The 72089-nt window shown below is 38.3% G+C and overlaps 2 protein-coding genes and 1 pseudogene across 2 annotated transcripts; 2 read left to right on the forward strand and 1 right to left on the reverse strand.

The window, feature by feature from the left end:
• The first annotated feature begins 21497 nt into the window (after positions 1-21497).
• On the forward strand, positions 21498-25110 carry ATXN7L3B (ataxin 7 like 3B). Its single transcript, XM_008256794.4, has one exon. The coding sequence runs from the start codon at positions 21826-21828 to the stop codon at positions 22117-22119; it is 294 nt and encodes a 97-aa protein (XP_008255016.1). The 5' UTR covers positions 21498-21825; the 3' UTR covers positions 22120-25110.
• An 8207-nt stretch (positions 25111-33317) lies between these two features.
• On the reverse strand, positions 33318-57699 carry LOC100354271 (thiopurine S-methyltransferase pseudogene; annotated as a pseudogene).
• An 8365-nt stretch (positions 57700-66064) lies between these two features.
• Positions 66065-68380, forward strand: LOC100339686 (heterogeneous nuclear ribonucleoprotein F). The gene is given in 2 exon segments (XM_070051463.1): positions 66065-66458; positions 66460-68380. Coding segments are annotated over 2 exon segments (1248 nt in total). The 5' UTR covers positions 66065-66335; the 3' UTR covers positions 67585-68380.
• The last annotated feature ends 3709 nt before the right edge of the window (positions 68381-72089 follow it).

The following is a 72089-nucleotide window of genomic DNA, read 5'->3' on the forward strand; positions in this document are numbered from 1 at the left end:
GAAAATTAGCACAACAGAGATGTGGCATAATGGTAGCCTTAGCATGATGATGGTAGTGATTAGAATGAAGAGTGACACAATTTTCATTTTCAAGTCCACAGGATGCTAACAGGTAGATATAGATAAAATGAGTGGAGAACAATCATGACTCCTAGATTTTTAGATTAGTTGTCAGGTTGACTGGTAGTAAATGAACTGAGATAATAAAAATGGAGGAAACTTAGGTGAAAAAAAATTAAAAGTTCTGTTTTTTTATTTTTATTTATATAAACAGAAGATTAAATGTATTTCATTCATACAATTCTAAGAAGATAACCATACTTCTCTCCCTCCCCCCTCCCTGTCTCCTTCCTTCAGTTTCCTTCTTTCCTTCCTTCTTTCCTTCCTTCCTTCCTTCCTTCCTTCCTTCCTTCCTTCTTTCCTTCTTTTATGCTTTCTTTAATTTTTTTCAAAGACATAATTTCAGGCCACTCTATAATTATAAGCTCAATTCACCACTAGCCATAGTATAAAACAAAAAGTAGAAAGACCAAAGTTCCAAAGGGGTATAAACAAGACTAAAAAGAACAATATCACAAAATGTCCAATTCATTCCTGTACTTTTTTGTATTCTATATTAACTGCTACATATTAGAGAAAACATACGCTATTTGTCTTTTCAAGACTGGATTATTATGCCAAGCATAATGGTTTCCAGTTGCATTCATTTTGTTTCAAAAGATTAGATTTCACTCTTTTTTATGGCTGAGTATTATTCTATAGTGTGCATATACCACATTTTCTTCATTCAATCATCAGTTGATGGACATCTAGCTATGTTGAATTGAGCTTCAATAATCAAAGGGGTATAAATATAACACATTCTATGCTGACTTTCATTTCTAGGAGGGGGATGGCTGGGTCAAGAGTGTTTGAAAGACCCAATAGATGAGGGCCAAGATGGCGGAATAGGGAGGGAGCACACCAATGGTCCAGGAAGGGAAGGTTCAAGGAGGGGTGAGAATTTGTAGTTTTGGGGAAAGGGAAACTCTTCCAAAACTGGCAAGACAGGGTGGACCTGCGAGGAGGACACGGATGCCTGAAGCACAGGAAACCAGCAGGGGAGTCTACACACCAGCACTGGAAGCCAAGGTGAACAGGGCGCTCAACCGGCACTGCTACAGCAGCCGCCGCCACCCCTCCCCCAACCCAACCTGGGACGGACAGTGAGACACGCACGACTGAGTGGGGGAGGAAACCGAAAATGGAACAGAGTGAGTAGCACCTGCGGAAAGAGGGCATGATTCAGGGGGACGAATTGAGGGGCTAAACATGCCAGGATCCCTTAATGCCTCCACCTTCCCCCAAACTGGAGCTGCAGTGGGCGGGAAGCAACCATCTTGTTTGTTTACATTCAGGCTTAAAGGTGAACTGCCTCTGCCTCTGCAGCACTAACCTTCGGAGGCAGAGTCCAAAGGTGGAGTGGAGTGACATGACACTCCTTGTGCAGGGGGCACAGTGAGGGAGGGCAGCTCAAAGCCCTGACACCATCCTACTCAAGTTACCAGGGGGGTAAAAAAAGTGAATAGCGTCCATGGGAAGAGGGCAGAATCCATATGATTATCTCAATAGATGCAGAGAAAGCATTTGACAAAATACAACACCCCTTCATGATGAAAACCCTAAGCAAATTGGGGTTAGAAGGAACATTCGTCAACACAATTAAGGCAATATATGATTAAACCAATGGCCAGCATCATATTGAATGAGGAAAAGTTGGAGGCATTTCCATTGAAAACTGGCACCAGACAGGGATGCCCACTCTCACCATTGCTATTCAATATAGTCCTAGAAGTGTTAGCCAGGGCCATCAGGCAAGAAAAAGAAATTAAAGGGATACAAATGGGAAAGGAGGAAGTCAAACTATCCCTATTTGCAGATGACATGATACTATATATAGGGAACCCGATAAATTCCTATAAGAGACTATTGGAACTCATAGAAAAGTTTGGTAAAGTAGCAGGATACAAAGTCAATGCTCAGAAATCAACAGCCTTTGTATACACAGACAATGTCGTGGCCAAGGAAGAACTTCTAAGATCAATCCCATTCACAATAGCCACAAAAACAATAAAGTACCTTGGAATAAATTTAACCAAGGATGTCAAAGACCTCTATGATAAAAATTACAAAACACTAAAGAAAGAAATAGAAGATGACACAAAAAAATGGAAAAACCTGCCATGCTCATGGATTAGAAGAATCAATATCATCAAAATGTCCATTCTCCCAAAAGCAAGTTATAGATTCAATGCGATACCAATCAAAATACCAAAGTCATTCTTCAAAGCCCTAGAAAAAAACGATGTTGAAATTCATATGGAGAAATAGGAGACCAAGAATAGCTAAAGCAATCCTTTACAATAAAAACAAAGCCGGAGGCATCACAATACCAGATTTCAGGACATACTACAGTGCAGTTATAATCAAAACAGCCTGGTACTGGTACAAAAACAGATGGATAGACCAATGGAACAGACTAGAAACACCGGAGATCAATCCAAACATCTATAACCAACTCATATTCGACAAAAGACCTAAAACCAACCCCTGGAACAAGGACAGCCTCTTCAATAAATGGTGTTGGGAAAACTGGATGTCCACATGTCAAAGTATGAAGCAAGACCCCTACCTTACACCTTATACAAAAATCCACTCAACATGGACAAAAGAACTAGAGTTACGCCACAACACCATGAAACTAATTGAGAGCATAAGGGAAACCCTTCAAAATATTGGAACAGGCAAAGAATTCCTGGAGAAGACCCCAGAGGCACGGGTAATCAAAGATAAAATAAACAAATGGGATTACCTCAAATTGAAAAGTTTCTTTACAGCAAAGGAAAAAATCATGAAAGTGAAGAGGCAACCAACAAAATGGGAGACGTTATTCGCAAACTACACAACAGATAAAGGATTAACAACTAGAATCTATAAAATGATCAAGAAACACCACAGAATCAAAACAAACAACCCAATAAAAAGATGGGCCAAGGACCTTAACAGACATTTTTCAAAAGAGGAAATCCAAATGGCCAACAAACACATGAAAAAATGCTCAGGATCCCTAGCCATCAGGGAAATGCAGATCAAAACCACAATGAGGTTTCACCTCACTCCGGTTAGATTGGCTCACATTCAGAAATCTTCCAACAACAGATGCTGGCGAGGATGTGGGGAAAAAGGGACACTAATCCACTGTTGGTGGGAGTGCAAACTGGTAAAGCCACTATGGAAGGCATTTTGGAGAGTCCTCAGAAACCTGAATATAGCACTACCACAGGACCCAGCCATCCCACTCCTTGGAATTTACCCAAATGGAATTAAAGGGGAGAAAAAAAGAGCCATTTGCACCTCAATATTTGTTGCAGCTCAATTCACAATAGCTAAGACATGGAATCAACCTAAATGTTCATCAACGGATGACTGGATAAAGAAATTATGGGATATGTACTCTATGGAACACTATACAGCAGAAAAAAAAAAAAAAAAACAATGAAATCCGGGAATTTACAACAAAATGGAGGAATCTGGAAAATATCATGCTGGGTGAAATAAGCCTGTCCAAAAGGGACAAATATCATATGTTCTCCCTGATCGATGGCAACTAAATGAGCATCTAAAATGATACCCATTGAAGTGAAATGGACGCTATGAGAGACAATGACATGATCAGCCCTTGTCTAGACTGTTGAAGAACAACTTACTATTTTATTCCTTTTAGTATTTTTGTTGATTTGTTGTTGTTGATCTGTTTGTTCTACTTAATACCACTGGTTGAACTCTGTAATCAATACACAATCATTCTTAGGCATTTAAAATTAATAGAAAAGTGATCTCAGTTAAATATAGGAGTAGGAATAAGAGAGAGAGGAGATATATAGGTCGGCACATGCTCACTCGGACTTACCTCCAATGGTGGATCTAGAAATGTGAACTAGAAATTTCAACTCAATCTTACCAAGGAGGCAGGTACCAATGCCAGTACACTTGGTAAAGTGATAAGTATAAGTACATAACTGATCAAAAAGATAGGGTGTCGAAGAGATTTCACAAATAGAACCAGTGTAAGCAAATAATGAAGGATAGAATTAAAAGGGAGAGAATCATCCTGCGGGGGAAGCAGGACACACAACAGACTCATAGAATGGCAAACACTCCAAACAGCACTCCAGCCTCAGAATCAACCCTTGGGGCATTTGGATCTGGCTAAAAGGCCCATGAAAGTCTCACAGGCATGGAAAGCCATGACACAGTGGCAAAAACAACCTAAATGAAAGATCCTGGTGAACAAGACCCCAGTAGAAGGAACAGGCCATCGAGGAGGAAGGTGCCTTTCTCCGAAGGGAGGAAGGAACCTCCACTGTGAAATGGCCTTGACTAAACAAGTTCAGAGTTGGTGAACTCAAGGGGCTTCCATAGCCTAGGCAGCTCATGGCAAGAGCCTCGGGTGATTGCTGACGCCATAAATAAGAGTGCCAATTGTTAAACCTACAAGGGAGTCACTGGGTACAGGCTCCCCACGTAGGATCTCTGTCCTTAATGTGTTTTACTATGAAACTTAAAGACAACACTACTAGTCGAACAATACCCTATACCTTGAGCAGTTGTGTGAGTGTAGCCTGTTGAAATCCTTGCTTAGTGTATACTAAGTTGATCTTCTGTATATGAAGGTAATTGAAAATGAAACTCGATGAAGGGCAGGATGGGAGAGGGAGTGGGAGGGGGGAGGGCCGCAGGAGGGAGGGAGGTTGGCGGGGGGAGCCACAACAATACAAAAGTTGCACTTTGTAAATTCACACTTATTAAATAAAAAAAAGACCCAATAGATCATCAAATGAGGATTTTATTCAGACAATTATGCCTGCAGTCTAGAATTCACAATAGTAATTAGAGTTCAAGATCTAATTTATGAATTACTTAAATGAAAGAGAAATTGGACATTAAACCCAGAAGTTTTAAACATAAAATTATATATATATATATAAGTTGATATAATTTTAAACATAAAAATTGAGGTCATTAGGGAAGAAAATGTAATCTGTATTTGGAATTCCATTAAATGAAAAAGGAAACATTTGGTTAAATTCTAAGGCAGCATGTCAGAGTAAGTATGCATGCTTGTGTATATCAAATAATGGGAGTTGTTTTGCAAGGATGTCTCTTGGACATGGTCTTATTTTGATTAATGCAGCTCTATTTCCATTACGTATTCATATTATTTTAATATTGTGCTTCTTTATACTTCTAACTAAACACCACAATTTTAAAGGGCATTTTATATTATTATTTTATGAGCATAAGTTCATTTTTCTCATTGAGGATCAGTGAAAAAATACAGCTCCTTTGAAGCACATTCTATTTATTAAAGAAATAACATGAATATAATTTAAACTAATTTGTTTGTATAAGGAAAGCTGGTAACTTTTTTTCTAAACCTTCCATTCTCTCTGAGAAAATTTGAAAGGTGTTAGAGAGATTGGTAAAGATTAAGATAAGAAAGGAAAATTAATTAAGAGAGATTTTTCACCTGTGGACATGATTTTCAATGACACAATTCAATCCCAAAAAGAATAGAATCAAACTCCATGGGGGGAAAAACTGCTGGTTCTAATATCCATATTATAATAACACTGTACACAAATATTTTCACTCAATTGAGCAAGACAATTCTCAAAATATTTTTTTCAAAAAATTCTAATTTTAACTTATAGATGAGGATTTTTTAAAGACTATTTATTTATTTGAGAGGTGTAGTTACAGAGAAAGGGAAAGACAGAGAGAAAGATCTTCCATCTACTGGTTCACTCTCCAAATGGCCACAACAACCGGAGCTGGGCGGATCTGAATCCAGGAGCCAAGATCTTCTTCCACAACTTCCAGTGGCCTAGGTAGTTGGGCCATCTAATGCTTTCCCAGGCCATGAGCAGAGAGCAGGATTGGGAGAGGAGCATCCAGGACACAAACCAGCGCCCACATCAAGGGCAGTGCCCCACCTGAAGGCTTAGCCTAGTATGCCACAGCACCGGCCCCCTAGATGAGGATATTTTTTCCTGTAAACCCTGATAAATTAAGATGTGCATCATTCTATCATTTAAATCAACATATATTATTCTTTTAGTCTCATATGAAGACTATGGGTTATTGGGAAACTGCTTCCCAAGAATCATACTTTATTTAGAAAGCTGTTTTATTCACATCACATCTTAAAGCATGTGAAATAAGAGGCATAAAAATACCAATGACAGATAAAACAGAGAAAATTACTCTGAACAAACTCTTCTAAAATCGGGTGGTACATATAAATTATAAAAACACTAAAACTTGATCAAAAAGGAAGGTCTTTAACTTTCATTTAAATGCATGAACAGATGTGGCAGACCTAATGTCAACAGATAAATGGTCCCAAAATGTGGGATAGGAGAACGAGATCTCTGAATGTTTTTAAACTCATGCCAGGCAAGGCTGGATTCCTCTAACTATAAATGTGTGAAAGACCTAGGGTGCATGTCAGGCAATCATTTGTCAGCGTTTATAGAGCTGTGGCCACCAAAGTTAGATTTGTGAAAAGGATGATTATCACCTGGAAGTGAATTCACTGTCACCTGTACATAGGAAGACAATTTGAGCCTCAATTCAAAAATACATATCCTGCAAGTCTACTTTGAAATATATTTCTGATTTTTTTTCCTTTCTTTAAATGTTTATGATATAATGTAACCTTTTTTAGCAAAATAGCTAAAATACTGTAAAATTTGTTTACAACTTTATGTTTGAGCGGTTCTCTGTGTATACGTGTGTGCACATTGTGTCTTCAGATAAAATTTTAACATTAGATCAACCTGACCTTATAGTATAAGTATTATTGTCCCTCCCCACCTGCAAGGATTATGTTCCGAGACACCAGGTAGATGCCTGAAACCACAGATATTAAACCCTATGTATAAGCCATGTTTTTCCCTATACTTACAAATCTACCATAGTTTAATTTATAAATTAGACATAGCACAAGATTAACAATAACTAATATTAAAGTAGAATAATCATATAAAGTACTTTTATAAAAGTTATTTAAAAGCTATGAATTATTTATTTCTGAAGTTTCTAACATTTTCAGACCATGATTCATCACAGATAACTGTAGTGTGATATTTCAATATATGTATACCATGTGTACTAGCTAAATCATTGTACTCACAATTTTTCTTCCTTTGACATCACTTTGTGTTTAGAGGCATGTACCTGCTGTCCTCTTTTGATTCATAAAATACATGTTAGGTCATTGTGAACTGCAGTCACCGCACTGGTATGTAACTCCAGGAACTTATTCCTTCAATCTCACTCTGGTTTAGTATCTGTTATCTGAACTGCCTCTGTCTCCCACTTACCCCTCCCAGCCTCTAGTAATCACTATTCTGTGTTCAGATTGAGATTTTTAGGATTGTATTAAATCAAAGTCTACATTTCTCTCATATCATTTTAGGAAATAAGAATATTGTGTTTACTGAATGTTTAATGCTAAAAATCTTTTAAAAATTATTTTTTCTTTACTTGTTTGAAAGGGAGATACAGAAAAAGAGAGGCAAAGACACAGACAGATCTCCCATTTGCAGTTTCACTCCCCAAATACTCAAAACAACCAGGGTGGAACAAAAACCCTGAAGTCAAGAGTGTAAAGTTAAAGCTAGGAGCCAGGAACTAATCTGGGTATCTCATGCGTGTGTCAGGGACCCAACTATTTGAGCCATCCCATGCTAGGTTTGCACATTAGCAGGAAACTAGAATCAGGAGCACAACCTTCAAATCCAGACACGCAGATTTAGGATCTAGGCATCCCAACTGGGATCTTAAGTGATATGCCAAACAAACACCCCCTCAAGAGACTTCTAAGAAATTTACATTTTGGGGGCTGGTGCTGTGGCCTATTGGTTAAAGTCGCCGCCTGCAGTGCTGGCATCCCATAGGTGCCGGTTCAAGACCTGGCTGCTCCACTTCCTATCCAGTTCTCTGCTATGGCCTGAGAAAGCAGTAGAAGGTGGTCCAAGTCCTTGGGCCCCTGTACCTACGTGGGAGACCTGGAAGAAACACTTGGCTTCTGGCTTTGGATGGGTGTAGCTTGGACCCGTTGCAACCAGTTGGGGAGTGAACCAGCATATGGAAGACCTCTCTCTCTCTCTCTCTCCCTCTCTCTCCTTCTCTGTGTAACTCTGACTTTCAAATAAATAAATAAATCTGGCCAGCGCCACAGCTCACTTGGCTGATCCTCCGCCTGCGGCCCTGGCACCCCGGGTTCTAGTCCCGGTTGGGGCGCCAGATTCTGTCCCGATTGCTCCTCTTCCAGTCCAGCTCTCTGCTGTGGCCTGGAGGGGGAGGAAGGGGCAGTGGAGGATGGCCCAAGTGCTTGGGCCCTGCACCCGCATGGGAGACCAGGGGTAGCCGCCTGGCTCCTGGCTTCGGATTGGCACAGCACCGGCCGTGGTGGCCATTTGAGGGGTAAGCCAATGGAGGGAGGATCTTAATCTCTGTCTCTCTCTCTCACTGTCAGACTCTGCCTGTCAAAAATAAATAAATAAATAAATAAATAAATAAATAAAATTTTTCAAAAAAGGAAATTTACATTTTGTTTTACTTCACAATAGCTTCATAAGAAGCTTACTCTTTTGATGTCAAGTTTACAGTTGAGTTGGAGCTGTTACCACACTTTCCTAGAGTAACACAAATACAATGTAGCCCAGGCTCTAACTTCAGAGCAAACAGATTTAACTGTCATTTTATGCTTTCATAACAAAAATGAAAATGAAAAATAAATACAAATCAGTGAAGTCAGATCTTAAAGACTTTATTCTTTGAATAATTTAATGGGGTTATTGGCATCAAATCAGCAACTAACAAGATCTCTTCTACCTTTCTCCTTTTTTGTATTGTCTTCCATGATGCTTTCTCAGCAGAAAATCTGCATCATACAGTGGTATTTGTATAGCACTGTAGTGAATTCTGTGCAGGGAAAAGTAGATTGATTTAAAAAAGAGAAAATCTTTGCTAGCTTATAAATTGCCAAATTTAAGTCTCAAGCCATTAACCCAACTTGTTTCCTTCTGCTACCAGGTGTCAAAATATGTGTTATAGACCAAAACACTGACTTCATTATTACAAGGATAAGTCAAGATGTTTTGCAAATTATTTCAATCATTTTGTTTGCTTATTTTGCTATTGAGAGCATTTTTATTTCCTGTGTTGTAGGCTCCACTTTGTTGATGTGTATAGGATTATGAAACCAAGTATTTTTGTATACAGATATTATTCCATTTAAAAACAAAAGAAAAAAATCTGCCTCATTATTTTCTTAAAACTCTCAACGAAAAATCATCAAAGAAGCAGAGGTTCTTAAATCTAATTTCTAGACATAGAATCTCCTGTTAGAATTAAAGGGAAAAGGCAGGCGCACAAAGGAAAAACTACAAAACAAAAACTAACTCCAGGAACCTATACTTGATCTAAAGAAGCATGGTAAAAAGAGCATCTGTGTTTAGCAGGAAGAGAATTGTCCTGCTTAGAACTGTTTCAAGGACACATTTCAATTAGCTGTTTTGAAAAAAAATTTTCTATAAAGCCAATTCAAAGATGACTGCTTCAGGTTTTATGTGGGATGAAGACAGCCTCTCCTGCTAGAGAAAAACAAAGATTTAGCATCAAAAAAATCACAGTACTGCACCAATTTTAAAAAGCTATGAATTAAAATCACTAATTCTACCTTGCCTAAATTTTTTCCTCATATTTTTTCTTCTTTCTTTCCTCTCACCAATATTTCTCTCTCCATGCATGGAGAAAATTATTACCATAATTTGCCATCTCTTCCAATGGAGTTGTTTTAAAGGGACTTTTTTATGATTTATTTTTTTCATTTGAAAGGCAGAGTAACAGAGAGAGAGAGGGAGACCTGGAGAGATTGTTCTTTCACCCACTGCATCACTCCTCAAACACCTGAAACAGCAGGGGGAGGCCACACCAAAGTCATGAACTCCATCCATGTCTCCCATGTGGGTGGCAGAAAAACAAGTACTTGGGCCATCATTCACCGCCTCCCAGGTGCATTAGCAGGAAACTGGACTGGAAGCAGCACTCCAATTGGTATGCAAGCATCCCAATTGGCAGCTTAACCAGCTGCACCACAATGCTCACCAAATAATTTTTCTTATAATAAATAATTTATAGAAGTAAGAAAAAATGGATAATGAAAAAATGTTACAATTTTTTAAATAAATTAAACCATATCTTTTTCTAGCACATTTTGGCATATAAACCTGGAAGATGAAAAATATTTTCTACCTTCCTTTAGAAAATTGTACTTATATTATAGGTTCTTGCTGCAAAACATTGTCTGAAGATGGGTCTTTGTCCTAGTGGCTAAGCCCCCTCCCTTCTCCCCAGCCCATGCCATGAGATGCCCACATCTCATATTGGAGTGCCTGAGTTACAGTCCTTGTTCTGTTCTTGATTCCAGTTTTCTAATAATGAGTACCCTTGAAAGCAGCAAGTGATGACTTAATGAGCTGAGTCCCTGTCATGCACATAGGAGATCCAGACTGAGCTCACGGCTTCTGGCTTCACACTGGCCCAGTCCTGTTGCTGCAGGCATTTTGAGGAGTCAACCAGTGGACGACAGATCTCCCTCTGTCTCTATCTCAGTCCCTTTCTGTCCCTCGGCCTTTCAAATAAAAGAAATAAATAATTTTTAGTTGTGTGAAAAAATCTTTCCTACTTAATGACTAGCTGGATGAAATTGTCACATTACTTTTTTCCTTGGAAATACGTTGTTGACTTACAAATACTTGAGTTTGAGAAAATTCATGTAGTTACAGTCTTCTGAAGACACTCTTCCGTGACCTGAGAGATCACTTACATGATCCTTTTCACCATCTTTATTAGGTTATTGTTATCTGACTTTTTAAATTCATTTTCTGATTCACTTATAACTGTAGAACATATTCTTAATCATTTTTTTCTATGCCATTAGGGTAAAAAATTAAAAATTCTGAAATCTCAGGTGTGTTCAATAAAAGCAAAAAGTAGACTAAGGTGATGTTCTCTCCAGTTTTCTTTTATATCTTTCTGAAAGATGATGCAATACTTTGAGGGAAAGAATAAAGGAACTAAAGACGAAGAAGAATACTTCTATTACTTTGTCCTTCTAATGGAAACTTAGTATAGATAAAATTTTCCTTATAGGGCCCTATAATATTTTAGGTTTATGGGGCACATGTACTCATTTACAACTTCTCTACACTAACATTTAAGCAAAAGCAGTCATTGATAGTATACAAATAAATCTGACTGTGTTGAATTGAATGTATACACATATGTACACATTGAAAATATACTGTGGCACTTGCACAAACCAGTTTTGGTCAACAATGAGCCACATATCTTCGTAATCATCTCAGTTTGTGTAAGTACGCTCTATGTTGTTCATACAATGATGAAATCATGTATAAGTTTCTCAGAACATATCCTCAGTGGCACTGTGGTGAAACATGTTAAGCCACCATGTGCAACAGCAGCACTGCATATCTGAGCACTGGCTCAATGCCCAGCTGCTTTACTTACAATTCAGCTCCCTTCTAACGTGCCTGGCAAAGCAGCAGAAAATGCCCCACGTGAGTGGGCTCCTGCCACCCACAAGGGAGACCCGAATGGAGTTCCAGGCTCCTGACCTTGAGCAGCCATGATTTTTTAGATCATTTGAGCAAAGAACCAGCACATGGAGCATCTATCTCTCTCTGTCTTTTTCTCTCTGTGTCTCTCTCTCCTCTGCTCCTCTGTGTTTTCTCCCCCTCTCTGTCACTCTACCTTTCAAATATATAAATAAACCTTAAAAAAGAACATATTTCCATCATGAAAATGGATGTAATTTCATTACATGGCTGTAATGAAATGCATGGCTGTAAACGTGCATACAGATATACATATCCATATATACACATACATACATCTTATTCTCACAATATTTCCCTTCTTTTCACATGGAACTGATCTCTCCATTTTGGATGTGCTTCTGAATTCTATGCATATTTTTATTATAGCTCTCATAATCCTTAATTGCATGATTTTATGCTTATTCTCTTACTGCCACTAATTGGATGTTTGATATATCTTTTTATATATAAAATAAGAACTTGAGTCACTTATATATGGAGGCTGAGAAAAGACCAGAATCAGGAGAATCCATGATATAGTTCCAGTCTCAGCCCAAGTTCAAAGGCAGGATAAGATCAGTGTCCCAGCTTGAGATGGCCAGGCAGAGATGATTGTTTTTCACTCAGCCTTTTATTCTATTCCAAATTTAGGGATTGGTGAGGCCCACCCTTGATGAGGAGGACATCTGCTTTATTCAGTCTATAAAATCAAATGTTAATCTCATCCAGAAGCATCCTAGCAGACATATAAAATAATATTTAACCAACTACCTGCAAATCTGCTGGCCAAGTTAAGCTGATACATAAAATTAACTATAACGAGTCCAGTCTGTATCAATTTGGCACTCCTTTGCATGTCTTTAAAGTATACATAATGTTCAGTAAGGACAATAATGCAGTCATAATCCTGACTAATGTGATACAACAATCTTAAGTACAACACCTCTTTCCAAGATGAGAGGAGGTCTTTGGTGATGTTCATTCTTTTCTTAGATACCCCATAATTTAAATACTATCATGCAGAGTTATCACGTTATATTAAATGTAAATTAGTAAGAAACAAGATCATTTTTCCCACAAAATACAGTCTAGCACATTAAGTAAATGAGAGCTGCACAAACACAAAAGTGAGAGAAATAGCCCTAAGGCTAAGTTGCAGATTTACTCACAGTTAACTAAAATAAATTCTTAATAGCAGTGGGGACTGACTAAGAAAATGAGTGGAAAAAATGTTAGTATTAATAAAACAGGGATTGGTAACATTAGAACAAGATAACGAAAAAGAATGTCTTATGATATATGAATAAACTGAGACTAGATATCAAGTAACAATCTCTGAGCATGGGGCCAAATCAAGATTCTGGAATTCCTTTGAGAACAGAAAAATGAAAAGCAGGTGCAGCATAAGTGAAAGGAAAGAGAGGGAAAATTACATGAAGTCCTAAGAAGAGAAACCAGAGTTGCTTTAATACAAAAAAAAAAAGTCTGTGATTAATCTAAGAGAAAGTCTGAGATACTTTCAAGTTAGTACGTAAACTTGCTCCTAGTTTTGCATTTACCAAGATTTTTGAAAGAAAATTTATCTTTCTCTTGGTGGCATTTGCCAGATGCCTGTCTGTGGAATACAAGAAGTAAAAGCATCCCACCCACCAGTTTAACAGCTTGACTTAAGAAAATATGAGACAGCTCTTGATGGGAGAAGACAAACAGAAGCAAACACAATGGACATTAGTCAATTTAGAAAAGACTATCTTCATCAATTACATGAATTCTTTATAACTTGAAGGCAAAGCGCCATGGAAAAAGAAAGATGGAAACAAACTTAATTTTGCACCCAGCTATAATAAACTAATTTGGTTTAAAAGTCTATTTACTACTTGTTGAATTCTTTATTTAGTGGAGGATTAAGCTTGTGATTATAAAGTAAATGAAAGTATAGGAAGTATCATTATGTTCTAAAATCAGTAAATATAAAATACATGAAATTCATTCCTTTTATTTAAGTTATACAAGTTTCATATTTTCCATATATACAGATTTAGGAACATAGTGACACTTCCCCCAATACTCTCCTTCTCACCCAGGCTCCAACCCTTCCTCCTCCTCCCTCTCACATTCCCACTCTAATTTTTACAGATCTATTTTCAGTTTACTTAACAATTGTATAGTTAACCCTATACTTAGTAAAAGAGTTCAACAAATGGTATAAAGAAAAAAAAAAAAAAACACTGTCCCTCAACAGAAGAGATAAGGGCTGTAAACAATCATTTAATCTCAAAATGTGTATTTCCCTTCAACACATTACATTTCAGGTACTCCTTTTATATAAATAAATAAATAAATAAATAAATAAGGAAAAAAGTTATAAACATGTAATTTGGGGGAGACCAGAAATTCTGTATGATGATATAATTCTTAAAATTATAGGGATATTTCTAAATTAAGTTTATGGTTTTTTTAGAAAAATAGATGATTTGTGAATTCTTAGTATGAAAACTAGAGAACCAATTTAGGCAAAGAATGCATAAAGAGGTTATATGTCTTCAATCACTAGTATATTCTACACTGAGAGGAGGTTTTTTTTTTTTTTTAAGGTTTTATTTATTTACCTGAAAAGCAGAGTTACAGAGAGGCAGAGGCAGAGAGAGAGAGAGGTCTTCCATCTGCTGGTTCACTCCCCAGATGGCTGTAATGGCCAGAGCTGCACCGATCTAAAGCCAGGAGCCGGGAGCTTCTTCCAGGTCTCCCACCGGGATGCAGTAGCTCAGGGACTTGGGCCATCTTCTGCTGCTTTCCCAGGCCGTAGCGAAGAGCTGGATCAGAAGTGGAGCACCCAGGACTCAATCCGGCATCCACATGGGATGCTGGCTCTGCAGACAGCAGCTTTACCAGCTAGGCCACAGTGCCGGACCCAACAGGAAGATTTTGATGTGTTACATATTAGTGTTGATTCTAAAATGTTTCTTCAAGTGCATTATAGAAAATAGTCATTATGAAAGATAATACAATAAAAATAATACATGGAGAAACCACTTCATAACAGTGATTTAGAAGTCACAAATCTTGGCAGTTAGACTTAACTCTGCCAATAATTATTTGGCTAATTCACCAACTCAGTAACTATCTCTAGTGTGAATTTTTATCAGAAATCAAATTAGTATTTTAGTTTGCCACACAAGTGAATTTCTCCGTGATTTCTCTGTGTAGATGCTGCGTGTCATCTTCTTTTTCTGACATGCACTAGGAACGAGGAGACATAGTTTGCTATTCAAGAGAGAACCAATCAGCAGTTTACCTCACCAATGTTGGGCTTTTTTGTTTTTGAAAAGCATTGTTTGTAAAAATCATAATTAGCAGTATCAAGAGCTCCTAAAGAATGCTGCTTAGGAGGGAAAGAATAGGAATCAACATGCTATCATTAAATACATTTAAGAACTGTTATAACAGAAGTAGCAGAAGATATCCATGCCAGAAATATCCCTGGTGACTGGTGAACATTTTCTTCAGAATCGTCTTTGTTTTCACATTAGGTTGCCCTATTCTCCTAATCTACTAAGATACATTTTTATCATTGGCCTTAATTAGGTAAATAGAATGTCTTTTAAAATATTTTTATTTTGTCTGTATTAAATTGCAATTAAATTTCTTTCACATTATATACATTATAGTTTATTTTCTAAATTCCTCTGCTACGTAACTATTCAATATTAGAGCACATAGATATAAGTAAATGAAATATATAATCCTAATTGGATTCAGAAAAAAATGATAACATAGTGTTTGAATAACTGGCAACTCTTGAATATGTGTTCTGTATTAGATAATAGTATTACTGCATATATACACTGTTTAAATTCTAAAATATGGCACATGTATGGGCACTCCCAGGCTGAAATAGGGCATGATTTCTATAACCTACTGTCAACTAGATAAGGGAAAATAATGGCTCAAATTTGTTCATGATAAGCAAACCTCAGGGGGAGAAAAACAAAGATAAAATATAAGTGGAAAAATGTTAATGTGTATAAATTTGAGTAAAAAAGTAAATATATAGAAATTGTTAGTTATATTCTTGCAATCCTTTTATAAGCTTAAAATTCCTTCAAGATAATGGTTTTTAAGTCTTTTTATTGTTCATATATCCATAATGCCTAATAATAGATTATGTGCATGGTTCAAAGTTATGTCTTTCTGATCTCATTCTTATATCTACATAGAGGATACACACATGCCTTTTTTCTGTGCTACCGTGTAGACTTTCCTACATGGGGGGGGGGGACCATCAACCATTATCCCATTTTCATTTAAGAAACAGCTTATAATTTCCAGAGTGTCATAAATATTTTAAAATGTTTTCTGAAACAGATGTCTGTACATACGAATATGTGGAAATAATTCCAAGATCAGAAGCCCTTTCACAGATTCAAAAGTTGTGAAGAATTGGTACTTTTATAGATCAGCCTTTAAATTTTACTTTATGATGCCAATATATGGTTTGAAAATGATCTGGCTCCCCATACTCATGTATACATTAATCTCCAAAGCCTAATGCTAATGGTCAATAAATTAATGTCAGTGGTTCATGGTTTAGACTGGTGATTTAATCTCCAATGTTTGATGGTAGGGCTTTAGGGAAGTGATTGGATTGGGTTGGGTTACTAAGGTAGAGCTCCATGATCAAATCATGATGACATTAGAAGAGAACACACAGAGGGTAGATAGAGTCCGTTCTCTGCATCTCTCTGCTTCCTGGTTCACCAAGGAATTGCCCATCCACCATCCTCTGACCAAAAGCAATGGAGTAAACCCATCTTTGACTGTGAACTTCCAAACTACAAGCCAAAATAAAACTTTTTCTTCCTAAGAAGCTTCTCTCTGGTATTTTTGTTAATGTAATGGAAAGCAGACTAATCCAATCAACTGCTAAGTTCTTATTTTAGATTGGTACAGTATTCTACTTTACTAAATGCATCTAGTTTAGAATTACTGTGCCTTTCCCTTTAGTAGAGCATAATCCAGAATTGTGATAAATGCCTTGACTTCACAATTTAGTAGGGCATATTCAAACCATAAGTTTGTTTTAACCATAGCAGTTTTTTACTTTGTCTTAACTGACATAAAATTTGAATATATTTATGAAATAGTATGATGTTTTAAATCAAGTTTGCATTGTACAAAGTTCAAATCAAAGTAAATCCATCTGTCACTTCAAATATTTATTATTTCTTTGTGATGAAGCAATCAAATTTATTTCTAGTGATTTTGAAATATACAGTACATTGGTGTTATATATATTCACCCTACTGCGCAATAAAAAATCAGTACCTATTTTGTTCCATCTAACTTAATATCTCTTAATAAACCTTTCCTATCCTTCCTGTCCCTCTCCTCTTCCCAGCCCTTCTACTTTAACTTCTATGAAATCAATTTTTGGGGGATATATGGTACTTATGTTTCTGTCCCTGACTCCATTACCTCCATTACCATTCACATTATCACAAATAGCAAGATTTCATCATTTTTATGGCTAACTAGTATCACTGTTCATATTTATATTTTCTATAACCATTCATACATTGATGGACACTAATGTTATTTCTGTCTCTTGGCTATTATAAGTAATCCACAATAATCATGGGAGTAAAGGTCTACTTTGTTGGGGCCACCAGCGCCATGGCTCACTTGGTTAATCCTCCACCTATGAAGCCAGCATACCATATGGGCGCTGGGTTCTAGTCCTGGTTGCTCCTCTTCCAGTCCAGTTTTCTGCTGTGACCCGGGAAGGCAGTGGAGGATAGCCCAAGTGCTTGGGCCCCTGCACCTGCATGGGAGACCAGGAGGAGGCGCCTGGCTCCTGGCTTTGGATAGGTGCAGCACCGGCCGTAGCGGGCATTTGGGGGGTGAATCAAGGGAGGGAAGACCTTTCTCTCTGTGTCTTTCTCACTGTCTAACTCTATCTGTCAAATATGGAAAAAGAAGAGAAAGAAAAAAGAAAGTGAAGTTATCTGTTTAAAAAAAAAAAAAGACCTACTTTGCGATTTTAACATGACACCCTATCTTAATACCAAATTATGGCACATTTGAATCTCATGTGAACCATGAGATGTTTTTAAATGTAATTCCTGAAGATTAGATTTCAGTAGAGGACAAACTTTCTTGAAATACTAAGCCATAGAAACTTCATAGCAAGGAGCTTGTGCCAATATTTACAAATGAGTTATGACATACATATATTTCTTTACACAAATTATTGACAACAAGCATAATAATCCATAGTTTGTTTGTAATATAAACCACAGTCTGATGAAAATACTGTTTATAAAATATGGTATGGCAAAATATTTCCTCCCTCTCTGATTTAATATTCATTTATCTTAAAATATCTGGGTAACAAAAGAAAAACAAGTAAAATTTTAATGAATATTACATAAGTGAAAATGGACTTCATATGAGTCAAAATCCCTAGATAAATTAAATTCTTTAACTAAAATAATACATCATCGGATGGTAAGCAAGCTAATTACAACACACAGCTGGGATTCAGTGGCTGAAAAATTCTTTCTTTCAACACTAAAATATTGGTGTGCTTCAAAATGCCCTAGGGAACAGAGCAGATTGTTTTGTGGTAAAAAAAAAAAAAAAAAAAAAAAAAAAAACACAACTCTGACATCCAGTTGAGAATCCAAAATGTGGGATTCATGAACCTGTATATAAGAATTTACTAAACTTATAATAGCTGGGTGCAATCTATTTCTTTTGATTCCTCAAATCACAAAAGTTTAGTTCTGGAAGCACCATTGTGAAAAAATGAGTCCCTATTTCTGTTCTATTTTTTTGAATTTTTAAAATTTATATAAAGGGAACAAATTTCATGTATTTCATACATTCAGTTTTAAGAACATCATGATACTTCCCACCCCAACCACTTTCTCTCCCTTGCTCCCACCCTATCTGCTCTTTCTTTCAAATTACTTTACTGTCACAAGCTTAAGCTCCACTAAAAAAAAGAATTCAACAAATGGTAAACAGAAAAACCACTGTTCCTCAAGAGTAATAAACAAGGGTAATAAACAATAATCAAATCTCAAAGCGTCGATTTCACTTATGTGTTCTTTACAAAAGTCAATTCACCATCTTGGCCAAGGGCCTCTGGTAGGTTTAGTGGCATAAACACCACAGCAACTCACCTGACTCCCAGGTCTTACCTCTAATGCACTAACTATCTCACTGATCTTTGTTATTTGACCACAAGGAAATATACAACTCTTAAGAACATGTTTTGTGGAATTGTAGTCATTAATTAAGACCTTCAAATGACAAGTTAAAACTATATTCCTGAGGCAGGTGTTTGGTCAATTGAGAAGCCCTTTGAGACTTCCTCATTCCATATTGAAGTGTCTGGGTTTGAGCTCAGCTCTGCTTTTGATTCCAGCTTCCCGCTAATGCTCACCCTGGGAAGCAGCAGGTGATTGCTCCAATACTTAGTTCCCAGACACCTATGTGGGAGATTCAGTTTGGGTTCTGTGCTCTTGGCTTTAATCTGGCCCTAGCCCTGGATGTTGCAGGAATTTGGGAAGTAAACTAGCAGATGGAAGATATTTGTCTCTTAATCTTTCTCTCTGCTGTCAAATAAATAAATAAAAAGCTTTTTAAAATTAAATATGTTCCTCCTTGAAAGAGCTGATTTTCCCAGTACACACATTAAAATTATTGATTTGAAAGAAAAAATGAAATTAAAATTTAGTGCACAAATTAAGGTAATTTCTTTTAACTTAACTTAATCTGTATATGATATATTTTAAGTCAAATATTTCAATATTACTTACCTATGAAGAAATAACCCAGGTTACTTGACTTATATGGAAAAGATGACTTAGAAATGGGAAGTTTCTATTTTAAAAAATTTGTACCAAAAGTTTAAATACTACTTCCATTCATATTAATTGGGAAAAAAAAAAACCTAAGAACCTAAGGATTTTTTTAACCTTTTTCATGGCATGTAACTGATTTAGCATAAATTATTTCAGTACATTTCAGTAAAATGTCAGATAATCTAGCTATATAACACAATTTTAGGAGAAGTGATAAGGTGACAATTGGTATTAGTACAAATTTTTTATGTCAGGGTAGTGTTTCTTGTCTAAGAGTAAATATAATACTGATAAGAAATTTAAGCATCCACATAATGCTAATTTTATTAAAGACTTTGTTTATTACAGGAATTGGGGATTTCAGTTCCAACACTCACAGAAGGTGGATATAGGAGTGGAAAAAAACAATCCCTTATCCCCTTCTACTAAAATCAAGAGTGCAGATTCTCACAATAATTAGCCAGGAACAAACTCTATGGAAGTCAATCACTATGAAGAACAGTTGTCTACTATCAAGTATTTACTACTTAAAGTGTGATAATGAGCACACAGCAAAGTATTTTTGAAATGTAGAAACTCAGGTCTCACCCCCAAACTATGAGCCATAACACACTTTTTAAAGGGCCTCTTAGTTATTCAGATGCATGGTTTAAGAAGCCCCGATTTAAATGTGGAGAAGGTAGGGGAAGGAGGGAGTGAAAACTTTTGTATTACTACCTGTATTTTCTCACCAAACTAGACATGTCACAGAACACACACTATTAATACCATTTGTCAGGTACTGTGTGAAGACATTCATAATTATTGTCATGTTCAAATATCATGACAAACCTGTGTGATGGGAATTGTTACTGACATTATTAACATTTTACAGTGAGAAAACTGAGATGTACAGAATTTAAGTAGATAAAGGAAGTACAAATGAACAGTAACTAATCATAGGGGGCAGTCCGACTCAAGAAATTGTCTGCTTAATCATTATATTTCAAATTATATCAAAGTACGTGGCAGTGGTAGGGAACAAAACAAAAACAAAACAATGGAAATACTATTGTAACTTTCTTACATTCAAATTCATAACCCAAAAAAGCTGTCATTCACAGAACCACTGCTTGCATGCAGGCCCCTGACAAGGGGAGTTTTTTTTATCTTAGCCATGAAATAAGGACAAGTTTTTTTGTTTGTTTTTGTTTTGTTTTTTAAAGATGTTAACACCGAACAGTTAAGCCTTAGCTTCTGGATTTAAACCAGGTAATTTAATTCCAATTCTCCTCCTGCGTAACTTTAAGAAAAGCTGCCTTTCAGGTTTCTTCTCTTCAAGACAGAATATACACATAATTTTTTCTTCGAACTCGTTCTGAGATGTTTATAATCATCTCTATACGGTCACGCTGACTAATCCTACAAGTGAGATAAATATTTTAGGTTTATTTGATCAATATATATGAATTATGTCTTTAGTCCCGAGTTACTAGGGTTTTTTTTTCCGTTCAAGACTTAAAGATAAACTACCCTGTAATTTGTTTCCTTGCACCATCTAGTGGATTTAAATGACAACTGCGGCAGCCCTGTAAATGATTACAAGTCAATCACATAAATCAAGTTTTCAAACGTTATCTAGGGAACTGCTATTAAAATGATATTTTTGATCGTCCTACAATAGTGTACGTAATTATATTTTTCTCTTTTTGGAGGAAATCCATGAAGCTAGCGTGAAGCTGGCAAACGCTTAAACGTACAGATAAAATTACATAAAAGCATCTTTGCAATCTTTTTTACAACCAAAGATAACAACAGGCAATGTCCACCCGTTTTCCTAATTCCACACCGGCAGGGCAGCTGAGCGAAAGCAAGCCCTGGCGAGTCTGCGCGGAGCCTCGGCGCAGGCGCACTAAGGAGCGGAAACGAGGAGGCGGGGCCAGGCCCGACCGGGGAGCGGAAGCGGCCCAGGCAGCTCGCTGAGGCTCCGAGACCGTTTGCCTGTGAGTCCGCGGGTCAGGCGCATCTCAAGTGCCCCGAACCCCGGCCACGGCCAAACGATTGAAGGACTTGGCGTTCCGGAGCCGTCGCCGCTTCCGTGCCTTCTGCCGCCGCGGACGCCGCCGTCCCTGCCGCCGGAGGACACGGCCCTGAGCGGCAGGCCTAGGCGCGGCCTGCGGAGCCCGACGTGTCGCTGCCGTGAGTAAAACGAGCGCCCTCTCCGCCGCCGTTTATTCGTTAAAATGGAGGAAATTTCGTTGGCCAACCTGGATACTAACAAGCTGGAGGCCATCGCTCAGGAGATCTACGTAGACCTGATAGAGGATTCTTGCTTGGGATTCTGCTTTGAGGTGCACCGGGCGGTCAAGTGTGGCTACTTTTACCTGGAGTTCGCAGACACTGGGAGCGTGAAAGAGTTTGGCATTCAGCCAGTGGAAGACAAAGGCGCGTGCCGCCTCCCGCTCTGCTCTCTTCCTGGAGAACCTGGGAATGGGCCCGATCAGCAGCTGCAGCGCTCACCTCCGGAATTCCAGTAGTTGCAACATGAGAGAGGCTGAGAGCGACCAGGACAATGACAGAGACTGGTCCTGTGGCGTGGAGGAGTAAGCTAAGCAGAAAGAAAATCAGACAAAGTCCCAATTTCCTTTGAAGATCTCAGCATTTAAAAACCTAAAGTGGAGAATTGAGTGATTCAGATCTTTTTTTTCTTTTTTAAGTATGTTACCCCGACGCCCACCCTGAAATCCGAGGCAGGAGGAGAGGCGCACCTTGGGCACCATGCAACGCCTGTTGATGTCAGACACACAGGATGTGTACAGGATCACTGTGCTGCCCCCAGTGCACAGGTGAGCAGGTGTGTGCCCAGTATATAGAGCCCTTTGGTTCTTTTGGCCTTTCCATCTGCCTAGGGCTTCGTGGACTGTTTGGACGTTACTGGTGGGTGTGCCATAGTTGGTGGGCTTCAGTGGGACTGCTGATCTTTGAGCATCTGGTTGGGGTTCTTTGAGACAAATGAAAAGGCACATATGAAAGCTGGATGCTAACAATTTCAACTTGGAAAAAAAAAAAAAACGAAAGAATTTCCATTCGAATCTGATAGGAAAACTGTGACCTTGACTCCAACAAGAAGAAAAAGTCAAAACCACCTGTTTCCCAGAGGTTCAGCGTTTGCAGTGAATTCAGCGGACTTGGGGACAAGGACTAGTTTTGGCTGCACAAACCGTCTATTTCACTCTCCCACCTGGTTTCCTAGTCTTCACAAATGGGACAACTTGTCCAGACTGGCTGAGGATTCCGTTTTGATTGCCTTGGGAGGTTGCAGGGATCTCTGCAAATGTGCATCATCTCTCAAACTGCAAGATTCATGTCTGGATGTATTTTGCCATGGACATAGTTTGGTGGGGCAGTCATTTCCTACTCTGAGTTACTGGTTACATAGCCAATCCATGGGTATGACTTGGTCATTATGACAGGGGCAGGACCAAACTATAAATAGGAGCATCTTGGCTGTACAGGAGGCTTGAAAACTGAGCCCAAAGGAGACCTCTTCCAGCTGACCTCAATAATATGAATGGGTTAGTGCTAGAGCGGGGCTGTCATTTCTCAAATGCCTGTGTCTAGAATCCTGTTGAACGTCCCTCTTTTGGTTGATAAGCTGATCTGCCATAGTCAACAGGCAGATCACCACCTTTTTTACTGCTCAAAAGGCACAGTCCTTTCCACTTGTCCCCCTTTGGGCGTTTTTGACTATGAGTTCTTTTGTTATTGGAAGTCAGAGAAGGACTTGTAGAATCTCCTGATTTGAAAGAATGGCAGGGTGAGGGAGGGGATAGGAAATAAACCTCATATCAAAACCACCCTCCCCTTTACTTCCTGAGTGAAGGTTTGCGAAGCATAGAGAAATGGGTGCTCCGAGGTGAGCAGGAACGGTGCTGCTTTATTTGAAATGTTTTCTTACCTCATTCTGTACCCCAGTAAGGGGTCCAGCCTCATCTGTCTGGCTTGGCCCTGTGTTTGCCTATTCCCTGCTTCACTGCCTGTCTGGTGCAGCTCATAACCCCAGGTGCTGCTTGCCATTCCAACTTCCACCTTGACTGGTTTCAGTTCATCTCTTTTAATTCTGCCTATGAAGCCTGCACACTTTCCTGTAGAGTTGTTGGTTTGTTTTTTGCTTGTTGTTTTCTGTTTTGGTAAAAGGCTCAAAGAATCTTTTTTATGGCTCCCTGTCTGTGGTTATGGTGACTTAAGTTTCTGTATTTAAAAGGTAATATGCTGAAGCATTGTCCTCTGTAGGACCAGCGATGTTGCTAGTGTGCTCTACTGCTGTGACTTCATATGGAGCTGTATTTTCCCACCTCCACTTGAATACTGCCTCTTACTCTTCCAGCCTAATTAGAAGAGTTGTAGAGCCTGATGGTCACACACAGGGTTGGAGTTGGTCCTGATCCTCTTTCTCTGACCCTTGCTTTGTGTGTATATTTCTTGTCTCAGAAGGAACTAATAGTGTGGACTGATTTCAGTCACATTTGGGGGTTAAAGAATCCATAGAGATGAGCTTTGAGGCTGTCCAGTATTGCCTTTTTCCCCAGACTTGTTAGGGTTGGGGCCTAATTACAGATTGGGCACAAATTCAAGAGAAGTGATAACTTTATGAAAAGTCACATCTTAACAGAAGCTAAAATGTTCTTAGGTTATCTTTTTGTAGACATCTAAGAATGCAGAGGGAGAGGAGGGTCTAATTGAGACTGCCCCTCCTCCAAACAATTTTTGGCAATAGAATGAAGGTAAGCAAGAAAGGTCTTGGCCTACACTCCCTTCCAATAAAAAATTCTGATAATTACTGTTAACGTTTTGGCATTTTTTCCCCTTCTGATTAAAGCGGGCAGTGAGAAGTATCTTTGATTAATGGTTTATTTGCATTACCTTCTTCTTGTTCTTTTTTGCTTCTCCCATCATCCTACCATTAGGGCAATAGCCTTCTGTCCTTGCTGGGTATAAGGTGGTCTTAGTCCAACAGATTCTCTGAGGGAACATAACTCCTTTTTGGGGAGAAAAATGCTCCCAACCATGATAGTTCACAATGGTTAGGAACACTTTTCCCCTTTCTGCCTTTCCTCTAACAGCAAAATTCCTATCCTCTCTTTAAGCGTGTTGATCACCCTATAATCCTATTATGTATCTGAATGGGAGTGTGTGTGTGTGTGTGTGTGTGTGTGTGTAGTGGGGAAAGGGGTTCTTTAAAATATCTGTGGTTTGTGGCTTTTTTCTTCCATACATTAGTTCCTACCGCCGCATGCCCAGGGGCCACTGCCTGGCATAATCACATGCTAGGAACATTGGGGGAGGGTAGTGAAGCTCACTGCTGTCCTTTGGTTTTTAGATTTTTTTTTTTATTTTTGCATAAGTAGTCCATCCTGTATAGATAGATGACTAACTGTGTATTCCCTTTGCCCCTATGGCTGCTGTTGTAAATAAATTGCATCTCCCCATTGGTAAATGGTAATAATAAACAAAATTTTAAAAAATGACTTTACCTGGACTCTATATATTCAGCCTTTAAAATTGTACATGTTTTTCAGGCACTGACATAGTAGAAGAAATGTTGCATTGCTCTTGAACCTTAGTTCTTCTTAATGAAACTTTAATCAGGATAGAAAAACTCTGCCTCAGCATATTTCACAATCTAGGTCCTAAAAGTTTACCTGTTGCATCTAGGGAAAGAGATGACTATATATAGTCTTCCTTCTTACATACGAAGTAAGCAATGGATAATTTAAGTGTAATCTAGGCCAGTCTCTAAAAGCCCACTGTGAAAGATTGTTCAATTTGAGTGGAACTTATGTTAACTTACAAGTTCTTGCAATCTTTTTAGCTAATTACTCCTAATTATTTTCTATTTTATCCAATGTTTTAGGTTTTTCATTTTGCTCCCAAGAGTAGTTCTTAGGCTTGTCATTTCTTCCAGTTTCTAATCCTGAGTTTGAGCACTTCCTCATATAAATTACACATAATGATCCTTTGGGCTGATCAAAATCCCCTTATTGCTAAATGTTCTAATTCATTAAACAGTTCCAGATTGGAAGAAATATTAATAAGAATAAAAATTGTCATAGAAATGGGGCCAGAGGGAAAACTGACTCAATAGGATGTCTTTTAAGAACCTTACAGAAATGTAACAGCATTGGGTCATCTTTTCTTCCAAGAGTACTACATTTAAATGTCACTTACCAGTTCAAACATTATATAGCCAATGTACTGATGATGTAAGTTGGGAAAATATAAAAAAATGTCTTACAAGAAAGGAAAGGATATGATGAAACCTATAATAGAAATTCTTAGAATGAAAAACCAACATTAATTATTTTGCCTTGAGACAGATTGCTACTACTTTATTGAAATTTACTGTAAGGGTCTACTATCAACTAATGTTCAAATGCTACTGCAACAAATACTTTGGGATTCTATTTTATAGGTGTAGAATGAATCATTTTCACAAATTATAAGCTGGTAATAAAAGGAAAAATTTTTGAATTTTATTTATATCCATCCTACTATAATAATTCTGCTTAAAAGAGATCTAGTTCTATAGTTTATTACTTCTGTTAATTATTCCCACTGAATTATACCTCCTTTCTTATGAATGGAATTATTAGGTATATAATATAACACCTATAAGTAAAACCTTTAAAGCAATAAATGGAATTTTAAATATGAGAAAATAACAGGAAAGAATGAGGATGCAGCTTTACTTTTTAAAAATTTAATTATTTATGGATGTATTTATTATTTGAAAGAGCGTCAGGGAGAGGGAGATCTTCCATCTGCTGGTTCACTCTCCCAATTGGCTGCAAAAGCCAGAAGCGAAGAACTCGTCAGTTCTCCCTCACAGATGGCAGAGGCCCAAGCATTTGGGCTGTTATTTGTTGCCCTCCCTGGCACATTTACAAGGAACTAGAAGCAGCCAAGGCTTGAACTGGCATTCTGATCTGGAATGTAGGCATATCATTGAAGCAGAAACACGGCAGACCTGATGCAGCATTTCTTTTGTTTAATTTTTTAAAATTTGTATACTATGGTGGCAGTTTTAAAAGGAAAGCAATGAAACTTCTAAAAATGAAAAAACTTTACATTAAGAATTAATGCACAGGTAAAACCTAAGTTTAGTCATACTGGACAAAAAGTGAATGAATTAGAGTAAAGCAGTTAAAATACAGAGCAGACTGTAGTGTTGCCTCCTTGCCTCCCATTGATAAACCTGTATGCTATTTTAATAATCAAAAGTGAAAATACTGCAAAGAAAAATGGTTAGCAGTGGAAGTTTAATTATTATTATTACTTTTTTGACAGGCACAGTTAGAGACAGAGAGAAAGGTCTTCCTTCCGTTGGTTCACCCCCCAAATGGCACCACAGCAGGTGCTACGCCAATCCAAAGCCAGGAGCCAGGTGCTTCTGGTCTCCCATGGGGTGCAGGGCCCAAGCACTTGGGCCATCCTCCACTGCACTCCCGGGCCACAGCAGAGAGCTGGACTGGAAGAGGAGCAACCGGGAGGGACTAGAACCTGGATTAGCCTAGTGAGCTGCAGCGCCGGCCTATTAATTATGATTTTTGATAGCTGATCTTAGGAATGGTGACACTGCCAACATTCTAGATGCCCAAGATACACAGCCAGTCAAATTTTTAGCATAAATGGGGAAATTTTGTGGCAGTGAAACATGTTAAGATGTTAGGAAGCAAAGCTGCTTATTTGGCAAAGGATATGTCAGAGATATTTCAAAATACTGAAAGTGCAAAGGGTAAGCAGGGTGTTGGGCAGAATGTAAATACTGTTTCTCAAGATTCCTGTCCCTTTGTTATTCAGCCTCACAGTAATTGAAATACTTTTGTGAATGTTTATTTGCAGATTAAAGTCCCAAATTAGTTGACCTTAAAATACAAAGATTCTTTGGGTAGTGTTGATCTAATCACTGAAGCAAGTTAAAGACAGGGAATTGGGGCAAGCATTTGGCCTAGCAATTAAGACTGGTGAATATGAACATGTTCCATATTAATACCTGTGTTTAATATTTGACTCATGCTCCCAGACAGCATGCACCCATGGAGGCAGTGGGTGATGATTCAAGTTGCTGGTTTCCTGCCACCTGCATGAGAGACCTGATGGAGTTTTTTTTTTTTTTTTTAAAGATTTATTTATTCATTTGGAAGTCAGTTACACAGAGAGAGGAGAGGCAGAGAGAGAGAGAGGTCTTCCGTCCGTTGGTTCACTCCCCAGTTGGCCACAACGGCTGAAACTGTGCAGATCCAAAGCCAGGATCCAGGAGCTTCTGACGGGTCTCCCACGTGGGTGCAAGGGCTCAAGAACTTGAGCCATCTTTCACTGCTTTCCCAGGCCATAGCAGAGAGCTGGATCGGAAGTGGAGCAGCTGGGACTCAGCCAGTGCCCATATGCGATGCCAGCACTGCAAGCAGCAGCTTTACTCGCTACTCCACAGTGCCGGCCCCACTGATGGAGTTTTGATTCTCTGCTTTAGCCTGGCCAAGCCACGGCCTTTGTGGTCACATGGGGAGTGAATTCATAGATGGGAGCCTGCTCTATATGGAAATCATTGTCTCTCTGTCTTTTCTCTCCCTCCATCCCCTCCCCCCTTAAATAAGTAAAATAATAGGATAACATTAAAGCAGTTTTTTTCTCCATTTGGTAGTAGGTGACATCAGAGATTTGAAGGGTTCAATGAATTGTTGCTGACTTTGAAGATGGAGGAGGACACATGACCTGAGAGTGTCCTCTAGCTGTCAGCAAGGAAGTGGGAATGTTTGAGGTAGAACCGTATGTTGAGGACTGAACTCCTCAAATGTTCTACGTGATGTTGGAAACGTATTCTACAAATATGTTCAAAGCTCATACTTCATCTATAGTCTTCCAAAACCCTAAACACAAAGGTCAGCTAATCTTGCATTGACTTCTGAAGTTGAGAACTGTGAGATAATAAATGAGGGTTGTTTTAAAGCAGTTAAGTTTGTGGTTAGTAAATAGTAATACAGGCATAAGCTGATCCAAGCTTAAGGGTGTAACAGTGCACCCAGGCATAGAAAGAGGCTTGAAGGAATCTACTCTGGACAAGTTTTTTGCCAATAAAAACACATTTGTTGTGAATGTTTCTAATGTTAAGAGGACAGTGAATGTAATACTAGTTTTACTGTTTCTTTTTTTTTCATTTATTACAAATTAGAATTTCTTAATGTGATAAAAAATTAAAAGTCACTAAATGATCGTAATTCTTCCAGTTTATTATTGAAAATGCTCTACATAATTTCAGCTAGTATCAATTTTTATAGTTCAACACAATAAGCAAAGCTATGGTTGCCTATTCAGTATGATGTCTTTTATTACACATTTCTAGTATATATGGACATGTATTTCAAATTAACAGCATCTAACAAATGACATATCAACTTTCCAATGATAACCTTAGCGTAAAACAAAAGGAAAGTGTCCTCCAGATAAACTTTGTAGAAGTTTGTAAGACTAAGGAAGAAAAGAGGAAATTAAAAAAGTTTGAATGGAATTATCATATGACCCAGAAGTTCCACTTTTAAGTATGTACCAAAGAGAAATGAAAAAATAAATATTCATAGAAACATATTTAAAGTAGTAATAAATGGTATACATATGTTCTTAGCATTATTTTTAGTAATAAAAAAGTAGATATAACCTAAACATTATCTCAGTGGATGAGTGAATGAACAAATCATCATGTATGAATGAGATGAAATATTGTGCAGTTATAACAAACAATGAAGTTCTGACACATGCTACAACTACGATGAAACTTGAAAATATTATTAAAAAAAAAACAAACACAAAAGACTATGATTTTTTTTGTTTTTTATGTGATACATCAGCAATTGGCAAATCCATAGAGACAAAAAGTAGTCCAGAGATACCAGGGATTAGGAAGAAGGGAGAATGGGGAGTGATTACTTAATGGCTAAAGTTTTGTGATATGATGCTAGGAAAAGCCAGTGGTAGAAATATTCAAGAATCCAATTGATCATAAATATAGCAATTGAACAATTGCAAAACCATGGAAATATATTTTTATTCCCATTTCAAGTTATTTCATTTCTATTTTATCCAAAGTAAGCTGAACATATTACTAGTAAAAATAAGAGTAAATTGTTTATGTTAACATAATACTACATTATTTTACCACTTCTTGAATATATTTTCAGAAATTGTGATACCTGCAATGTGAAATAGAAGACATTTGCACAGTTCTAATAAAAACAGTTTTTATGTTAAGAAAAAGAATGTTTATGATGGCATGAAGAGCCGAATTTTTGGTGTTTTAATATTTAGTAGTTCTGTACTTAATAATTTATTTAGTATTGTATGGATACACATAAATATATCCATTTTATTTATGCTTGTATTAATTAGACATTTACATTTACATACCTTTTATATTATTATTTAATTTTATTATGTTTATTACTTGCTAATGATATAATAAATGAAGTACAAATATATGTAAGCAATTTCTCATTTTCTTTTTAAGATTTATTTATTTGAAGTCAGAATTAGAGAGAGAGAGATATTCCATCTGCTGGTTCACCACCTAGATGGCCACAATGGCCGAGGCTGAGCCAGACGAAAGCCAGGAGCCAGGTTCTTCCAAGTCCCTCACATAGCTAGCAAGGGCGCATGCCTGAGCCACTTTCTGCTGCTTTTCCCAGGCCATTAGCAGGGAGCTAGATCAGAAGTGGAACAGTTGGGACGAACTGGCACCCCATATGCTGGTGTTGCAGACAGCAGCTTTACCCACTATGCTACAGTGCCAACCCCAGCACTTTCTTACTCTTAATGATGAAGAAGTATTCTGTGAAGAAATAAAAGTGAAAAGGAATTACAGAGTTTTATTTATCTTAGAACAAGTAGTTGTAGGTCTATTTCTATTTAACATAAAATGCTGTATGCTAATTTTGTCCATGTCTGTGAATGTAATGTAAATTTAGAATTCTGAAAGATATTTTATATGGCATGTGTTACATGTCAATACAATTATCAGTTTAAGATTCAAGTCACATATTACCTTAAAGAATAGATATATTTCTATAGAGGATGCAGTTAGCTTTCTTTTCACATTTCAGTTTAATAAGAATTAGTAAGATTTTACATAATAAGACATACTACTAGATCTTTCTATGATGTTCCATATAGGGCATGTAGTTTTTTTCATATGAAAAAGTTTGTAATATTTGATGTTGTCTTTTGTTGTTAAATTCTAGGAATGGAATGATTTGACAAAACAAATAATTTGTTACTTAATTGTTGGCTATTTCATATGTACTGTAATTCAAAGATTTCAAACATTTGAAACAATTGTGTGGCATTTTGTGTTAATAATATTTTAAATTACTATCATTATTTAACTTGATTTTCATATTCTCAGTATTATAATGAAGAATTACCCAAATGTGAGAGGTTAAAATATGTGTATTTATTTAATTAATTCTCACTTATAAAAGCCTGAGGCATGTGTTATCTATTTTTTATATCAACTCCTATTCTGTGAAGAATTTTAAACATAAAAAAGATACTCTACGTAATGTCATTTTACCTTTTTTTTTTCAATTTAAGCTGTCTAGCTTGGATATAGAATAGGGATTATTTTCCCTTTAAATTACTTTCCACTTTTATTCTACCTGTTCCTTCTTAAATCATAGGGAAGTTGCAAGTGTAAAACTGATGAGACAGAAATCATTAGAATGATATTTTACCATAATCATATTATTCCATAATTTTCGGTATTTTATATAAAATGATAATATATTCTAAAAATAAAATATGGTTTGATCTCTTTATACCAGCCTATACCTGAATATCTTTAAAAATACTGGTGAATATTTAGACACAAAATATTGATAAGATAAAAATGTAAACATTTCCTGAAGTCCATTTGTGTATATAAAATGAGAGAGAGAGAGACAGAGAGAAAGGTCTTCCATCCACTGGTTCACTCCTCAAATGACCCCAGTGGCCAGAGCTGAGCCGATCCAAAGACAGGAGCTTCTTCTGGGTCTACCATGTGGGTGTAGGGGCCCAAGCACTTGGGTCATCTCCCACTGCTTTCATAATCCATAAGCAGAGAGCTGGATGGCAGAAGGCACAGCCAGGACAGAAACTAGCATCTACATGGGATGCCGGAGGTAGAGAGCCCACTATGCCACAGCGCTGGCCCCTGTAATACTTTTTATAAGGACTGAAGTTTTAGAATTATTTATTCTGAAGTTATGATCCTGTGATTCCTCACACCTGGAATTATGGGAGAAATACACTATCACTTTCACTTTTTTATTTTAGTCTCTCTGTGTGTGTGTGTGTGTGTGTCAGTGTGTCTCAGAAGTTGAAGAGGGATTTTTTTTTTAATTTCTTTTTGAAAGAGTTACAGAGAGAGAGAGAGAGAGAGATCTTCAATCTGCTGGTTCATTCCCCAAATGGCCACAATGGCTGGAGCTGGGCCCATCTGAAGCTAGGATCCAGGAGCTTTTTCCAGTTCTTCCACATGGGTACAGGGGCCCAAGCACTGCTTTCCCAGGTGCATTAGCAGGGAGCTGGATTGGAAGTGGAGAAGCCTGGAATCCAACTGGCGTGCCCATAAGGATGCTGGCATAGACATTGGAGGTGATGTCTTTATGACACAGTACTGGCCCCCACTTGCATTTTTAAAGGCAATACACATTCCTGCATTCCTATAGTCTTCATTTGCATATCTTTGAATCAGTTCCTTTGCTTTAGAAGTTTAGTGTTCATTTGAAAGGACTCTATTTTGTCCATGTACTATAGCCAGAAATGACAACTGTCCATGCAACTACAGTATGGATGAAAATGGCAATCTGAAATAATATGTTGAAAATATGAAGTAATTCAGTTTATCACCCTTCACCTTACTGTTTCAGAATTAAAGCTTACTTATAGTGAACTATGCAGTTGTATTTGTCATGTATTAATTATTTTATTGAAGCATTTTCTTGCTTCCTTTAGATATAACTTTCCTATCTTTTATCTCTTAAAATTATTTTCCTGCTTTCCAGTCAGCTTTTTTTTTTTTTTTTCAAAAAAAGTGTTAAAAATTTAAATTCAGTTTCAAGGAAAGATGTTGTTCCACATGTATTAGTTTGCTAAATTAAAATATATGTTTCTTGATTCTATTATGTATAAAGTTATATGTGGAAAAAATATATCAAAGAGATATGACTATTTGAGTATAAGGTGAAGATTTATGATAAAAGCTAATTTATATTATTTTTGGACCACTCTGAATGCAGCACAACCAGGACTTGAACCTGTACTTCAGGGTGGGATGCTGGAGTTCCAAGTGTTATCTTAATCTTCTATGCCACAATGCAATACCTGTGCTTGCATTTAAGTTGTGTGCAATTGCATTTTTATTTTATTACTTAATTATGCAAGAAATACATACTATCCCTAAAAAGGCTCATGCAATCTGTAAAACACAGCTACATATAATCTTTTGCCCTCATACATACTGTCCTCTCCAAACTAGCCAATTAAACATTTTTGTTTGTTTTTTCTTCTAAAGAGTTACATGTATTTTTGAGCAAAGATTTATTATATGATTTATAATTTGCACAAAATATTCATTATATTTTAAGATATTACTATAACTTTCAGTTGCTTGAAAATTCAAAACCATGTTGATAACACTCGATTTTTACTTGACTAACTTCTGTAAGTAGATATAACTTTGAAAAATGTGGTCAGTTCCTGAATTTTTATGTCACTCATCAAGACCATCAGGCTTCTCAAGACAATGAATATGGCATTTTGTGTCAAACAACCTTTTTAATTTCAGCATCATGAACATAAAATGGTGGGCCTATGTGTTTTGTTGAATCATAAGAAAGGAGTTAGTGAAGCCCTCTTCTCAGTAGGGACAACATTATATCTGCATAGCATTTTTCAATCACCTGGATTAATGACCACTAATATTCCTCTGTCCCAAATCTTGCCAAATTCATCAATATTTCCTCTGGGGAGATAAAAATAAAAACTGAAAAAATGTAATGAAATATTCCCTACTGAACTCTTCAACACTTTGGCTCCAAAATTTCCGTGATTGGGTCTTCTGAGTAAGAAATATTTTGCCCTGTGAAAAAGTCCTGAAACTCAAGTTCACCGATTTCCACACCAAGTACACTGTGTCCCTGATCTGCAAAACATTTCCTCTCTACTGCTTTTCCATGAAGAGAAAAAATGCCCTCAATCTACTCTGCCTTTCAGAAAGGCATCCAGATGCTTCTTTAATAGTTTATGTCCTTGTTCTAGGTGAAAGGTAATTTTGCAGGTCACCCACTTGTCTTAACCATTCTTCCACAGTTAGTACTGTCTTACTGTGCTTCAGTATTGAGGTTCTCATTAATATCAAGGTAAGCTGGGGCAGGTGCTATGGCATAGCTGGTAAAACCACTGTCTACAGTGTCAGCATCCCAAATGGGTGCTGGTTCAAGTCCCTGCTGCTCCACTTGGGATCCAGCTCCCTGCTAATGTGCCTGGGAAGGCAGTGAAAGATGACCCAAGTACTTGGCCCCTGCACCTACACGGGAGACTGGAAGAAGCTCTTGGCTCCTGGCTTCGTATCAGCCCAGCTCTAGCCATTGCGACCATTTGGAGAGTGAACTAGTGAATGGAAGACTCTCCCTCTCTCTGCTTCTGCCTCCTTGTAACTCTGCCTTTCAAATAAATAAATCTTTTTTAAAAAGTTAAATTTTGCATAATCTATAATTTTGCGGACACCTTTGTCTCACAGGCGGATGTCTCCAATGTCTTTGCACATGATTGGCCTCTGTTATTCCCTCCCCAGAACCCTCAGCTGAAATTTTGATTCAAGAACATTGCACGTAGAGTCAGTGATTTACCCCCAACAGACCTAATGACTACTGATAAAATTGAAGAAGACCTTGATTTTCCTCACCAATTTATTTTCAGCGTTAACTATAATAACTCTTTCTGGGCAATGGCAGTTAACGATAGAAGAATAAACCCTTCTGTCATTTCTTTCTATTTTGGCCTTGATGTCTGTCTCTCTTTTTTTTTTTTTTTTTTTTTTTGATAGGCAGAGTGGACAGTGAGAGAGAGAGACAGAGAGAGAAAGGTCTTCCTTTGCCGTTGGTTCACCCTCCAATGGCCGCCGCTGCAGCCGGCGCACCGCGCTGATCCGATGGCAGGAGCCAGGATCCAGGTGCTTTTCCTGGTCTCCCATGGGGTGCAGGGCCCAAGCACCTGGGCCATCCTCCACTGCACTCCCTGGCCATAGCAGAGAGCTGGCCTGGAAGAGGGGCAACCGGGACAGAATTCGGTGCCCCGACCGGGACTAGAACCCGGTGTGCCGGCGCCGCAAGGTGGAGGATTAGCCTATTGAGCCACGGCGCCGGCTCTGATGTCTGTCTCTTGATAGAGGCCATAAGTCAAGAGTCACTCGCTAGGAGAGCCCTGACCAGGTAGAAAGCTAGGTTTGAGTTTATGTGTGTCAGGTGAGACACAATGAGTGAGTAAAACTAAAATGCACAAAAGAGAAGAAATGTATTACTCTCAGGTCCCAGAGACACTAAATGTGCTGAAAGGAAGCCAAAAGAAATGGGGAGAAATAGAGGGCTCAACTAGTGGGTGGGGAGTGCAAGAGAGAACCTATGGGATTTTGCCTTTATAAAAATATCCATGGGCATTATCCCTTAGGTTTTTCTGAGAAGGATCAGCTATTTTGAGTGAAAATGTGCATAGAGAGAAGAACTTATTATGTACATGACTCTGATGATGACCATTAGGTCTGTTGCGGTATGTGTTGGGTTTTGGGTCTATGAAATGAGAAACAAGAAGGCTATATCATGAACAACCACACCAGGCAGGAAGCTTTAACTAGACCAAAGATAATGGAGTATAACTAGCTTTAATAACTTACAAAAGGTTGAAAAATGGGTGGTGAGGTAGCAACTATATGACAGATGTTTATAACACAATCTCTATTAAAATAATATTCTGCTAGTGAAGAGTTTATGAAAGAGTAAGCACCCCAATTTATTTATCTGTTCTTGGTTATATGTTGTTAATTATTCACAGTAGAAAGAATTATATATAGAATAAGCCAAAATTCTCCCATAAAAGTGATGTGAATTGATCTGTAACAGTTGTCATTTCTACTGTTTATTGGGAAAGCTATACAATAGGCCTAAGAGGGCACTGGATGCTAAAAAAGTGGTATAGGAGGAACATTCAGATTCAGATGGAAAAGGATAATTAAGTTGTTTGCCATATATATATATATATATACACACACACATATGCAAATATTCATCAAGTCTCTTACCTTACAAGGGGTAAAGAGTTATCACCACATGCATCATTCATCACAGTTTTCCTGGAAGAGTCTTGGTTTACAACTGTCATTCAAGTGTATTATTGGCAGTGGCTTCTTGTCCTTTCAAAAGTGTGTTTTGGATAATATATGGTTACTCCCAGAAAACCCAAGATATTTTTAAGAGACTGAAGGCCAAACTATAATGAAAGTTATGAAGTCAAATCTTCAAAGAAAGTGTTAAATTTACACCCAGTATAGTATTTTGATAGTAAAATGTACCTAATTAGAAGTTAGAAATAAATTCATGATTTTATATTTAAAATTTATCAGTAATCAAAAACATACAAGGATAAGCTGATGGAATAATTCACAATATAAGGAAAATAGAAGGGATAAAAATATTTGAAGTTGTATTATTCATGCTTTGTTTGCATTGGAGTAAATAATAGAAAGAGGACAAACTGGTGCAACGAAACAAAAAATCATTATTATGTAGCCTGAGAGTTCCATTGAGAGCACTTGTGAGTGAAAGCAAAATTTCCAAACTTCAGCCGTGGCTTACATGAGTAGGAAGCAACATACTGGGCAAGAGTTACCATTAACAGTGCTGTATAGCAGGAAACTCTTAGAAACCCACAAATGCTAGCAGCTAGCATCATTAGAGGGAGACCAGAAGTCAGTCAGAATGACTTAATGCATGCAGTTTATAGTTAGTCATGCTACACTGGTGGGAATAATCTCTATGTCATCTTTTAAGATTTATTTTTTTATTTATTCCAAAGGCAGAATTAGAGAGAGAGGGAAAGAAAGAGATCCTCCATCAGATGGTTCACCCCCCAAATGGCTGAAATGGCCAGGGCCAGGCCAGACAAGAGCCAGGAACTTCTTCCAAATAACCCATGTAGATGTAGGGGCCCAAGCACTTGGGCCAGTTTCTCATTAGCAGGGAGCGGGATTGGAAGTGGATCATTTGGGACTCAAACCAGCACCCATATGGGATGCCACACTGCAGGCAGAGGCTTAATTCACTAAGCCACAATATTAGCCCCACTGTCTCTGTCTTAAAAGTTACTTATTATAGATTAGTGCTACTCATTATTTTATGCATTGTTTATTAATTTTTCCTCCCATTCTGTCAGCTGCCTCTTCACTTTGTTGATTATTTCCTTTGCTGAAAAGTTTCTCAGCTTGATATAATCCCCTTTGTCTATTTTTGCTTTTATTGAAATGCTTCAGGGATCTTATCCAAGAAGTCTTCACCTAGGCCAATGTCTTGCAATATTTCTGCTAAGTTTTCCTCTAGTAATTTGATGGTTTTAGGTCCTAGGTTTCGATCTTTGATCCATTGTGAGTTGATTTTTGTATAGGGTATAAGGTAGGGGTTTTGTTTCAATTATGCATATGGAAATCTGATTTTTCCATTATCATTTGTTGAAGAGGGTATTTTTCTCCAGGGAGTGATCTTAGCTCATTTGCCAAAGATTAGTTGGCTGTAGACGCAAGGATTCATTTCTGGGGTTTCTGTGCTGTTCCATTGGTCTTTTTTTGGGGGGGCAGTACCAGGACTTTTTTATTTTACTAGGTCTGTAGTATATCCTGAAACCTGATACTGTATTGACTCCAACTTTGTTTAATTGTTTCAGATTGCTTTGGCTATTCAGATTCTTTTATATTTCTGTGTGGGTTGTACGATCAATCCCATTCACAATAGCTACAAAAAAAAAAAAAAAACCTTAAATACCTTGAGATAAATTTAACTAAGTATGTGGAAGATATCTACAAAGGAAATCACAAAACATTAATGCAACATTAATGAAAGAAATAGAAAATATAATCCCAGCCGGCGCCGCGGCTCACTAGGCTAATCCTCCGCCTAGCGGCGCTGGCACACGGGGTTCTAGTCCCGGTTGGGGCGCCGGATTCTGTCCCGGTTGCCCCTCTTCCAGGCCAGCTCTCTGCTGTGGCCCAGGAGTGCAGTGGAGGACGGCCCAAGTGCTTGGGCCCTGCACCCCATGGGAGACCAGGAGAAGTACCTGGCTCCTGCCATTGGATCAGCGCAGTGCGCCGGCCGCAGCGCGCCAGCCGTGGCGGCCATTGGAGGGTGAACCAACAGCAAAGGAAGACCTTTCTCTCTGTCTCTCTCTCTCACTGTCCACTCTGCCTGTCAAAAAAGAAAAAAAAAAAAAAAGAAAAGAAAATATAATCCCAAAATTCACATGGAAACGCAAAAGGCCTCAAATAGCCAAAGCAATGTTTGATGATTTCTGTGGATAATGAATCCAGGTAGTGATTAACTGGGTCCTCAATTCAGGGTCTCACCAGGTAGAATCAATGTGTCAGCCAGAGCTGCTGTCTCATCCAGAGTTCCTCTTCTAGATCCATTGTTGTTGGCAGAATTCATTTCTGTGTTACTGTGTGTTTGAGATCTTGATTCTCTATTTTAAGACTATCCTTAGAGCAATTTTATGTTTACAGGAAAATTGAAAGGAAAGTACACAGATTATCCATATAACATCCTCCCTAACCCCACACATCCATAATTTTCCCCTTTGTTCAAATCTCCGACCAGAGTGGCATATTTGTTATAATTGATGAAATCTATATGGACACATCATTAATACACGAAATTCATAGTGCACACTAGTGTTCCCTCTTGGTGTTGCATATTACATGACTTTTGACAAATGGATAATGGCATATAGATACCATTATAATTTCCTAACAATAGTTTCTCTGTCCTTAACACTCTCAGTGCTATGTCTATTCATCCCTTCTTCCACACTAACCCCAATATCCCCTTGTCCTTTTACAGTTTCTATACTTCTGCCTTTTCTAGAATGTCACATACTCAGGATCATACCGTATGAAGCCCTTAAACCTCCCCACCACCACCTTTTTGGCATTCTCTTCTAATTATTTCCTTAAAGCTGGAATCCAAGGGTTTTTATTTTCATATTTAGCAGAACAATAGATTGATATTTCCTTCAAATTTTCCAAGATGAAGACTTGAGTTTAAGCCTTTCATAAAACTCTCCTCAATACCAAATACAATCGATATTTGGTTGCTGAACTTTATTTTATAATGACTGCCCTCTCATTGGCATGAATAGGAGCTGTTCACTTTTTCAAATCATCATGTCCTGTCTTGCTAGCTGTCAGCCAGGGCCACCGCTGTTCACTTTTTCAAATCATCATGTCCTGTCTTGCTAGCTGTCAACCAGGGCCACTGCTCAGGTTCTGGAAGCTACCTTTCAGTGCTTGACTTGAAGCTACTTCCTTTCACAGTATGGAGCCTCACACAATAGGAGAATGTCTCTGATGTTTCCCATACTTTTAAAGTCTCACATGTTGAGGCCCATTAATGGCAATTTCCCTTTTGTCGAACTCTGAGTAAAAAGCAACCTAATCACAGGGGCTATTTTAATCACAGCCTCTCACCAGGAATGTCACAAGCACACATGTTCAATGAGTGGATTGTACGGGGTGTTGATACCAGGGAGTGAAAAGTTCGGAATCCTTCTTAGATTCATGCTTACCACACCACTTACCAACTACTTTTACTCCACTCCTCTGCTTATAAACACCCTAAGTGCTAAACTTTTATGAGGTTGAGGGTGGAATTCCCAAGGGTGGAATCTCCTGTTTGCTCTTATCTCATCTTCAAGGAGAATAAACATTGTGATAAATTCTGGACACGGGGTTGTACAAATTCACTCTGCCATCATATAAATAACCCCAAAATGCCCTACCTGCCATATCTTTGAGTTCTGGGGGTGTTTATCCCTATAGAAATGCAGTGTTGTCCTTGAACCTTCAGCCCCAGCAGTACTTTCATCAAAGTGAGTCAGCATCAGATATTTAAGGATCTTGGCAGGTGACTTCATTCCAATTCACAGTAAGGTCTTACCAGTAATGTTTGGGAGATAACAATCCTTCCCTTGTGGCATTTATTTAAACACATTTGATATCTGGGTGCTCAGGCATTTCCAAATTTCAATTTCCCTGCTATCTCTACCAGTTTCAAATCCTCTACCCACATCACTCTCACATCTGCCTTTACCAATGTAGATGTGCAAATTAAACTCATTTCATAGAAGCAGGAATTTTCTATTAAAAGTTTAATAAATTTAGTTTTGGTGTTTTTTTTTTTTTTTGGTTTGTTTTGTTTTGCCAGTGTGTCTTGGCTTTCCACGTCTCAAATACTCTCATGGGCTCTTCAGCCAGATCCAAATGCTTTAAGGGCTGATTCTGAGGCCAGAGTGCTGTTTAGGACATCTGCAATTCTATGCATCTGCTGTGTATCCCGCTTCCCATGTTGGATCATTCTCTCCTTTTTAATTCTATAAGTTAGTACTAGCAGACACTAGTCTTGTTTATGTGATCCCTTTGACTCATAAACCTATCATTATGATCAATTGTGAACTGAAACTGATCACTTTGACTAGTGAGATTGCACTGACACATGCCACCTTGATGGGATTTAATTGGAATTCCCTGGCACTTTTTCAAGGTGACTATTGATAAGTAATGACTTGGGCCTGTCATTTTCCCATAAATATTCCTATTGTTCACTCTGGATTACATTGGCAAATAAAAGAGCTGTCTGCACTTCAATGTTTATTGCAGCTCAATTCACAATAGCTAAGACCTGGAATCAACCTAAATGCCCATCAACAGTAGACTGGATAAAGAAATTATGGGATATGTACTCTATAGAATACTATACAGCAGTAAAAAAAATGAAATCTGGTCATTTGCAACAAAATGGAGGAATCTGGAAAACATCATGCTGAGCGAAATAAGCCAGTCCCAAAGGGAAAAATAACATATGTTCTCCCTGATTGGTGACAACTAACCGAGCATCAAATAGGAAACCTGGTGAAGTGAAATGGACACTATGAGAAACAATGACTTAAGCATCATTTTTAAGACTGGATGAATGGTGACAAATTCTTTAATTTTTGTTTGTTATGGAAGGTTTTTATTTTGCCTTAATCCATAAATGAGAGCTTTGTAGGGTGTAGTATTCCAGGCTGACAGTTATTTTCTTTTAAGCCTTGGACTATTTCTCGCTATTCCTTTCTAGCCTATAAGGTTTTTGATGAGAAATCAGCTATGAGTCTAACTGGAGATCCTCTGAATGTAATCTGGTATGTCTCTCCTGCACATTTTAGTCTTTTCTTTATGTTCTACTATGGAAAGCTTGACTACAGTGTGTCATGGTGAAGTTCTTTTCTGGTCATGTCTGTTAGGAGTTCTATGTGCTTCCTGTATCTGGACATCCCTATCTTTCCCCAAATTGGGGAAGTTCTCTGTAATTATTTCACTAAATAGGCCTCCTAGTCCATTTTCTCTTTCTTTGCCTTCAGGAACTCCTAAGACTTGTATGTTTGGTCACTTAATAGTATCCCACAAATCTCCAACACTGTTGTTAAGTTTTTTATTTTCTTCTCTCTCTTTTTTTGTTTTTTTTGTTTGTTTTTGTTCTGACTGTAAGATTTCCAAAGATTTGTCTTGTGGTTTGGATATTCTTTCTTCTGCCTCAACAAATCTGTTGTTAAGGCTTTTCACCATATTTTTTATTTGATCTATTGAATTTTTCATTTCTAATATTTCATTTTGATTTCTCTTAAAATCTCAATTTCATGGGAAAAATTTTCATTCATGTCATGTATGGTTTTCTTTAGTTCATAGATTTGCTTATGATTGCTTTTTAGTAATCTTATGATTAATTTTTTGAGTTCCATTTCCAACTTTTCTTCAGTCTCTTCATCTTCACATTCTAATATTTAAATCTTGTTGTGTTCCTTTGAGGGGGTCATGGTGTATTCCTTATTCTTGTTTCTTGAATTTCTGTGTTTTTAATCATTTGTGGAGTTTATTTTTGTTTTTTTGTTTGTTTGTTTTTGTTTTTGTTTTTTTTTTTTTCTCTGATGGCTTCTGTCTTTGAGCTATGCCTCTGTGGCCTAATGGAATGTCTGCACTTTCAGTGAATACCAAGGTCTGTGTGTTGGTTATGGTCAGGGATCTCTGGTCAGTGCTTCAGGGTAGGGTGGATATCCAGGGTAACACCCAAGTTAAGTGTGGTAGATCTCAATACCCAGCTACACCCTCACCTTTTCATGTAACCACCGAGTCCCCACTGTCCCAGCACACAAGGCTCCCACAGTTATCAGGTCCAGAGGTCTCTCTCCACCTGCCAGCCTGTCCAGTCAATAGAGAGGCAGATGTTCCCCAAGACAGCTCTGCCTGGGTGTCTTGACCCTGGGAGGCTGCAGTTGCCTCACTGTCCCACTTGGATGCCCCAGCCACCTCCCAGCCAGCCTCAGAGTCAGGGGGGACTGCCGTCCATTCCCTCTGCTAGAATCTCTGCATCACACGCTCACACAAGAGCCACTGGCCAAACATTGCTACCTGCCTGCCACTGCTGCCGGCACTGCAGATTAGGTGTCCTGTCTCAGTCAGCTGCTGTGCATGCACACGAAGGCTTCTGTAGCTGCTGCCCTAACCCAAAATGGCACCTGTCATTGCCTTCTCTCAGCTGAGCAGTGGGAGCTGTTGTGGGAAGTTGGGGCAGGACAAACATACCCCCTCCTCTTCCACTGGGTCCATGGGCAACTGTCAGCAACTTCCAGCTCCCAGGACGCCAGTCTGGACGCACACCATGCTTTCCCTCCAGCTAAGGCACCATGGGTTGCTGCAGTCTGGTCTCAGCTCCATCTCCAGACTGCCGCCAGCTCTGACTCTTGGCCGCTGCCCCTGTGCTCATGCTTGTGCTGTGCATGCGCATCCTCCACACAGGTTCACAGCATTCCTCCTCTCTCAAAGGACTTCCAGTGCAGCTTTCTCTCCAATTCTCCCCTGAGAGTGCAGTTCCTACACTTTTCTCTCCACTGTTTATCCTTAGCCCAGCGCAGCATGTCTCTCCTTAATCCATCATCTTGGAATCTCTATAATGTCAATTCTTGTGGGGAAATTAGGTACAGGAGGCAATTCAAAGATGGCGCCTGCAGAGAAATTAGGCACACGTGGCAATTCAAAGATGGCACCCAAAGGAAGTAAAGTGAGCAATACCCAAAGTCGTTTACCACCAAAGCTGATTGGCTGTGCAGCATCAGGGGAGGTGACGACAACTGATGTCGATTGTACAGACATGTGGCTGGTGCTGTAGAAAATTGCCCCATAAAATGGCCTTTTATGTAATTGGTTGGTCCTTATGCCCTGCCTCAGTAATCCTGCGGTCTTGTGCTTTAAAAGGCTTTGCTATGCACGCAATAAACCGAGTTCTTGCTTGCTTGACTTGACTCCCGCTGCATCTGACTGTCTCTGGGATCGGGAGACTGGGGAATGGGTGAGCAGCGCACTTACCTTTCTTCGGACGCAGTCCATCCTCATTCGGGTGGACTAAGACCCTGCAAATTCTTAATGTTCACCATGTTTATTGCAACACTGTTCACAATAGCCAATATACTCAGATAAATGGATAAAGAAAATATGATGTGTGTGTTTGTGTGTGTGTATACACACTTATACTTTGGAATATTATTCAGCCATAAAAAATGATGATATCCTGTCACTTGCATCAAAATGGATGGAAATGTAAGACATCATATGAAATGAAATAAGCAAGACACAGAAAGACGAATGTTCTTCATTTGTGGAAGCTAAAGAAATCAATCTGAACACAGAATAGTGATTACTAGAGCTAGGAGGGGTAGGGGAGGGAGTTTGGATAACAGGTACTAAATCAGAGTCAGATCAAAAGAATAAATTCATGAATAAATAGAAGAAAGGAGCTTCAATCTTCCAATCATAAAGTAGTGTCAATAAAGGGGAAATGTTGATTATCCTGATTTGATTAGCATACAATTTATAAATGTATTTCAGTGTCACACTGTAACCTATAAGTATGGGCAACTATTGTTAAATTTTTTGAAGAAATAACATTTTTAATCAAATTCAAAGTCTCCAAGAATCATAACATTTTACATGTATCTATAAGGAGTATAGGAACAGAATACTTTTTCTTCTTTGCCTAGAATACTGTGACTCCAAACAGTGAGATATGAAGTATTGTATCTGGTTGCAAAATGCAAATAAAATGGATTAATATTCATCTCATAACTTCCATTTCCCAGTAAGCACCTTGGCAATTAAACTTTGATTAATTTATTTTCTATTTTTTAGGGGAAGCGTTAATGAGATCATCACAACTTTTTGTAGAAAGCTAAATTGCTCATTTATAAGGGTGGAAAATTATACGATGATTTAGTCAAAAATTTTACATTTTAATTTTATGTGGAGGAACACACTTATGATTTGGTAGATTAATACAGTAAAAGAGAACTTTATAATAAAACATAGAATATCATAACCAAAGTATATAACAACTCTTAGAAAGTTATAATTAAATTTAACCACCAGAACAGAGAAAACTCGTGACTTTATAATATTTCTTCATTTGCATCACTCATATATCCTGTTGCTTATTTTTACTGTTGTTCTTGATAAAATTAATTTAACCTAAGATTTTATCAACTCTGGCATATCTGTTCTTACTAACATGGAAACAGATTAAAAATTAGAATCTCAAATAATTTCAGTACCCAAATAATAGCATTCAAATCTCAGGTCTATTTAGAGCAGAAGATATTTAATGTGGCTGATAAATGCATATTTGAATAGAATTTTAAACAATTGTTTTTCAGAAGAGTTCACATGTTGGAAACATTAATTTTTGATTTGAGATCAAAGACAGTCCATTTATTAAGAAAATAACAACAATAATAAATTACTTACGCTATAATTTTAAATGCCACCCACTCTCACCCAGTGATTTTGTTCTTTGATTTTAATTCTGTGCGTTTGCTGCAGGTCAAACAATTACTGAAGAGTTCAGCTAGAGAATCAGTGAAATGGCTCTGAGCATCATTTAGTGAAAAGGGTATTTCAACTAAAAAAAATTCACATGCAGCCACAGAGAGAGATCAAACCAATTTATGAGATTATTTCGAAGTAAACTTTTAGGAGGAAGTTAAAGCCCCTGACTAGGAGTAAGGAGACATGACTGTTCCTACCAATTCTACTACAAAGGACTTCTGATCATTGACAAATTATCTTTTATATTCAAGTTTTCTCACATTTAAAAAGAAGGATAATCATTGATACCACTGTTTTCTCATAGTGACATTGTCACATTTATGACAGGGCTTTTAAAACCTCAATGTGTTTTATTCCTGTTAGTTGCTTCAGACAAATCAGTGCAATTCAGTACTGCACCTGCCCACCCAAAGTTCACTAATATTTCTAGCAGAGATCTTGCAGAACATTCATAAGTCATCCTCTGTTTCATGTGATGTTATCTGATTTCGAACTTCAGTTATAATCAAAAGATTTGTGTCAGTTATACTTTCAAGAAAAAAAGTTACTTCTCTGTACCTTTTTACTTCTTTGTATTTTTGGTAAATGAGCCATGTATTCAAGCACTGCAGTGATTTTACTGCAAAATTGCATAAAATATTTCTGAGAAAAAAATTCTTATGCCAAAATTAAATTAACTTGCATAATTATACTTACACACAAATATACCCTTTTAAAAAGATTTTAGGAGCAAAGAGAATGGTCAGCTACTCTGAAATCCTTTCAAACTTAATGTACATATCAATTAAAATTATTTTCACAGTGAGAAAGCTTTCTAAAACCTCTCCACTCTATCTCTCCCTTTTGCTGGGTGACATGCGGAGTACCACAGCTTATACCAAAGAGCACTTACACAAGACTCACAAATCTATCAATTTTTTTCTTAACTGTATACTGTGCGTATTCTAAAAGCCTATAGTCCTCTTTTACCACAGGATCACCAACATCTGTGCTGTTCTCAGTGCCGATCCAAATAATACTAATCTGTGGCAAAACGTTTGATGCCCTCCATTGTAATTATTGTCCATGTATATTTTTTAAATATGACATACAATATAGTTACACAATATATGTAACTTCTCTCTTTTGTTCCTTCTTTTTTCTCTAAAGATTGGGCTGTATAATGATTCCTTCTATCAATAATCCATCCAATTGTCACCTAGCAATACAGGAAGTTCGTTGCCAATCTTTGTTGAAAATGCTACTTTGGTGGCCGGCACCATGGCTCATTTGGTTAATCCTCCACCTGTGGCGCTGGCATCCCAAATGGGCTCCGGGTTCTAGTCCTGGTTGCTCCTCTTCCAGACCAGCTCTTTGCTGTGGCCCAGGAGGGCAGTGGAGGATGGCCCAAGTGCTTGAGCCCCTGTACCCGCATGGGAGACCAGGAAGGAGCACCTGGCTCCTGGCTTCGGATCGGCGCAGTGCCGGCTGTAGCGGCCATTTGGGGAGTGAACCAATGGAGGGAAGATCTTTCTCTCTGTCCCTCTCTCTCTCACTGTCTGTAACTCTACCTGTCAAATAAGAAAGAAAGAAAGAAAGAAAGAAAGAAAGAAAGAAAGAAAGAAAGAAAGAAAGAAAGAAAGAAAGAAAGAAAGAAAGAGAAAGAAAATGCTACTTTGCTACTTTGGGGGCCAGTGTTATTGCTTAGGGGGTTAGGGGGTAAAGTCACTGCTTGTGACACTGACATTACATATGGACACTGGTTTGTGTCTTGGCTGCTCAACTTCTGATCCAGCTCCCTGCCAATGTACTCGGGAAAGCAATAGAAGGTGGCTCAAGTGTTGGACCCTTACTTCCCACATGGGAGACCCTGATAAATCTCCTGGCTCCTGGCTCTAGCCTGCCTCAGCCCTGGCTGTCACAGACATCTGGGTAGTGAATCAGTGGATGAAGTTTCTCTCTCTCCATCTCTCTCTCCATCTCTCTCTCTCTCTCTCTCTCCATCTCTCTGCGAATCTTTCAAATACATAAGTAAATCTTAAAAAAAAAGATTAATAAATCATCACTTTAACATCTGAAAACTAATGCAATATCCATAACAGAAACTTTGTCCTTATTTTTCACAACAAATAAGTAAATGTATAAGCCATATTTTGAAACGCTAAGAAACATGCTTCTCCATATATACATACATAGTAGATACCCAGTTAGATGTTGCATAACATATATTTCAAGTTTTTCTAATTGTAAATGTTGCATATTATGTTATTACCACCATCACCACCCCACCTTACCCACTACCAAGGGCAAAAAAGTATGTCTCTCAAACATGTTTCATTTATTGCATATTCTTGTCTTTTTGTCTTGTACTTTTTTAGGGGTAGGGCAGTGTTAATTAACTTGAGTTATCCTTTGATAACCTGGTTTTAATTAAGGAGAGTATTCAGATGTTAATGTCATAGGATTAAGGATCTTATTTAAGATGGTAGATTGAATACGTAGGTTATTTTTATCTGTTAAATCAGGATTTATATTACAGAATCATTCATTTACTCAGAATAACTTCTTGTCTCATCACTTTCTAGTTAATGACAGAAGTCATCCTTTCTGCTTTCAGTTTTATTATGATTGATTTCAATTATCAGTATGATTTTGTTTTGGAGCAGTATAGTTAATTATAATAGAAACTAGCATAATTGTGCAACATAGCTTTTTTTATTTGAACTTCTGGCTTTCCCAGTGTAATTGGGAATATTAACTGTTGTTTAATATGCTATAAATATCTATGCCCAAATACAGAGAATTTTAAACTTCTCAGTTTGAGTTATCATATCAGTATTTCTAAGTATATGTATGTCCCAGTAATTACTGATCCCTGAACTCTAATACAAATAACAGTTATTTATGGCATCTTAATGAATATTTCATGTTTCTTTGTATACTCAGTCGAACAGCTTCTGGTTATATTTCTATTGCACTATAGATAACTTTTTTATCCCTTGAGATTTTCTCCCCTAGTTCCCAACATGAATTTTTGTGGGCCCGGCTATTACAGATACACTCTAATTTTGGGGAAAACCATCTGGCTCCTTTTTCCAGATATACTACATAGATAAATGATTAAATTTCATTTGTAATAGAAATATAATATTGAAACAGGATATCTCTAAGTGCAGATTTAAGATGCATGTGCACCCTGATAATATCATCTGTAATAAATACAGATGGTTTAATTTTCTGTTGTCTTGGTGGGATTTTAGGTTTTATAATTGCTCTTGACTCTCACCCTACTTAAACTGAAATTCTTAATCTGTCATCCCAAGTTATTGTCTATAATAATAAAAGAGGAAAATAACTCTTCAGTGAATCTCACTGCATAATTATCTTTTGACTTTAGGTAAAACCAAGTCCAGTCTTTAGAAAGACAGCACTATGCAATGGCAACAGGATATGGGTTTTAAAGCTATTAAAATTTTGATTTTAATCCTACTCTACCACCTGTAATCTTGTCATTTTACATGTTAGACAACTTTTCTGTGTCTTTTTTTCATGAGTACAATGGAATTTTAAGAGCAGCTTTTTGTGATTCTATAAGGATTAAAATTTGCACATACATATTTATATATGCACTTAGTCTATAATTATCTATCTTTCCTCTGGAGAAACAAAACTATAGGCCGGCGCCGCGGCTCAATAGGCTAATCCTCCACCTTGCGGCGCCAGCACACCGGGTTCTAGTCCCGGTCGGGGCGCCAGATTCTTTCCCGGTTGCCCCTCTTCCAGGCCAGCTCTCTGCTGTGGCCTGGGCAGGCAGTGGAGGATGGCCCAAGTGCTTGAGTCCTGCACCCCACGGGAGACCAGGACAAGCACCTGGCTCCTGCCTTCGGATCAGCACAGTGCGCCAGCCACAGCACGCCAGCCGTGGCGGCCATTGGAGGGTGAACCAACGGCAAAAGGAAGACCTTTCTCTCTGTCTCTCTCTCTCACTATCCACTCTGCCTGTCAAAAAAAAAAAAAAAAAAACTATATTCAGTGTAGACATCCTCACTTTATCTGCCTACATACCTGTAGCAGGCACATCCTTTGAGTTTGAAGTGCTCTGGATATGTCTGGATACTTAGAAGAGCAGAGTCATTAAGATTCTTCTAGGAAACATATAATTGGGAAATACAATTGTTACAGGCTGAATTGGGTCTCCTCAAAATTCATAACTTGACTCCTGAACCTCTAATACCTCAGAATATGGCTACATTTGGAGACTGAACCTTTAAGAGATAATTAAGGTCAAATGAGATCACATGGGCAAGCTCTAATCCAGTGTGACTGCTGTCCTTGTCAGAAGGAGAAATTAGATCATGGACAGTGTGACAAGAGTGATGCACGTGCTGACAGTGAAAGCGTGGCCATCTATAGGCAGAAAGAGAGAAATCAGGAAAAAAATTCAACTGCTGACACCTTCATATTAGATTTTTAGCTTTCAGAACTGTGAGAAAGTGAATTTATGTTGTTCAGTTCATCCAGTATGTGTTATTTTCTTTTGATATCCCTTACAAATTATATATTGAAGCAAAGAGATTTGTTTTAGTGTTCATCACTGCACATACATAGGGAGAAAGTATTCTTAATACAACCTGGTGTCTATAACTCAGGTATTTCCAAATTCTTATTGAGTTATATTCAATGTTCAGTGGGTTGCACTGAAAATAACAGTGAATAAAAGCATATGTTTACCACTTTCTGTGCAATGATGGCTTTACTATCAGCAGCAGACCCTGATGCAGAACTCAGGAGACCCGAGTGTCAGATAATCCCAACATGTGACAAAGCAACAAAATCACAGGAAGAGTGTTTTGATTGACATACATCAAATAAGAGACAAAGTCAGGTATTTTATTTGTATATTTTTAATTAATTTGTTAGTTCTAATACTCTGGAGCACACAATTATATGTAATTATAGTTTATATTGAAAATGATTGTTGTATAATCTATATAACTCGCATTGGGACATGCGTTGCGGCACAGCAGGTTAAGCTGACAGCAGCATTTCATATGGGCACTGGTTCAAGTTCCAGCTGCTTCACTTCCAATCAAGCTCCCTGCTAATGCACCTGAGAAAGCAGTAGAAGATGGCCTAAGTGCTTGGATCCCTGTACTCATATGGGAGACCTAGAAGAAGCTCCTGGTTTCCTACAGACCCAGCACCAGTCATTGTGACTATTTTGGGAGTGAACCAGGTCTCTCTCTCTCTCTCTCTCTCTCTCCCTCTCCCTCTCTTTCTCTCTATAATTCTGTGTTTCAAATAAATAAAAATAAATATTAAAAAAAAAAAAACAAGTTTGCATTGACCAAATAACATGTCTGTAGAGTCAGCCATGAAGAATGTAGAAGTAATTCAAAATGTATATGTAGACAATTTGGCAATGATTGAGTTTTGACTTAGCTATCAATTCAGCATATATTTAGAAGTAAATGATCCTAATAACTATAAATGATGAACGGCCTGATGAAATAAAGTTGTCAAATTTTGGCATTATTACCCATTCATAAAATGCTAGAAATGGCCTTTTCAATGGACAGCTTGCTTGGGAAAAGAAAAACAAGTCTCTGAAGCCAAGTAAACACATGAGGCTATTTGGTAAAGCAAAGTATAAATAAAGAAGCAGAACTAATCAAGAACAAATTGTCAAGTGGAGGAAATTTTTTTCTCATTTGACATGCTCAAGTTGTCTTTCTTTTTCTAACATCATTTTTGTAATTTTGACTTTCAATCACCAATGTCCAGTGACACATGTTTTTCAGATTTCATTCATGCCTTTTTTCATTCATTTATTCATTCAACAAGTGGTTACTGGGTCCTTTTAAAGTATCAGCCACTCTCTGTGTTCCTACTATTCAGGCATTTGAATTAGCAAAGATAGAATCTCTTTCAGAATAGAGCTCAGATGGCCTTTCTGCTAAGATCAGAATATTTCAACAGTGATCCTATTTTAGGGCATTTACATTTGTTGACATTTCTGCCTGGACCAGTTCATGCTCAAATTTTTACATCTCATTTTCATTTTTCACTCTCTTCCTATATTGTTTTTGGAATACTTCAATAGGGTAAAGATGGTGGGAGCTTCAGGACATCTAGCAAAGCTCATGGTAGAAAAAAATATGCGTTTCATAATCTGGACTTAAAGGCCTTGTTTATAGTTTGAGGCTGTAGAGACCCTGTGAAATGAAGTTGATCTGAGCTGAAGTAACCACTGTTTACTCTCCATTTCTGCTGTTATTCTGACCTAATTGCTTTTCTTTAAAAAAAAAAATTAGATTTATTTATTTGAAAGAGTTACAGAGAGAGAAGAGAGGCAGAGAGAGAAAGAGGTCTTCCATCTGCTAGTTCACTCCCCAGTTGGCCATAATGGCTGCAGCTGAGCCTATCTGAAGCCAGGAGGCTTTTCCAGGTCTTCCCATGCGGGTACAGGGACCCAAGAACTTGGATTATCTTCCACTGCTTTTCCCAGGCCATAGCAAGGAGCTGGATCAGAAGGAAAGCATCCAGGACTCGAACCAGCACCCACATGGGATGCCAGCACTGCAGGCAGCAGCTTTTACCCGCTATGCCATAGCACCAACCCCTCACCTAATTACTTTTCAACACTCCTTCCACCACTATAGGTGTTACTGAAAGCAATACAATAGCGTAGCATGCTTAATAGTATAAGCTCTGGAGCCACACAGCTGGGCTCAACTCATTCCATGATCTTGGACATGTTTACTAATCCCCCTGTACTTCAGTTTTCCATGTGTATAGAATGTAGAAGCATCCTATACTAGCAGCATGGCTGTGGTGAATGGATTACATAGTGTATGTAATAATCTTTACATGGTGGGGCGTGGCTGTGGTGCAGCGGGTTAACGCCCTGGCCTGAAGCACCAGCATCGCATTTGGGCACCAGTTAGAGACCCAGCTGCTCCTCTTCCAATCCAGCTCTCTGCTATGGCCTGGGATAGCAGTGGAGGATGGCCCAAGTCCTTGGGCCCCTGTGCCTGCGTGGGAAACTGGATGGGGCTCCTGGCTCCTGGTTTTGGATCGGCACAGCTCCAGCCATTGCGGCCATCTGGGGAGTGAACCAGTGGATGGAAGACCTCTCTCTCTGTCTCTACGCCTCTCTGTAATTCTGTCTTTCAAATAAATAAAATAAATCTTAAAAAAAAAATCCTTACATGGTGTCTGTTTACATATGTCGTTGCTATTATTATAATTAAAAATTATCTTTATTTCTTGATTTTTCTCCACTTGTTTTCTATTCATTTTCTGCTACTTCTGCTTCATGGATCTTACCCAGTAACATTTTTAACCATCTGCTTACCTCCCTCCTGCTCATTACCTGTATGGCTTTACCCAACCCTCTAAATAAAATAGAGTTTTTTGCTTTAGTCACTGTCATGCAGGTTTGGCCACTATTTTATGGAAAACATGGCCAATTTGTATTTCCACAGTCCACTTCTAGTTTATTGTGACTATGGAAACAAAGACATCATAAAGGGTATTACAGATGTGGAAACCCAATAGGCTCATTTCAAACATGTCCACCATTCATGACCCATATTACCAAAAGTTCTATACAAAAGTTATAAGTGCTAACTCTTTGACTCCTGTTACTGAGAGAAGACTACAAATATATTGGAGACATCCTTGAAAGAAGGAAATATCAGAAAACTAAAGAAAAATGGATAGATAAGAAATTATATTGAAATAAGACAAAATGGGTTGTCTGATTTTTCCCCCGAAAAAGTAAGTTATATTTCCACAGCTGGAAGCTAAAAACAGCTGCATTATCTGTACCTCATTGAATGTAACTCAGTCATTAATATTTTACTCATGTACACACTTCATTTCAATGCAATTTTCCTGCATAACCAGCCAGAATCATTTGCAAGATATTTAACAAAAATGATGAAAATACTCAGCTGCATCTGTTCATCATTTGGCTAACCACATTTTTGCATAAATTTAACATGGGCTTAAGCCACCACCATTATTTTCCTCATCCTTTTTCTTCACTGTTCAAATCTGCATGCCAAAATTTATTATTTTTCAGGTATCCAATCACACTACCATCCCAGCAATCAAGTTTAAAGCAGCAAAACAAAATTGAAAAGATGTTGTATTCTAAAACTGCAGGCACGCACAATACTTCCCTAAGACAACAACTAGTGGTTGTTGCAATGACAAACAGCTTTAATAATGAAAATAGACTCTTGGTTTTACCTTCACAGATGCAATTTAATTTTCTTCGTCCTTATTAGAATCCTCACTAGTTCTCCTCCTCCACCCTGCCTCCAGTTATAAAAATGAGTTGGCAGGCACAACAGTCCTATTCATTCTCTGTTTAATATACAATTTCTCATATATACAAAGAGGTGAAATGGCTTCTAAAAACATTGGCTGGTAATGATGACAGCAGAATCTAATTCCCTCAGGTGCTCACTTAATACTTATCTCTCCGCTGGAGAGTGTAATAAGGTCGTCAGGATTATTGAAGTTGACAGAGCACCAAGCTCAGATTAATTACATCATAGAATTCAGAAGGAATTAGAAAAAGGCAACAGTACAGCCCGTGGCACATGCATATATTTTTGTAGTTCTCTAGGGACTCTCAGTATAATATAATACGAATGAGTGAAGAGTGGCTAAGACAATTGATTTGTATGTCCTAAAGTACAAACTCTGGAAGATTAATGATTCTGAAAGTAAGAAAACATTACTGCAAACTGAAGAAGAACACTTAAGAGTAGGATATCTTAAATAAGGGAAAAATAATCAAAGGGTGAGTAAAAGGTACTAACATGAAGATTTACTTGGTATATCACTTAATTTTCACAATCACACACAATAAGTATTGTCCTTGAGAAATGGAAACTGAGGCTGAAAATAGAAACTTTCTTCAAATCTCATATTTGGTAAATACTTGGAACATTTTAATTTATCACCTAAACTCCAATCTGTGTTCTTTTTAACAAGGAATAGCAAAGTATTGTTCTTGAAACATTTTCATGGTAGATGGTAAAAATTTTGCATAGGAAAAACACATATGATTATTAAGCAAATGCATATTGAGTGCCTTTCTTATGCAACATTGGATATTTAATACATACTTATTTAATTAAAATTAGGAAATTTGAAGAGTTTGCAGTCATTTGTGATTAATTTGGGAGGATATGACTTACAAACCTAAAACATTTTGATAAAAAGAAAGGACAGCCTATATCATTACTCTGATAAAAAGTGAGAAACATCACTAACCGCATGTTTAAAATTATAAAATATACCAATATTGGAATAAGTCAAAACAATAACAGCTTCTAGACTGCTAAAACTGATTTTTCAATTGTTCCTCCATTCATGCAATATTCTGTCAGTGGCTCTGTTCTTATTGTCTGTGTTGAGGTTTTCACTATGTTGAGTATTGACTGAACCTGCAAAGCTCAGGACAAAGGGTAAAAAGTGCATATCTGCATTCTGAAGAAAGGCATTCACACATTGCCAAGAGCTTGCCGAGAAGTGACCAACATGGTCACAGTCAACACTCTGCTCCAGTCTCCAAAAAAGTGATATAAAATGTTAGTAACTTTAGACACAGAGACTGCTATGGATTTCCCCAGCCCCCTCTCCCAGGGCTGCAGGAGGAAAGCCCTTCCTCTGCACCTCAGAAAAATGGGGAGACCCAACAGGACTCCTAACAATCTGGAGTTGTCTGCAGTAGAAGAGACATGGCTAGCTGAAGAAATGTGTAGGGAAAGATTAAGGGTTAGTGAGTAAACATTTGTCATCTGTTCCTAGGAATTTAGAAGGAAAGAAAAAAGTCTGACATTCCATGGAAAACTCCAACAGCTGGCTGAGTGAAACGGAAGGTGAGACCAGTGCAGGAAAAGGCCGTGGTGGGAATAAATTTGTATTTCCCCTATGCTGTGCCACAAGGCTTTGTAACTTGTGTAATGGCTGAAAATTAAATCCTGGACGATTCTTAAGAGGGCTGCCTCTGAGGGCAGTGGGAACTCTTGCTTGTAACCTAAGGGCAGGAGATCACTATGGGACATGTGAGAGGTCTCCATGAAAATAAATCACCCACAAAAGGAAATGGTGTGGTTTTGGTGATTTCCAAAGGAAATACTAATATGTTCCAGGACACACACAAATATGAACGCATCAGCAAAGCCAAATGAAAACCACAAACAAAAGAATTTTTGGAGTGGGAGTGTGTGCGATAAAAGAACAGATTCCATGCCCCCTCCAATCTTTCCTCTTCAGCGGCCTACAGCATAGGGTTAGGAACTGGGGAAAGCTTTGAACAACAGCTGAAGTTTGGGTGTAGACTGGATTGGGCATTTTCACATGGGAAAGTGACCCCCAATTTATTCCTGAAAAAGGCAGGAAGGAGGCTTCAAGAGTGCATGGTTCTGCACAATGGAGAGAAAAAGGAAAGTTGTTTCTGAAGTATAGCTCGTTATATAAACTGCTTACACAGGCATAAGAGGAACCCTTGGGCCCACACTTGTACAATATTTACTCTGATTTTTGCGAAGAAGTTGATCATTTCTGCAATATTTATCATTTTTAAAATAAAACTACATTAGACAGCGAGGCGAATGATTGTTCCTGACACACTGACAGTGGTGAACATGACAACCTCAAAGCAAGGGAGAAAATAGAAAGCTGTAATAAGCAGCTTTAAGAACTGTAAAATCATCAGTCTTCTTCATTTTACATTGGGGCTAACCTCCCTGTCTCACTGCGCCCCACCCCCCACAAGCTTGCACATGTAGTTAATTCGTTTCTGGGAAAGTCTGATTCAATTGTTCTATAGTAAAGCCCAATCTTAATTTTAGTTATCAAAGTGATTTTGCTTGAGAATGTGCCAGTTTTGAAGAGAAAAACCTGCTAGAATCCTCCTGTTAATGATTTTCAATAATGATGTTCTTATATCAGTTTGCTTACAATTTTAGTGTCTTATAATTAGGCCTAAAAGAAGCATAACACATCTTTAAATGATGTCCACTCAAACCTCGTTTTATGAGTTTCTCCTTGGAATCCCTATCTTCAGCTTTTCAGAAATCTCAGTTGATCAGAATGATTCATTTGTTATTTGTACCAAGTAGCCAAAATTTTGTCAGATTCTTGTCATACCCTCGGCTCATGAAATCAGAGCCACAAGGGTTCCAAGCCAGGAAATCTGGTCTGTTTTGACTTCTTCATAAGCTTGAACTTAATGCCTAGACTTAGAGACTAGGTGAATGAAGAGATTTTGTAAAGATTAACCAGCATAGGAAATGACATACAGTGAATTCAAAAGGAAAGGTAATTGTCCATCTAGTCCCGAGGGTAGGGTAATCTTATTGTGAGAAAATCTGCACACTTTGTTCTAGCATGCATCTGTAAAGGGATGACAAGCTGGGGGAGTGACTGGATTTATTTATGAGATTGCTTAAAGGATACATTACACAGAAGATAAACTAGAGAAATTGTATGGTCATGTTTGCCCATATACAATCAAATGCTCAGCACAATTGATGTATCCAATAAAATCCTGAGATGGTACATAGACTGTACAAAATAGCAGAAGGAGGGCATTTTGCTTGGAAGATGTCCAAGAGAAAGTGTATGATATAATTTATAGCCTTGCCTGAACCCTGAAATCACAGATGTCTATGAAAAAAAATGAGGTAGAAAAATAAAAGGAAAACCACTGAGAACAGATAATGGAAGCAAAAGTTCCTGCCCACAAAAGACAGCTGAAACTTCTGTTCTTTGAGCTTTCCAGAATCTTAGAATGCACGGGACTGTTATAAAATTTGACCGAAGCTGCATATTAGAAAAAAAATCCTTAACAATTTAATAAATTAAACTCAATTCACTAAAAACAGTAGTAAGAGGGGGCACTTTGTGCTTCATTTTAGGATTCCCTTCCATAACATAGAAAATGAAGTTTGTTTAAATGTTGTGAGGTGTGAATGCTTCTGTAACAGTATTACTTACATGCATGTAAAACTAAGAATGAGACAAAATTGATCATTACACCTAATATAAACTTTCACTAAAATTTCCTCCTCTTCCTAACTCATGTGGTCTTTTTCTTGATTCCAGCTTCACCTATCAAATAAATTATTTAAATTTAAATGATTTGCTCTATTAACTCGATTTGCCACTTTTGGCTAATTCTTCCCAAGATTTAAGTTTCCTGAATGTCTGAATCTCTCATTCCTTCACGTGTCTGTGAATGTGGCTTCTTCCACCTTTAGCCTCATATTGTATTTTAGCTTCTTCATATAAACAATTATCAAAAATGTTCTATGTGCAAGCACATATACAGATCATGGATACAGAACCTCAGACGCAAGAGAACATCTGGCCTCTTAGAACTCACCAACTAGTGGGTTAGGTAGACATTCCTGCAATGTCTGGAAGCTAAGGCAGTAAGGACCGGGAAACATCACAGATAAAAGCAGTCCATTTCTCTACTGTCTGTTTCATAGGGTGTCCATTTCCTGTTCCTCAAACCAAAAAGAGAAGGCTTCAACAACCATTTCTGTCTGCAGCTGGTGTGCAGTTCCAGGCTGTCTTTGTTTCCATGCTTGGAAATGACAGGAAAAGAAAACTAGACCAAAACAGGAAACTCACCACCAGTATACTGATGGGGAGCTCCCAGGACACCTGCTAGCAGAGTCCACAAACAGCGGCTTCGTGTGTATTGCCCAAGACTTCCAGCTGCCTCAAGTGGAAAGGTCAAGGCAATATGCCTGGACTGCATTTTATGGAGACACAGACTCTCAGTGAGTACAGTTCTTACTTCAACATCATTTCTGTGTAGAAGTCTCTCTGGACAGTGTCCAGACATTTCTACTCCTGTGAGAAAGGTTTAAAGCAACATCCCTATATTTAATTGATTTTTTTTTTTCCGGCGGCAGAGTTAGAGAGAGAGAGATGGAGAGAAAGATCTTCCTTTTCTGTTGGTTCACTTCCCAAATGGCCGCTATGACCGGTGCACTGCACTGTTCCGAAGCCAGGAGCCAGGTGCTTCTCCTGGTCTCCCATGGGGTGCAGGGCCCAAGCACTTGGGCCATCCTCCACTGCACTCCCTGGCCACAGCAGAGGGCTGGCCTGGAATAGGGGCAACCGGGACAGAATCCGGCACCCCGACCAGGACTAAAACCGGGGGTGCCGCGCCACAGGTGGAGGATTAGCCTAGTGAGCCACGGCGCTGGCCTATTTAATTGATTTCTAAAACTAGGCCACGATTTTACAGATGAGGAAGCGATTAGTACTCCTTGGAGTTGCTCTACCAGGGAAATTTCAGACTCCAGAGCATGAAAAGCCTCACAGCCGGCTCAGGCTCAGCATTATTTTTTGCACCCAGAGAATGTACTTTGCGGTGATAGTTATTTTTTTCTTCGTCATACAGGACTCTTATAACATGGAGCCCAATCATGAAAACACTCTAACTCATTTTATTTTACAGACCAAATTGTATTATTTTCATTGATATGTCATAATTTCTATTTCTATGGCCCAAATAGATGAGCATGTAATTGTCTCATCTGGTATTAAAACTACATTGCTGTAGCCAACAGTTTTGCAGCTATCATTGTCCTAAAGATGGATTCTGATTTTGCACATTATAAAAATTGAAGGGTGGCACATGATTTCTTTCCACTGTTGTCAAAATGCTCTAAAATTAACATTTTTAAAGAATTTTTATTATCCAATAACTTTTTCTTTCAGTATTGTGTATCTACAGTTTTGTTATGTCATGGTATTGCCATAGATTATATCTTTGTTTACTCATTTCTTTAGACCATGCTGTCCAATAATATTATAGATGGAGATACTCATAGATCATGGCAATATGAGAACCACTAGACTCGTAGTTATTAAATACTTGAGATGTGACAAAGAAAATTACATTTTATGTAATATTAACTAAATTAAAATGTGTTTCGTGGCTATCATATTAGGCAGAAAAGCTGTACTCTGTAAATCCTTGAGGATAACAAGTTTGCATTTCATTTATTTGTCTCTGGTACTTATGTTAGTCAGGGAAGTTTGTATTCTGCTGTGGTAACAAATCAACCCTAATGCATCAGCACTGGAACATCGCAAACACTGTTACTTGCTCACATGTCCAGTGTTGGCTTTGCTACTCACCATTACTCAGGGTCTCACACTAATGGAAATTTCAGCACCTTGTAGCTGTGAATTTAGGAACACAAGTCTCTATGAATCCCTTGATGGGATAAAGTACATGTGGAAATTCAAACCACTTCTGTTTCACTAAAACCCATTGATTAGGGCAAGTCACATGGATCTACCACAAAAGCAGGGGATGGGGAAATACGTGTGGGGGGGGGATACATTGTTATGAATGACTAACGATTATCTGTACCACACAATACTCTGAATGCTAAATGAATGTTGACTAAGGGGAGATTTTGATTGTTAAATAAGTGACTGGGTTTCCAGATAAAGGAAAAATTATGACTATGTAGGAAAGGTCTGTTTTTTTTTTTTTTAAATGCCTCTTCTAGGAAAATTGATTTGTATGTGTAAAAGTTGAGCAGATAGAGTAATTTAAAATGGTGGGTTCTAGGTTAAGGTATTTAAAATATACCTGGAAGACAACAAACACTGGCAAGTTTATTTTGGGTCGTCAAATCATCAGACCTTTAATTTTTTTTTAATTAGGGTAAATATGACATTGTAAAGGAGAGGGTCTTCTTTCTTCAAAACAACTAAATAAAAGGGAATATGGATGAAAACTTAAGAGAAACTTCTGAGATGGCCAAGACGGGATAGAAATGAATAAATGATAATAACACTATAGCATATTGACCTTTGCAATGTCCAGGAGATATACTCAAACAATTCACATTTACTATTTTTTAAACTTCACAAGAAACATATGTGATGTATACCACAACTTCTTCCAAACTTAATGAGAAAACTAAAGGATTAACAGTATAGTGAAGAAATTTATTAAAAAAAAATGTAGCTTACAAGTTGTGATTTCCTTGGTCTACAAAAGAAAAGTGTTTTTTGAGAACGATAGGAAAAAGTTTGGAGTGAGGCCTTCGGAGACTGGAAAATTCCTGAGTAGTCACTAAAAAGAATGAAACAAGACAGTAATCCCTCCTGGATTTGGGAAAAGCTATGTCCTGTCATTCCAATTTTGCACTGTAAAGTAATTAGTACTTGGGAAAAGAATTTACAACAAACACAGAAGGGATTTATTTTAATTGACACATAATAATTGTATATATTTCTTGGATATAATGCCATTTTGATACATGTACAAGGCTGCTTCAAAAAGTTCATGGAAATTAAAAGTATAATGGAATTAAAAGTTAAGTTTATTTTACTGCAAAAAGATTTTTTGGCATCTGTGCATAGTGTTTTTCAAGGTGTGCATCCTCCGTGTACTATGAAAAAATAATTTTGCACCAAAATAAAATTAGCTTTTAATTCCATTTTCCATGAACTTCTTGAGGCACCATTCTGCATTAGGTAATCAGCAAGTCAGAGTAATTAGTGTCTGTTGCCTCATGCTCACTTGGACTTACCCCTAATGGTAGAGCTAGAAACGTGCCAGGGGATTCCAATTCAACCCCATCAAGGTGGCATATACCAATGCCATCTCACTAGTCAAAGTGATCAGTTTCAGTTCATAATTGATCATAATGATAGGATTAAGTGTTAAAGGGATCACATAAATAAGACTAGTGTCTGATAATACTAACTGATAGAATCTAAAAGGAAGAGAACAATCCAACATGGGAAGCAGGATACACAGCAGACTCATAGAATGGCAAATGTCCTAAACAGCACTCTGGCCTCAGAATCAGCCCTTAAGTCATTCAGATCTGGCTAAAAAGCCCATGAGAGTTTCACAGGCATGGAAAGCCAAGACACTGCAAAAAAAAAAAAATGGCCTAAATGAAGATCTCTGTGAGTCAGATCCCAGCAGAAAGAACGGGCCATCAAAGAAGGAGGTACCTTTCTCTGAAGGGAGGAGAGAACTTCCACTTTGAATATGGCCTTGTCTAAATAAGATTGGAGTTTGTGAACTCAAGAGGCTTCCATAGCCTTGGCAGCTCATGACAAGAGCCTCGGGTGATTACTGACATCATAAATAAGACTGTGAATTGTTAAATCAACAACAGGAGTCACTGTGCACCTACTCCCTATGTAGGATCTCTGTCCTTAATGTGCTGTACTATGCAAATTAACAGTAAAACTATTATTCAAACAATACTCTATACTTTGTGTGTCTGTGTGGGTGCAATCTGTTGAAATCTTTACTTAGTATATACTGAGTTGACCTTATGTATATAAAGATAATTGATAATGAATCTTGATGTGAATGGGATGGGAGAGGGAGTGGGAGATGGGATAGTTGTGAGTGGGAGGGAGGTTATTGGGGGAAAAGCTGCTATAATCCAAAAGTTGTAATTCGGAAATTTATATTTATTAAATAAAAGTTGAAAAAAAAACAAATAAACAACAAAAAATTTAGTATCTGTTGCCTCAAACATTTATCATTCTTTTGTGATTAGAACATTTGAAATTCTCTCTTTGGGGCCAGCACTGTGGCGTAGCAGGATGCAGTGCTGGCATCGCAAATTGGTGTCAGTTGGTATTCCAGCTGCTCCACTTCCAATCCAGCTCTCTGCTAATGTGCCAGGGAAAGCAGCAGAAGATAGCCCAAGTGCTTGGGCCCCTGCACCCATTTGGGAGACCCAGAAGAGGCTGCTGGCTCCTGGCTTCAAGCCTTGCCCACCCCTGTATTTTTAATTTTCAAGTAAATAAGTAAAATCTTTAAAAAATGTATCTGTTCTAGCTATTTCAAAATATATAATACAATGGTGTTGACTATAGTCACCGTACTATGCCATAAATGCAAGAACTTATTCCTCAGTGCTAACTGTAACTTTCTACCCATTGATGTGTCACTTTTTTGTTGTCATTGCTGATGCTTTCTACTCACATTGTAAGTAACGATGAACTCCAAAAGGAAACTGAGTCAGAGATTGCAGTATGTCTAATGATTTACTTTTATTGACTAGTTGCTCAAATTTTAGTAACTTTTAGTAATGTTGATTTAAAATTGATGAGGAAATGAATTAGTCCATTTAGATACAAAATCATTTGAATCTGTTTTGTTGACATTTGAATTCATGCTGTCTTTATCTATTCACCTGATAATGTCAAGGATAATGAGAAGTTGAAGGTATTACATTAAAAAAAAGAAGTTGAAAATATCTAAATCCTGCTGTTCTTGAGATTATCAATTTCTCCTTATAATTATTGCAGTCTTTATGCCTTATAAGGAAACATTTCTGAGGCATATAAAATGATAGTAACTTCTTTTAAAAGGCCCTTGGTTGTACCACTTTGCTGTTCTACAAAATCTTGGAAGACTTAGGAATAAAAGTTTTTTGCAGTGCAAGAATGGCACATCAATTACTTGCAGGGTGGTGATACATTTTGCTAAGGACAGTTGACATCTGTAGAAAATCAAATAATGAAAGGCAATGACTTTGAAAGTGCCCTGAGTTTTCATCCATTTCCTAATGTCATGTTTCTCAAATTGCCTCACATTCGCATTCCTGCTCTGTTTATGTTGCTATTTTTGAAATGGAAACCAAAAATTAAACTACCTTTGGAAATGCTACCACTATTGAAAAAAGAACTTGTCATGATCCTTAACATAAGCACTGCAATTTATCAATGCATCTGATTTTATGATGAACCAGTCACTAAAGAAAGGTATCTTCTTTTTTTTTGTATTGCTGTGTTTTATTTATTTTATTTTATTTAACTTTTATTTAATGAATATAAATTTCCAAAGTACAGCTTATGGATTACAATGGCTTCCCCCCCATAACATCCCTCCCACCCGCAACCCTCCCCTCTCCCACTCCCTCTCCCCTTCCATTCACATCAAGATTCATTTTCGATTCTCTTTATATACAGAAGATCAGTTTAGCATACATTAAGTAAAGATTTCAACAGTTTGCTCCCACACAGAAACATAAAGTGAAAAATACTGTTTGAGTACTAGTTATAGCATTAAATCTCAATGTACAGCACACTAAGGACAAAGGTCCTACATGAGGAGTAAGTGCACAGTGACTCCTGTTGTTGACTTAACAAATTGACACTCTTGTTTATGGCATCAGTAATCACCTTAGGCTCTTGTCATGAGCTGCCAAGGCTATGGAAGCCCCCTGAGTTCACTGACTCTGATCATATTTAGACAAGGCCATGGTCAAAGTGGAAGTTCTCTCCCCCCTTCAGAGAAAGGTACCTCCTTCTTTAATGACCCGTTCTTTCCACTGGGATCTCACTCACGGAGATCTTTCATTTAGTTTTTTTTTTTTTTTTCCCAGAGTGTCTTGGTTTTCCATGCCTGAAATAGTCTCATGGGCTTTTCAGCCAGATCCGCATGCCTTAAGGACTGATTCTGAGGTCAGAGTGCTGTTTAGGACATCTGCCATTCTATGGGTCTGCTGTGAATCTCACTTCCCATGTTGGATCGTTCTCTCCCTTTTTTTTTTTATTCTATCAGCTAGTATTTGCAGACACTATTCTTGTTTATATGATCCCTTTGGTTCTTAGTCCTATCATTACGATCAATTGTGAACAGAAATTGATCACTGGGACTAAGAGTAGAGTTTCTTTGCTGCTCCCATACAAAAGGGTTCTCTTTCATTTTCTGTAGTCTTAATATTGTCCCTGAATTCTTTAATGGAATTATACCCAAGTATTGGATTTTTTTTTCTCTTGGAAAGTCTGTCTTGGCAAAATTTCAGTTTTAAAATCAGTGAGATTATCTGCTACCTTTAAACAAAATTGTTTGCTCACCCTTCCATCCCCATCTGCCTTACTATAAGCAGCTTAAACTCAGTGGAAACAGTAACTACGACCATTTTCCTTTTCCTAGCACAGCCAATAGAAACCCCAGATTACCTACCCAAGAAGGTATTACTTTCTGTGTAATAACTTTGTCTTTTTAAAATGTCATTTAAAGGGGACCATTATACTTTCTCTTCCTTTTTATATGGCTTTTTTCAATGTTAACAAAATGCCTCTGATGTTATAACATGCATCAGTGGTTCATTCCTTCCTATTGGTTCTTTCATTCTTTTGATGAAAACACCACAATGTGTTTGTCTGTTCACTTGTTTGACATACATATGAGCAGTTTCCAGGCAGGCCTGTTATGTACAAAGCTGATATGAAACACTGAAAATAGTAGCTATTTATGGTTCCCTCCTCCAAATGCATGCAACAGCCTGGGCTAGACTGGACCAAAGCCAGGAGTTTGGAACTTAATATGACTCTCTCATGTGTGTGGCAGAGACCCAAGTACCTGGGCCATCATCTGCTGCCTCTCACATTAGCAGGAATCTGGATCAGAATTAGATGAGCCTGGACTTGAACCAAGCACTTTGACATGGGATGTAGGTATTCTAAGTGGAAATTTAACAACTGTACCAAATGCCTATCTCAATCCCTTTATTAAAATGCTTACTTATTTATTTTCATCTTCTTAAAAGAGCACAGTGAGAGAAAAAAATCAGAAATACACATACACATACATACACAAAGAGAAAGTGTCTTCTATCCACGGGTTCACCCTCCAAATGCCTGATGCAGCCAGGGCCGGGCTGGGGGCGGGGGAGGGGAGGAGGCATCCCAAGCAGAGGCTTAAACTTATAGTTCCTGGCCTCCCCCTCCAATCCCCTTTTAAAATTCACCTTCAAAGTATAATTGTTTTTATACTAAGATAATATTATCTTTGGATTCTTGATAAAGTACACTTAAAGCTGACTTTATACTAGGAGCATAACAAAACCACAGCCTTCCCTGTACTGAGGTGCATGTAACTATTAGTGCCTGCCTTTCAAATTTTCCTTGTGGGTAAAATGAGTCAAAGAGATAAAGGCAGTCCATTGTAGCAGGGGAGCGGGAGGTATTTCAGTCATAACTGTCTTCATTGTGTGTGTGTATGTGTGTGTGTGCATATAGTGTTTATTTTTGTTTTTTCCTATTTGGTACAAGATCCCTTGTGATAGCTCTGGAAATGCTTATAATTTAAAATAAGCCACCACTGCTTCAGGCCTGAAGGAAGATTCTCTGGTTTGTAGGTTCTCATACTCCCAGCAAAGACAAAAAGATTTCCGTTTTTTCCAAAGTTCTGCCCTGGGAATTAAGACCAAGGTCTCATTATATTCTATACCTGATTTTGGGCTCCTTGTGTGGTAAAACGCCACATCAAAGGTAGGATTTTGTCATCCCTGTGTTTCAGATCAAATACTGTTTTAATCTTGTCCCACTTATTTCCAGCATTAGTAATCTGGTTTATGTGCTCACATATCATTTTTTATTCACATAATATGGGCAGTTGCTGTCTTAATTTTCCCACAAACTCAAGTAGAAATATCTTCCTCTATTAACAAGTTCCACCTGCCCCCGATGTATCCCTTGGAAGACTGAAATAATGTCTGAGGATTAGCCTGGAGTCTTTGAGTATATGGAGGTCTTGGAGAATTTGGAGGTCTTGGAAAATCTGAAAAGGCGAACATAGTAGCTGTTTATGATGTCTTCTTATGTCCAACTCTAGCCAGAGGCAGTGCTACCAGAAAACAGGTTTCTTGGAACAATTCAATGAAGCAGTGGCATAGACAGAGGAAATATTGTTTCAGCAACAAAATTCTTCACTAACTAATAAAGTTGTCTCTGGATTTCCTGTGAATGCTGTTGAAACCAACTGTGTTGAAAAATTCATTACTTCCAGCTTTATCAGCCTTGCTGTTCTCATCTGTACTTGCTTTTCAAACAGACAAACATCTCACTCACTCATTCAGCATACACTTAGTGAGTTCCAGGTACTCTTATTGGTCTGTGAAATTCTCAGATTAAAATCTACTTCCTTGAAGCTGTCTTCACTTGTTTCTAAGGTATTAAACATGAGGCACAAAAATTCTACAAACAATATTGCAGATTTATGTGCTAGAATTCAAGCAGACATTTGCAAGACAGTCTTTGTTCAACCCTTTATTATAGTCCTTGATAGTGTATTTGGGAAATGCAATTTTTATGTACTTCAAATTTGAAGCTATTGATGAGATAGCAAGAGTTTTCATGGCTACCACTACCACTAGGGAAATCTGAGAATATTCTTAAAAAGGATTTGCAGATTGCACCGCGTCTTCCTGAAGAAGGTTAAGAACAAAAAGATGCACCTGGAGTTTGCCTGGAGCCCTCTGCGGGTCTAAGCTCGGGTGGGATCTGGGGTCCTTCGCTGGAAGCCGCTCTTGCTGAATGCAAATAGAAACCAGGCCAGCTCTCCTCAGTGGACAGTTGGTTACCAACCAGAGGTGTCTCCTACTGAAGGTATCCTTGGCGATACTCTAAGCCATAAAAAGACAACTTGCACCCAAGTTTGTCTGACATCTACCCTGTCAAGTGTCCATGATGCTGGGTCCCGAGGGAGGTGAAGTCTTTGTGGTCAAGCTCCGTGGCCTGCCCTGGTCCTGCTCTATTGAGGACGTGCAGAACTTCCTGTCCGACTGCACAATTCATGATGGGGCCCGCAGGCGTTCATTTTATCTACACTAGAGAAGGCAGGCAGAGTGGTGAGGCATTTGTCGAACTTGAATCAGAAGATGATGTCAAAATGGCCCTGAAAAAAGACAGGGAAAGCACGGGGCACCCGTACATTGAGGTGTTCAAGTCTCACAGAACCGAGTTGGATTGGGTGTTGAAGCACAGCGGTCCAAACAGCGCTGACACCGCTAATGATGGCTTCATGCGGCTTCGAGGACTCCCGTTTGGATGCACAAAGGAAGAAATTGTTCAGTTTTTCTCAGGGCTGGAAATCGTGCCAAACGGGATCACTTTGCCTGTGGACTCTGAGGACAAGATTACAGGGGAGGCCTTCGTGCAGTTTGCCTCTCAGGAGGTAGCAGAGAAGGCGCTAGGGAAGCACAAGGAGAGAATAGGGCACAGATCTATTGAGGTATTTAAGAGCAGTCAGGAAGAAGTGAGGTCATACTCAGATCCTGCTCTGAAGTTCATGTCTGTTCAGCGACCCGGGCCCTACGACAGGCCTGGCACAGCCGGGAGGTATATTGGCATTGCGAAGCAGGCAGGCTTGGAGAGAATGCGGCCTGGCGCCTACAGCGCTGGCTATGGGGGCTATGAGGAGTACAGTGGCCTCGGCGATGGCTACGGCTTCACCACTGATCTGTTCGGAAGAGACCTCAGCTGCTGCCTCTCAGGAATGTACGACCACAGATACGGAGACAGCGAGTTGCCAGTGCAGAGCACCACCGGCCACTGCGTCCGCATGAGAGGGCTGCCATACAAAGCAACCAAGAACCACATCTACAACTTCTTCTCTCCACTTAACCCGGTGAGAGTCCATATTGAGATTGGCCCAGATGAAAGAGTGACGGGCGAAGCCGATGTGGAGTTTGCCACCCATGAAGGAGCTGTGGCAGCGATGTCGAAAGATAGGGCCAATATGCAGCACAGATGCATAGAACTCTTCTTGAATTCCACCACAGGGGCCAGCTACGGGGCCTACAGCAGCCAGGTGTTGCAGGGCATGGGGGTGTCCGCGGCTCAGGCCACCTACAGTGGCCTGGAGAGCCAGTCAGTGAGCGGTTGTTATGGCGCTGGCTATAGTGGTCAGAACAGCATGGGAGGATATGATTAGTTTTGTAGAAGCATTGGAGTTCATTTCAATCAAATTTTCAGAGGCAGCCAGCAAGCAGTGAAAAAGCAGTTATTACCCTAGAGGAAGCTGTGGGACCCATTTTGCACTATGAGTTTGTGAAATCTGGATTAAAAAATTACCTCTTCAGTGTTCTCTCATGCAAACTTTTCTTCTAGCATGTGATATTGAGTAAACTAAAACTATTTTCCGCTTTTCTCAATTAACATTTTAGTAGTATCCTTCCAAGTGATGTTATCTGAGTTAAAGTAGTTTAAGTATGTTAAATTGTGGATCTTTTACACCACACCACAGTGAACACCTTCGGGAGATGTACTCTTTCGGAAAACTCAAAGGTGCTAGATCCCTAATTCAAAGAGAAACATTTCTCATGTTTGTTCATTCTAGTTTCTATTTTCATTTAAATCTTTTAGGTTAAGTTTAAGCTTTTTAAAAGTTAGTTTTGAGAATTGAGACACAATACTAATACTGTAGGAATTGGTGAGGCCTTGACTTAAAACTTTCTTTGTACTGTGATTTCCTTTGGGGTATATTTTGCTAAGTGAAACTTGTTAAATTTTTTGTTAACTAATTTTTTTTCTTAAAATGAAGACTTTTTCACAATGACTGGCACAGATTATCTGCTAAGCAAAAGGTGGCAAAACTGGGTGGTTGAAAGGAATTCATTTTAATCGTAATGTATTTTGGTGTGAATTTAAATTTAGTAAATCCATGATCTCCCTTATATTCTTACAATGAGGCTAAAATAAAAGTCTAATAAAAGATTTAAAAAAAAAAAGGATTTGCAGTTGCCTTCCCCACTGCCTGTTGCTAAGGCCTGGGGAAAATTCCAATATTCACCAGACTCTGCCTCTTAAGAAATAAGCAACTTTGAGAATGAGAATAATTGGAGAAAGTTGTAAATTTCTGCATGTTTCCTTAAATCTATATTCAAAAAATTTTAGTTGTATTCTTAGAAGTTAAATGATGTTATTTATTCATTATTTAGGTATCCTCTTTGTCAGTATATGTCTATTAAAATCCTAGACATTTTTGTTACAGTAGACTTTTTTCTCTTAAATGTTATTAATTCATTATTTAAAAAAGAAAGACAGTGAGAATACTAGGGACTCAATCCGGGTTTCCCACATGAGTAGCAGGAACCCATTCACTTGAGCCTCCCAGGGTGTACAAGAGCAGGAAGCTGAAATCAGAAGTTAATTGAGGAATCAAACCCAAGGACTCCAATCTGAGATGCAGTGTCCTAACTGGCATCTCAACCATTAAGCTAAAGGTCCACTCCTCCTACATATATTTTTTTACCTAAAAAAAAAAAAAAACAATATTTTGACTCTAATGATTGTATAACAATCTTTCAACAAAAATCTTATAAAATGTCTTTTCATGCTAATCTCTATACATGATTTAATATCCTAAGAATTTTATACTAAAATGAGGAAAGAAGATGTTTTTTCCAATATGGAGATTCAATTATATATTTGAATATTTGAGCTACAATTTAACAGATCACTTAAGGGGGTACTCTGAAGTCAAACTAATGAGCTTGTTTCCTGGCTCCATCATTTGCTAGTTGTATTTCCTGGACATGTTGCTTCACTTTTTTGGGCTCCAGTTATCCAACCTGAAATGGGTTTATTAACAACCCACACCTCATAGGATTTATTTTGAATGAAATTAATATATATGACTAGAATGCTTAGCACAGTGTCAAGATTTTATAAATAATGAGCAAAACTCACTGAATGATGAAGTGAAAGGTGAAATACTTTAGAATGAGTTCTCTTGGAGCATATTTTACTTTTATATATATGAGAGAACTTGGTCCAAATTATTTTCTGAATTAGTCAATACCATTATCATATTATCAACCTAATTTTTTTTGACAGGTGGAGTTAGAGAAAGAGACAGACAGAGAGAAAGGTCTTCCTTCCGTTGGTTCACCCCCCAAATGGCCAGTACAGCCAGCACGCTGTGCTGATCAGAAGCCAGGAGCCGGTGCTTCCTCCTGATCTCCCATGCAGGTGCAGGGCCCAAGCACTTGGGCCATCCTCCACTGCCTTCCCAAGCCACAGCAGAGAGCTGGCCTGGAAGAGGGGCAACCGGGACAGAATCCGGTGCCCCGACCGGGACTAGAACCCGGGGTTCACTAGGATTAGCCTAGTGAGCCACGGCGCCTAATTTTTCTATAAAAACAGAGTTTTTAAAATCCTTTCAAGCCTTACTGTAATAGTTACTTGAATTTCTTCCTCACATTGAATTACAAAGAGATATACTGAAAAAAGTTTGAAAATTGAGTTAGAAATTTGTGACCAATGTGCATAAAAAATAATATAATAATGTAATGATGGTTCTGGCAAATTCACTGCAATTTGAAAAATTAAGAGTTTTCATTTATCATAATCAATTTGCACCTTAATGGGTATTAATGTTAAGATACATGACTGTTTTTCAGAATAAGATGGCGTTTCAAGTAATTACACTATCACAGTCTATTTGGAAACATCCTACTGAAACATTTTTTGTGTCCCTTTGAAAATGATGTAGAAATGACTAAAATGAGCAAGCAGTTCTGTAAGGAGAAAGCCTTTAGGTCTTAACTTCTTCATATTCATAGCTCTTCCTCTTCAAATATTTTTCATTTGAGTTGATTGTCACTCCCCGTCTTCACGGAGGAACAACACAGGACCCTGCGTTGTTCTTTCGTCGGCTCGGCCCTTCCCGGGTTTACTGCTGGTTCTTCCCGGGTTGGCTACCGACCCTTCCACCTCCGTGGAAGGGCAGTTCCCCCTGCCACTTTCCCCACTTCCGCGGGGGAGCGGCACACCGCCGGCTGGCTCTCTCGGGGGGCTGCACAGGTGTTCCTTCAGATAGATGTTCCTGGTGCATGTTGTCTCTCTCCTCCTTTATAGTCCTCTCCACCAATCCCAACTCTGCTACCCACACGCCGAGTACGCTGCTCTCCTCCAATCAGGAGCAGGTCCTACAGTTTATTGGTTGAACTGGAGGCAGCTGTGTAGAAGCTGTTTCCTCCTCTCCCAGCGCCATATTGTGGGAAAGCAGATGCATAGAATAAGTCTTAATTCCAGTAACTTAGTCTAGTCCGAGTTGCTCCCCACATTTGATGAAGATTTATTCTTTTTCATTTTATTTTAAAGATTTATTTATTTAGTTCAAAGAGTAAGAGAAAGATCTTCCATCTGCTGGTTCACTCTTCAAATGGTCACCATGACTGGGGTTGGGCCCCAATGAAGCCAGAAGCCAGGAACTCTATTCTGGGTCCATTCTGCACTGCTTTCCCAGGCACATTAGCTGGGAGCTGGATCAGAAGCAGAGAAGCTAGGACTTGAACCACACTCCAAAGATAGCATGCTGGCCTCATAGGCAGCATCTTAGCTGACTGTACCACAATGCCCAACCACTTTTTTTTTCCCCCAAGAAGGCATTTTTTAATTTTTTTAAAGATTTTATTTATTTATTTCAGAGGTAGAGTTACAGAGAGAGGGAGAGACAGAGAGAAATGGCTATAACTGCCAAAGCTGTGCTGATCCAGAGCCAGGAGCCAGGACCTTCTTCCAGGTCCCTCATGTAGGTGCAGGGGCTCAAGGACTTGGGCCATCTTCTACTGCTTTCCTAGGTCATAGCAGAGAGCTCGATCGGAAGAGGAGAAGCCAGGACTAAAACCGGCACCAGTATGGGATACCTACACCACAGGCAGAAGATTAACCTACTGTGCCACAGCGCTGGCCCCAAGAATGCAATTTAAACTTATATTTTAAGCCAGGTAGATGGCAGAGTGAGTGATATACCTGCAAGTGAATTTTTAACCAATATTTATTTATTTTAATATTTTTAATTAATATAATGTTTGTACATATTTGATGTGGAGCAGTATATCTTTTAATTCTGTGAAATCGCTACATCTAGTATTTCTATATGACTTTGTTATAAGTAAATGTACATACTCTCTACTCAGAGCTTGGTTTCTAGTTATTTGCACGTTCAGTTAAATTCCAAACGCTGACAGAATATTCTTCATTAAATTATACTCTTCAAGATATATATCACTTCTAGTCAAATGTGCATTTGAAAACTCCGTAGTGTTAATCATTTCTTTTGAGAATGAGTAATTATGTGTCACCATTTTGGTCAGAAAGATAATTTTGGTTTCCACTTCTAGGTAGAATGCTAAGATACTGATTCATATCAGCTTATTAAATTTCACAGAAGAGAACACATCTTGAATTTTCAAAAAAGAGTTTCCTGTCTTCAAATGAGACTTCATGCTTTTCTTTGAAATTAGATTTTTAACTTCTGTTAAGGCTTCCTAACAAAAGTCATTGAATCTTTTTCCTACTTTTTCCATTATTTTTCACTCACACTTTCACTGAGATTTCCTGGCAGGCATCCAAAGATGGAGCATAGCATGGTGTATGTTATTAGTCAGTTTCCCTCCCTGGTAGTGTATATGAGTGTTCCGGTGTGTCTTT

Source organism: Oryctolagus cuniculus, chromosome 11 (genome assembly GCF_964237555.1).
Source record: "Oryctolagus cuniculus chromosome 11, mOryCun1.1, whole genome shotgun sequence".
NCBI lineage: Eukaryota > Metazoa > Chordata > Mammalia > Lagomorpha > Leporidae > Oryctolagus > Oryctolagus cuniculus.

Excerpts from the sequence above, each read along its gene's own strand:
- ATXN7L3B (XM_008256794.4), top strand. The coding sequence starts at position 21,826 with ATGGAGGAAATTTCGTTGGCCAACCTGGATACTAACAAGCTGGAGGCC.